The sequence below is a fragment of the Ovis canadensis genome, chromosome 2, assembly GCF_042477335.2.
Source record: "Ovis canadensis isolate MfBH-ARS-UI-01 breed Bighorn chromosome 2, ARS-UI_OviCan_v2, whole genome shotgun sequence".
In the NCBI taxonomy this organism is placed as follows: domain Eukaryota; kingdom Metazoa; phylum Chordata; class Mammalia; order Artiodactyla; family Bovidae; genus Ovis; species Ovis canadensis.
The window spans coordinates 211300416-211372504 of NC_091246.1; the positions used below are offsets into that span (position 1 = coordinate 211300416).

Below are 72089 nucleotides of genomic sequence, written 5' to 3' on the forward strand. Positions count from 1 at the left end.
TAGACAGGGAGAACTTGTAAAAATTTGACAATGACCCTCAGCTTCATTTGGAAAATCACTTGGGATATTTTAAAAAAAGAAACAAATCAGAGGCCTTGCCTGGCCAAAATTTACAGCTTTTTATTAAGCTTTTTAATCACTTTCATCCTTTTTGTCTTAGGTATTCTGTTTTCTCATGCATGAAGTAATTTCATAAAACTTTTAGAAAAGAAACAATTATATACACACACACACATACACACACACACACAGTGCTTGTTTACTCCTGTTATGTGAATGATATATGGTCATAGGAGAAATTTGCGAAAGTGTGGAAAAACAGAAAGGAAAACTAATCCTTTGTAATATAAGCAAATTAACACTCTAGTGTCTATCTTTTCAAATTTTAATGTATAGTTTCTATTTTTTCTTTATAAGTTTTTATATAAAAATTTAAACATTAACTTTGTACTCCTGTAATACATATATCTTGCTTTTTTCACTTACTCTATCAAACATTTTTTCATGATTCTGTGGAATCCTTGACTTGTACTTCTGGTAATTACATTTTGAAAGTGTTGAACTCTAATGGATGTAGTTTTCTTTTCATTTCTTTTCTTCATTTTGGCTTAAATGGTGAACATTTATTTTAGTTCTTAAAAAGAAAAAGCAAATTTTCAGTTTACACCAGTAGGTGTCATCCATTCACATGAAGCCCAAACAAGGACAACTAATGTAATTTGACTTCTTTGTAGTGTCTATTAATATCAAGCTCCAACGTTGTATTCTGGCTTAGCTGAGCCCCTTGGGTGAAGGGTATTTAGGTCTTAAATAGAAACTGGAGAAGAGGTGACTTTTGCCCTTAAGTGAAAGTGAAAGTCACTCAGTCCAGTCAGACTGTTTGTGACCACATGGACTATACAGTCCATGGAATTCTCCAGGCCAGAATACTGGAGTGGTAGCCTTTCCCTTCTCCGGGTTATTTTCCCAACCCAGGTCCGGAGCATTGCAGGCAGATTCTTTACCAGCTGAACTTCCAGGGAAGCCCTGGTGCTTACAAAGAAAGCTCTCAAGGTACTTACAAAGAAAAAAGAAAAAAGAACAGTTTTGAAATGGAATGAATTTCATAAGCTTATACTTTAATATTCTAAAAATATATCAGTTACTGGGAAGAGGTTATTAAAATCTTACTCTGAGTTAGCCATTCAAAGAGGGTCAATTATGCTATTTATTTTTTTGAAAGAGGGTCAACAATACAGATCCTATGTATAAGAATTCAAGATGAGTCAAAATATGATATATTTTAAAAATATCAAACACTTATGAAAAAGTTATGCAATTTAAAATTTATAATAATTAGATTTCTTGGTATCATGTAACAGTTCTTAAGAGAGTTTATATCCATTATCTTTTTCTCACAAGAATTCTCTGAGGTTATAAATGAGTAAACTTGTGTTCAAAGAGATTAGGCCTGTTGCTCAGGGCCACACAGTTATTAAGTGATGCATCCAGGTCTAGAACAAGCCTTCTGACTTAGTATGCCTGGGTTTGTAGTGCAAACTGAGAGTTATCCTTTAGAGGAGTTAAACCAAACCGGATCTTCAGATACGTGTTGTTTGCCCCCTCACCCCACCCCCAGAGTGCTCACTCATAATGGATTTTAAATTTTTTGAATAAGTCGCAAAATTTTAAAATTGGGACGTTTCCTACAAAGACTGGAGTTTCATACAGATATTTGAGAAAAAGCAGAAGCTATGACTACTGGAGTTGTATTTCCTTGTAGCAATGGATCTGGTTGGCTGCTTCTCCCATGTCCTCTCCTGTGTGCCCCAGTTTCAGTCACTCCCTATTGCCTTCTACCAGGCTGACTTCATTCATTTCTTTTATTTGCCTGCCTCCTTGTATACACATGAGCTTGCAAATCTTTTGAATTTCAGTGTTTCAGGAAAGACTATGTACTCCTTTCAACAATGCTAGCCATGTGAGGATAAGGGGCAGAGACCAGGGTAATAGAACTGCATGTCAAGAACACCAAGGATACAGGCAACTGCCAGAAGCCAGGAAAAGGCAAAGAAAGGTTCTACTCAGAGCCTCAGAGGGAGCATGGCCTTGCTGACATAATGATTTTAGACTCTTAGCCTCTGGAACTGGGAGCCAATAAATATCTATTGTGTCAAGCCACTCAAAGAAAAAGAGTCACACAAGAAAAATGGTGCTGGTATGTTAGCCCATTTAATTTTTATTTATTAATTTTTTTCTTCTTTAAAAAAAAATTTTTTTTTTGACTTTACAATACTGTATTGGATTTGCCATACATTGACATGAATCTGCCACGAGTGTACATGAATTCCCAATCCTGAACCCCCCTCCCATCTCCCTCCCCATATCATCTCTCTGGGTCATCCCAGTGCACCAGCCCCAAGCATCCTGTATCCTGTATTGAACCTAGACTGGTGATTTGCTTCTTACATAATAGTATACATGTTTCAATGCCATTCTCCCAAATCAGCCCACCCTCTCCTTCTCCCACAGAGTCCAAAAGTCTGTTCTAGACATGTGTCTCTTTTGCTGTCTCGCATACAGGGTTATCATTACCATCTTTCTAAATTCCATATATATGTGTTAGTATACTGTATTGGTGTTTTTCTTTCTGGCTTACTTCACTCTGTATAATTGGCTCCAGTTTCATCCACTTCATTAGAACTGATTCAAATGTATTCTTTTTAATGGCCGAGTAATACTCCATTGTGTATATGTACCACAGCTTTCTTATCCATTTGTCTGCTGATAGACATCTAGGTTGCTTCCATGTCCTGGCTATTATAAACAGTGCTGAGATGAACATTGGGGTACATGTGTCTCTTTCAATTCTTGTTTCCTCAGTGTGTATGCCCAGCATTGGGATTTCTGGGTCATAATGCAGTTCAATTTCCAGTTTTTTAAGGAATCTCCACACTGTTTTCCATAGTGGCTGTACTAGTTTGCATTCCCACCAACAGTGTAAGAGGGTTCCCTTCTTACTGGCACAAAGACAGAAATATAGATCAATGGAACAAAATAGAAAGCCCAGAGATAAATCCACACACCCATGGACACCTTATCTTCGACAAAGGAGGCAAGAATATACAATGGATTAAAGACAATCTCTTTAACAAGTGGTGCTGGGAAAACTGGTCAACCACTGGTAAAAGAATGAAACTAGAACACTTTCTAACACCATACACAAAAATAAACTCAAAATGGATTAAAGATCTAAACGTAAAACCAGAAACTATAAAACTCCTAGAGGAGAACATAGGCAAAACACTCTCCGACATAAATCACAGCAGGATCCTCTATGATCCACCTTCCAGAATACTGGAAATAAAAGCAAAAATAAACAAATGGGATCTAATTAAAATTAAAAGCTTCTGCACAGCAAAGGAAACTATAAGCAAGGTGAAAAGACAGCCTTTGGAATGGGAGAAAATAATAGCAAATGAAGCAACTGACACACAACTAATCTCAAAAATATACAAGCAACTTATGCATCTCAATTCCAGAAAAATAAACGACCCAATCAAAAAATGGGCCAAAGAACTAAATAGACATTTCTCCAAAGAAGACATAAAGATGGCTAACAAACACATGAAAAGAGGCTCAGCATCACTCATTATCAGAGAAATGCAAATCAAGACCACAACGAGGTACCATTTCACACCAGTCAGAATGGCTGCGATCCAAAAGTCTACAAGCAATAATTGGTGGAGAGGGTGTGGAGAAAAGGGAACCCATTTAATTTTTAAATTAACAGTGACATTATCTGCTTGGTCACTTAGGTGGAGTATTTAGAATGAAGACAGCAGAGGATGAAGCTCAAATTCTGGGAACTGTCCACATCAACCTCAACATCAACATTGAGGAGGAGAGAGGAATTAGAAGGACTGGCACAGGAGAAAACGGTCTGAGAGATGGAGGTTAAAAAGTAAGGGTCAATGATCTGACCAATCACTTTGAGGCAGACCACAGACAGGCTGCGATGACCTGTTTGAAATTAGGAAGGTAAAAGTTTCCTTCTGAGAGCTGGACCTTATTCAACACAGAATATATCAGAATATTTTTAGTTCTGATAATTCCATCAGGACCAGGTGGTACCGTTTTCAACATAAAGTAAGTGTAACATCAACACAGAGTGAGCATAGCATCAGATGATTCAGAGAGGTCAAGGAAAGGAAGGAGGGAGAATGCTGTTTGGAGCTGGCAATGTGGAGGTCACGAGCAGGCTTAGGGAGAGCAGTTCCAATGACATAATAGAGACAGAAACCAACAAACAGTGGGTTGAGGAACATCTAGGAATTAGTGAAGGACAGAGACTGAGTGAGTCTGAGTGAGGTCTTTTTACTAAGAAAGAAGAGACAGAAGTCAATGGCTGGGGCTGTAGGGTCAGAAGAAATGTGTTCATATATGTTAATGGTTGAAGCGATTCTAGCACACTTATAAACAGAAGGGAAGGAGCTATAGAAGGCCACCCAAGAGCGGAAGGTGGGAGTGAGAGAAATATAAGCTGGAGATTCTGGAGGAAATGGAATCTAGAGAAGTGCTTTGTGATGTTTGGGACAATGGCACCATTCTCAGAATGGAGGCCAAATTGACTAAGTGGGGTTTTTTTTATTGTCAAAAATTTCAATTATGTCACATTATAGTCACATCTTGGGCTTGCCTTGTGGCTCAGCTGGTAAAAAAATCCGCCTGCAATGGGGGAGACCTGGGTTCAATCCCTGGGTTGGGAAAATGCCCTGGAGAAGGGAAAGGCTACCCACTCCAGTATTCTGGCCTGGAGAATTCCATGAACTGTATAATCCATGGGGTCGCAAAGAGTCGGACACGGCTGAGTGACTTTCACTTTCACTTTCATAGTCACGTCTTACACTGATTTTTTTTTCACCATTAACTGAAATATGCTTTTAGGTTTCAGGGCTTTAGGGATGAATTAGTAACTTTTAAATGAGAAACTATTATTTTGCTGTTAAAATGGAATGTTTATTTGTTTGATGACTAGGGATGGACAAATGATCAGTTAAAAGAGATAAATCAAGATGATTAATTATTATATTACTGAGTTAATTTCAATGTGAAGTACAAACACATCTTGATAACTTTCTGCTCTCAGATAATCATTCTAAAAGCAATACTGCTGATGGTTCCTGAGGTAATATAGTTTCTTCAATAGTCGAGGATTCTTCAAACTCTCACTCATTCAATAAACAGTTATGGAGCATCTAGTCAGCTCCGGGCACTGTGTGAGGCCATGAGGACATGGCTGAGGACAGTGCATCTTCAGTCCTTGCTCTGACGCTGCTCACAGTCCAGCAGGGAAGCAAACAGACCACTGCACTAGTGTAATGAGTCTTAGGATGAGGGATATGGAGGGAATTTAGGCAGATGCAGAAAAGCCACCCAATGGACTCTATCTATGGAGTAAATGGGTCAGGAAAGGCTTCTTTGATAAATTGATGGACATGTAAGCAAAGACTTGAAGTATGGTAGGATTTTGGCAGAAGAAGGGAGGCTGGGGCGGGAACGAAGGAAGTGGGGACAAGAAGAGGCTCCTGGTGGTTGGAGGAAGAGTTCGCTGGGGAACTTGGAGAATGATGTCATGCAGTGTGGCTGAAGCACTGAGCGCAGGAGGAAGAAAGAAGACATGTGGCAAGAGATGGCGCTGCACTGGAACCCTGTTGTAAAGGGTCTTGTAAGGAGTTTGGGCCTTATCTAAGGCTGGCACGAGGCTAGGGGAGAGTGACAATCAGGGAAGCAGCTGTATCAGATTTACATTTTACAAAGATGGGTTACTCTGGGTATAGTGTGGAGACAGATTGAAACTGGGCAAGAGTGGGACAGAAAGATCCAGAGAGAGATGCTGGAGACAAGAGAGGAAGAAAAACAATGTGGAAGAGAGCAAGAGAGTAGAATAACAGGGCTCGTTGGTGAAATAGTGGAGCAGAGAGGGCTGACATGCCAGTTCCCGGCTGACTGCATGACGGTGTCGCCCAACAACTGGGGACACAGGAGGAGAAATAATTTCAGTTAGGAAGAACGCTTCTCTTCCAATGCTTTTCTATTTCAGATGAGCAAGCCAAATTCAAATGAAGCAGAGACACTTTGGGGGTCCTTTTCAGCCCCACTGTTTGGATTCACTGGCCTTGGTGTGTGGGCTCTCTTACACCTGTGATTGTTGCTTTCAATAAGTTTCAAGCAAAGCAAACGAAAGGTATTCACCTGCAGAACTTCAAACAAGCAAGCACATAGTCTCCCCAACCCCAGTCCCCGCAAGGCAAGTAATAATAAACACGGCACCTTTAATGTAACAGACTTTCCATTCCCACCCGCATGCTAGGCATCTGCACACACAAATCAAAACCCTCTTAAGTCATGGAATGAAAAAGCGAAAAAAGTAAAAGCAAACAAAGAGTGCTTCCTGTGGGGTGAATGGAAATTTCTGCCCAGTTTGTTTTCCAGGCACTTGAAAAGCAGTTCTGAATAATTAAAACCACAAGTAATTATTTTCTGAACTGAGATTTCTGAGATGAGAAGGTAAGGGAAAGATCCCTTGGAGGGTCTTTGATATGAGTACCGTTTACATCGTTGATGCAGTGCCTGCTTTGCTTCGAGCTCAGTTTCAACCAAGAGTCTTGAAACAGAGAAGTCTTTTGGTTGGGAAAAAGCAAACAGATTCCTATCAAATGAAAACATGTATATTCAGTTGAACTAAAGCAGAACCCAACCATAGTTTGGGTAACTTTTCTCCCCTTGAGATAGAAACATTGCATCTCAATTTTATAGGAAATCTCTTTTGCATTCAGATATTTGGGAACTTCATCAAGGACCTAAGTGTCTTTCTTCCACCAAAATCTGAGGCCAAAAATTCATGTTACCAGTAATTTCTGGCCAGATAAATGAAGACCAGCATGTGAGCATACTGTGGTAATTAAGAGTACAGGATTCAGAATTTTGTTGTCTGTGTTTGACCTGACTCTATCACTTATCAGCTGTGTGATCCTGGACTACTTATTTCATCTTTCTAAATCTCAGTTTCCTCATCTGGGAAATGGGTATAATAATGAGATATACTTTAGAGAATAGTTGTGAGATAATTCATGTGGCACACAGTATCTGGCACATAGCATTAGATTGGCTAAAAGATTCATTTGGGGGTTTCCCATAAGCTTTTATGCAAAAACCCAATGACCCTTTTGAACCCAATGGACTGAATACTTACCCACTATTTGTGCATATGTCCAATTGTGTCCGACTCTTTGTGACCCCATGGACTATAGCCTGCCAGCCTCCTCTGTCCAGGAGATTCTCCAGGCAAGAATACTGGAGTGGGTTGCCATTTGCTTCTCCAGGGGATCTTCCCGACCTAGGGGTCGAACTCATGTCTCCTGCATCTCCTGTATTGGCAGACAGATTCTTTACCACTGAGCCGCCTGGGAAGCCCCAGCTACTCAATAAATGTTCATTATTAGATCCTCCACCCCCATTTTCCTCTGCGCAACTGCAGCTGAACTCGCGAATTTGTAGCAGCTTTTATCAAATGAAGGAAAGTCTCTCTATTCTTAGTTCCAGAGCAAGGCCACAACTAGGTTGGAAAAGAAAGTGAAAGTGTTAGTTGCTCAGTCCTATCCAACTCTGTGTGACCCCGTGGACTGTAGCCTGCCAGGCTTCTCGGTCCATGGAATCCTCCAGGGAAGATTACTGGAGTGGGTTGCCATTCCGTTTCCCAGGGGATCTTCCCAACCCAGGAATCAAACCTGTGTCTTTTGTGTCCTCTGCATTGACAGGAGGATTCTTTACCACTGTGCTACCTGCGAAGCCCCAATAAACCGAATTTCCTTCCTTTCCTTTCTGCCCCTGACAGCATCAAGTGTCCCACTGACATTGTACTGGAGTCTTTGCCCTCAGAGACAGCAGGGAAGAGTAACTGACTTTTTCTAACTTAGTTGTGGTCTTGCTCTGTGGCTCAGACAGTAAAGAATCTGCCTGCAATGCTGTCAAGGATGGATAGAAGGGAAAGGAAGGAAATAGGGGTAGCATATTCCCAGTTGGTGCTAATCAGGTTCAAACAGCATCTTTCATACCCACTATGGAGGCTCAGGGGCCCTGAAATAGGTATCTGGGAAGCCTCAGCAGCTTGGAAATCACTATAGGAACAGCCTCCTACCTTATCTTTAGAACCCCTTGACTCTGGTCCAGTATCCTTAATTGCTTTCTTATAGTCTATCCTGGATTCTGCTTCAGAGCCTGGACGTTTGGATTGACCCCTGTGTTGCCCTGCCCAGAGGATTCCAGCATCTCACTTGGGTGTCAACTCTGTAGACTGAGGGTTGATCCTGCCCTGTTACTCCCTAGAAACCCAGCCTGAATCCAGCATTCTGGAAGCTGGTTCAGACCTCTGAGTGTTAAGCTTGGCAGGCCTTGGCATGACTGGGTTCACCTTCTTGGTTAAGAGTGAAGATTCTGGAGCCACAGGCTCCAAATCCTAGCACTGCCACTTACTAACTAAATGACTTGGGCCACGTATTTTACCACTCTGTGCCTTAGTTTTCTTCATCTGTACAATGGGAGGATTAGTAGTCCCCATCTAATAGGATAGTTAAGAGGATTAAATGAATTAATACATTTGTAAAAAATTATATAAATATATAGAAAATAATCCACATAAATAAATGTGAAAAATATAAATATTAGCTGCATTTACATATTTTATGCATATTAGATATATGTAATTTTACATTTAATTTTATATGTTTTGCATTACCATGCATTGTTTCATTCAAAGGGCTTCCTGGATGACTCAGCAGGTAAAGAGTCTACCTACAATGCAAGAAACTAGAGAGACGCAGGTTTGATTCCTGGGTCGGGAAGGTCCCTGGAAGAGGTAAAGGCAATCCATTACAGAATTCTTGCCTGGAAAATCCCATGGAAAATCCCAGGCTCCTCTGAGCTTGGCAGGCTACAGTTCTTGGGTCACAAAGAGATGGATATGACAGAGCACATGGCATATTTCATATAAACATTTATATACATATGAACAGAATTCTTTATATTATTATTACTGTTGTTGTTATCTACTCTATCTCCTTGCACAGATAGGGAGACACTCTGGGTAGGGTCTTAAGCTTTCTTGCTCTCATCTGAGGCCATTGATTCAGAATCCCTTGTCTCTACAGACTCTGCTGGGGCTTCCCAGGTGGCACTAGTGATAAAGAACCCACCTGCCAATGCAGGAGACATAAGAGATGCAAGTTTGATCCCTGGGTTGGGAAGATCCCCTGGAGAAGAGCATGGCAACCCACTCCAGTAATCTTGCCTGGAGAATCCCATGGACTGGGGATCCTGGCATGCTACAGTCCACAGGGACACAAAGAGTCAGACACAACTGAAGCGACTTAGCATGTGTGCACAGACTCTGCTGTATTCTGCAAAACAAGCTTTAAGTTCGATTAAAACTGACTCCATCACTTGGAAAGTTACCATCTACAATGAATGCCATAAAAAAATTCTTTCTTAGATTTCTGTGTTGCTCCTCCTTCAGATATCATTATTTAAAGTTCTGTAGTGCATGCAGGTGCGCTAGTTGCTTCCGTCGTCTCTGACTCCTTGTGACCCCACCAGGCTCCTCTGTCCATGGGATTCTCCAGGCAAGAATACTGGAGTGGGTTGCCATGCCCTCCTCCAGGGAATCTTCTTGACCCAGAGACTGAACCCATGTCTCCTGCATTGCAGGAGGATTCTTTACCATTGAGCCACCAAGGAAGCCCAAATTTCTGTAGTAATTTTATGTATTTCTTGTCCTACTTCAAAGGCTTTCTATCTCTGGAGCAAACAGCATAAGATAGAAATACATCAAAATACATGCTATTTATCATATGGTTAATTTTAGATCATGCTATACCCAACAACTATTCATTCAGAGGGAATAGGGTGGTTCTGAAAAGAGCAGGTGCTGTCTCTTTCATTTGTTTTCTTGGAATTGAAATGAGGGAAAAGTTTTCCTTTGTCTTCAAAATCAGCAATAATCCATGGAGTAAGGGGCTTCTCTGGTGGTCCAGTGGCTAAGAAGCCATGCTGCTAATATGGGAGGTCCAGGTTCAATCCCTGGTCAGGGAACTAGATCCTATGTGCTGCAACTAAGATCCTGTGCAGCCAAATAAATAAATATAACAAATCATAATAATCCATGAATTAAACTTAACCTCCATGAGCAATAACATCGCTGACATTGACATCACTTCAGAGACACCTTCTTGCCTTGATGGTAAGTGTCACACGACATCAACCCCCACCCAACCCACTTCCTTTCCAGCAAATAGAAAACAGTTAAGGACGTGAATTCACTGTCAGGCTTAAACACTGAAGGAGAAAACTGCATTTGCTTCTGGCAAACATGAAGTCAGACCTCTGGTATTTCTTTCTCTTCTGCACCCAAGTTGAAATTCTAGCAGGTAAGTGACTTATTGAATATGCATTATTAAGTTATAATTCAAGTGAACATTAAGAAAAATCAAAGGTGGAAAAGTTAGGCACCAAATAGAAAGGTTTTGTTTGTTTTTTAGAAAGTAAGAACAATTACAGAAGAGCCCAAGTCCATGGCCAACAGCGTTTATGTTACTGTTTTAAGATGAAAAATGTCTCATCAGATCATTAAAATTTTAAATTACCTGCTTGAAGTTAACTTTTAGTGGATAAAATAAAAGAGTGGCTTACTGTTCTCAGAGGAAGATGAAAGGCAAAATGACTTGTGTCAACAGAATGAAAATTAAGTAGGCCTGGCATCTGGGCTGGGAGAAAATAAAACGGAAGGGCTTTGAAAAGAAGGAGTTTCATTTTAATCTTATCTGGGTGGTCTTTTGTCAGAAATGCCCTGGCTGCCACAGGGTTTTTTTAGCACTAATGTCAAGGTCCTTGTGAAACGCCAAGGATCAGTGGACAACGTAAAACAGTCCATAGCCTCTGAAGACACTGAAAAAAAAAATCATTCTGAAGTCCTCAATTCTTTCTCTTATGTGGTATATATCAGACTCTATTTGAATATTTTAAATAATGCTGCCGACGGAGAAATTAATGTGTGTTTCTTCTACTACTTACTGGGTATGTTTTCAATTATTTTCATTTTATCTTTAAGTCTGGGCCATGTTCCCGAGGTAGGGAAAACACAAAGTGAAATTATACTACTTTGGGAAGTTTTACTAACACTAAAAGTGCAGGCAGAACTTTGGTTGGTATACTGTTATTTAGAGATAAGTTTTGCAGTGGTACCAAAAGCAGACTTTATTTTTATCTTCAAAGGAAAAAAAAAAAGGGTATTGATCAAATATTTGAGCTTGTGGTGGCTCAAGGTGGCTCCAAAGCTCTTAAGAGGAATGAGGAATTATTTATAGGTCCCAAGGGTAGTTTGGGGCCACTATTCCTTTTCTAAACCCAGTGAAATCCTTTAGCTGCACAAGCAACAAGGGAATAGCATGGGGATCGATATTCATTTATTCATTCACTCATCCATCCATTCATTCAGCACCAAGAACTTGCCATGTAGGCAGTACTCTGCTGGCCTCTGTGTGTATGAAAGTGAAAGTGAAAGTGAAGTCGCTCAGTCGCGTCCGACTCTTTGCGACCCCGTGGACTGTACCCTACCAGGCTTCTCTGTCCATGGGATTCTCTAGGCAAGAATACTGGAGTGGGTTACCATTTCCTTCTCCAGGGGATCTTCCTGACCCAGGGATCGAACCTGGGTCTCCCGCATCGGAGGCAGACGCTTTAACCTCTGAGCAATTCCCTGCTCTCATGAAGCTAATTGAAAGGCTGGAGAGAGGCAAATCAGATAATTTTGTGAATGAAATGACAATTACAGACAGAACTCAGTTCTATCAGGGGATGTAACAAAAAAACTTGTGTAGACTGAGTGGATATGGAGGTGCAGTGGGGGGTGGGGCTCATCCAAGTCTTTTAAGTGGTCCTTGAGCTGAGATTTGCAGGACAAATAAGAGTAAGTGGGGAGAATGGTGGGACATTCATACCATGGACATTTCATATCATGAGAAGAGTAAGCACAAAGTCCCTGTGTCAGGAAGAAAGGAAGTAAGTCAGAGCAGGAAGAAGGTGGATGTGCCTGAGGACAGAGAGGTCAAGAGTTGGTGATGGTGCAAGATGAGGCTGGAAGGGAAAGCAGAGGCTAGACTATTCAGACCTTATGTGCCACATGAAGGATTGTGGATTTTCTCCCAAGAACATTGGTTCAAGTCACTGAAGGGGTTGTTTGTACTGTTAGAAAGTGTCCCAAAATGCCAAACCCAACTGGGCACTTGTGATGATATTATGCTCAGGAGATTCAAATTAACAATGGTGTTACCACCGTGGAAGGATCGATCCAGCCTAGGTGGAATTGTTTCCAGTTGTCAGACTAAGCTGATTAATACAATGTACTTCTGGAATGATATATATCTTAAATTTTGGTGGAATCAAATCAACATTCCCTCTCATCACACAGAAAACCATGCCACGCAACAAGCTGTTTTCCTATTTGACTGGTGGCAGAACTGGAGCATGAATGGCTAGATGGAGATAGTAAACTGCTTGACAATTGTTTTTTCTAGCTGTATTTTGCTCCTTTAATTTATATAATTGATTCAGGTGGTTCAGGGATTTATCATTGGTAAGGCATTCCTTATTAAATGAACTTGAGCATCTATGCTCCTAATTTAAGGCAATCTCTATGCCTTTCTTACAGTTAATTCTTCTTGGAGTAGAGTTGCTTTACAATGTTGTGTTAGTTTCTGCTGTACAGCAAAGTGAATCAGCTACATGTATGCATATATCCTCTCTCTTTTTTGGATTTCCTTTCCATTTAGGTCATCATATTCAAAGTATCATCACAATCCATTTATTAAGCAACTACTGTTTTAAAGACTCTAAATGCAAAGTAAAGACCAAAACTGAAGTCAGCTAAGTTCTTGCAGCTCCCTTCCTTTGGCATATTTTTAATCCTCCCAGCTAGGTAGGCTTTCTCATCCCATGAAGAGGTAGGCATTCTTAGTTAATGTTTGAAGAATCTCAGACCAGGAAAGGCTAAATGTTTGGTTACCTAGTATTTAGTGGCAGAACCAAGATTAGAATTCAAATACATCTGATTCCAATATCCACTATCTTTCTGTACCATGTTGAAGTAGTGGAGAAATAACATGAATCTCAAATAAGAGAAATTACCAGTTTTGTTATTTGGTTGGTGAGTTAAGAGGGAAAAAAATCTTGGTGATTCTCAGTCTTCTATTGATCTCAATATAAAATTTAACAAAATCATCTTCTTTTAATGATTCTGGAGGAATAGGAGGTTCTTTGTTGTGGAAGCGTTTGGGAAAAGTGGGACCTTCTGTCTACATAGAAGACGTTCTTTCCAGAACTTACGGGCAATGGAGACCTTGTGGGTGATCTGATGAATTCTGGTTTTGGAAAGACCACTTTGAACGCAGTGAAGTGTGAATGGCCGAGATGAGGTGGTGTTTAATAAATGTGCATGTTTCATGGGGTGTTCTGGGTGGAAACTGGAAGGGGAACCCTCAGGCTCATTTTGAGCCTTGATTTTGTCACCCAGACATTGAAGCCATGGTTCCTGAACTCCATCACCTGAAGAAAAAAACATCTCTTTGGCGTCTCCAGCATCTGCTCCTCCCCAGAGTTCAAGGGGAGGAGTTGAGCCAACCTTTGAGCCTCCTCCTTCCAGGGTTTGTGCTACATTTAAAAAATCCAAATTGTCCATTTTTCTTTCAGTAGTTGCATTCAGGCCATTTTCTCACTCAGTACAATAACTCTATGTTGATTTAGTGTGTGTGTGTTCAGTTGTTCAATCATGTCCAACTCTTTCTGATCCCATGGACTGTAGCCCACCAGGCTCCTCGGTCCATGGGATTTGCCAGGCAACATACTGGTGTGGGTTACCATTTCCTTCTCCAGGGGATCGTCCCAACCCAGGGATCAAACCCGAGTCTACTGTGTCTCCTGCATTGCAGGCAGATTCTTTACTGCTGAGCCACCAAGGAGCCCTATATTGATTTTACTCCTTCAACATTATGTTTATTTTGATTTTCCTTGGTTGTGGTATTTTCTTTTATTTTTGTTGAAATGAGGAAGGTTCTTTTACAGACTACAGAGGAACTCTTCCCTCTGTAATTTGAAAGGTCTGCTACACTTCTTGGTTGACTAAGTCATTGTCATATTCAGAGCATCTTAATTGAATATCTATTTATTATTGTAAGTAATAAATCATAATTTAATAATAAAATGATAAAATCATAATAAAATCAATAATGACAATAGGCGCTTGACGTGTTTATCCCCTACCTCCTGCAGTGACATGAGAACTTCACGATGTTTTCTTTTCAGTCTTATATTTTCTGTTTAGTGCACCCTTACCCCTTACATGGGGCTTCCCAGGTGGCATTAGTGGTAAAGAATCTGCCTGAAAGGGTAGGAGACACAGGAGACTTTAAGTTCAATCCCTGGACCAGGAAGATTCCCCTGGAGGAAGACATGGCAACCCACTCCAATATTCTTGCCTGGAGAATCCCATGGACAGAGAAGCCTGGCAGGCTACAGTCCATAGGCTCACAAAGAGTCAGACATGACTGAAGTGATTTAGCATGCACACCCCATATGTGGGTTTTGTTGAAATAAATGAAAACTTGTAGTTGCAGATCATTGCTAAATTTCCTCTAACAGTATTTCTCCTCTGATTGAAGGATTCTCTCCTTATACTCACATCACCCCTTTTCAATGGCAGCATCAGTCTTACCATTTGCTCCTGTCTTGTCATCCCTGTCCTTACCCAATGTTCAGAAGACTTCTATTATTTTCTTCAGATACCTTGAAGTCTCTGAATTCCGGCATGGGTAAAGATGTTTTCCTTTTACTCTAATGAATAACTGATATCTTTCCTGGGAATAAGATTCCTGATCTGTCTGTGGATATTCATTCACTGTCTGCTGGCTTCTAGGGTTGTGGGTAAATAGTTCCATGCTAGTCTGACTCTCATTATTTTGCAAGTAGCTTAAAAAAATTTCTCTAGAATCTTGTTATTTATTTTAATACTGGAATCAGGAATTCCACTAGGATATGCCTAATTCTGTGAGTGTTTTCATTAACATTGTTTGAGACTGAGTGAGTCTTTTCAAACTGAAGATTTCAGTTCTTTATTTTAAACTTTCGGGATTTTTTTTTTTCTCCCAGTGGTTGTTTAGTCACATCTTTGTCTTTTTTTCCTTCTTTCTAGAAATGGGTATTATTTTCATGAAGGTCTTGAGGTCCTTGTTGTTTCATAATTAGTGAACAAGATGACTTTCATAACTTGCAATTGGTATTAACAACTTCCTCAGATGTAATGGAATATTTTGGTTTTTAAATTGCTAGCAGCATATTCCAGTTTCTTAGTAGAAACAAAATGCAAGTGTGTAGGGAGGATTTCAGTTCTCATCTAAGCTTTCCTCACTGTAGTATCCATAGACTTGCTTGACAAAAAAAATTGGCCTCAGTATTCACAGTTGTAAACTGAGCAAAACCCATAGCTTATGCTGACTCCCTATCCTAACAGTGTGAGTTTTATACATAAAAGATGCAAAAGATAAAATTTCAAAGCCCAGTATATATATAAACGTATGTATACACATTCATATACACATACACCCATGTATATATACATACACGTACACATTATTTGCCGTCTTCAATGTTTGAATAAAAAGCCACATTTACTCCATAAATGGCATCTCTGTGCTACTTCTATTCTAATAAATTGAGTCTCTTAAAATGACACATTTTGGTCATTCTAAGTAAAATAAGAATATGGCATTCAACACCTTTTAAGGAAAATTCAAAATTACACTTTGGAGTTTGTAACTTAAGTATGCAGAAAATATGTAACACAAATGAGAGCTGTTAGTCAACAAGTGATTTTTTTTCCCATTAGTCTGGCCTGTATGGTTGATTGAAGTACACAGGCAAGTTTAGAGAGAGGCAGAAATCGGGATATGAACCTCCTCTGACTCTTGCAGACATACTGATGTCTGGATCTACTTTGCATGAAGAAAAGCCAAGACGAATCAGGTTGTCTTTAAGGAAGGTAATGGACTCAAGAATTTTGAGTCAGTCAACCACTAGTTCTGAAACTGTCTTTTGTTTGTCTGAGTGTATTGCCATAGACATGGCATTTCCAACAAGCAACAGAGGATCACTTAGAAGGAACTTCTTCAAATGTAAGACGTCAAACTTTGTACAGTCAGCAATTATACTCTCCTAGGGCTTAAAGCCAAAAAAAAATTCATTCATAAAAAACAACAAGAATCAGAAATAAACCTCTACTGCATTCTCAATTCAAGTTTTGTTCATTTTGTACTATTTAGGACTGAAGCAAAATCTTGGAGTTCCTGTTCGCACTTATTTAACTATGAGAATTTCTTATAGATGTGAATATATCTGTTTACTTGTCTACAGGCAAATAAGTTTCAATACTTATCAAGAATTTAGACCTTATCAGAGCAAGGATCCAGACTTTGTTGCAGGTTCAAGTACACAAGGCAGCTCAACACACAATGGTTCGAGGCGTCTAGGGAAATGAGTGCATTAAACACAGTGTAATTTCATATAAAATAAATATTTTATATATTTTTTGGTGTATAATAACTTTTTCAATCATATAAAACGTATGTGGCACCAATATCAGCTCAGTTCAGTTCAGTCGCTTAATTGTGTCCTACTTTTTGTGACCCCATGAATAGCAGCACGACAGGCCTCCCTGTCCATCACCAACTCCCAGAGTTCACCCAAACTCATGTGCATCGAGTCGGTGATGCCATCCAGCCATCTCATCCTCTGTCGTCCCCTTCCCCTCCTGCCCTCAATCCCTCCCAGCATCAGAGTCTTTTCCAATGACTCAACTCTTCACATGAAGTGGCCAAAGTATTGGAGTTTCAGCCTCAGCATCAGTCCTTCCAATGAACACCCAGGACTGATCTCCTTTAGGATAGACTGGTTGGATCTCCTTGCAGTCCAAGGGATTCTCAAGAGTTTTCTCCAACACCATGGTTCAAAAGCGTCAATTCATTGGTGCTCAGCTTTCTTCACAGTCCAACTCTCACATCCATACATGACTACTGGAAAAACTATTGCCTTGACTAGACGGACCTTAGTCTGCAAAGTAATGTCTCTGCTTCTCAATATGCTTGCTATCTAGGTTGGTCATAACTTTCTTTCCAAGGAGTAAGCGTCTTTTAATTTCATGGCTGCAGTCACCATTTGCAGTGATTTTGGAGCCCCCCAAAATAAAGTCTGACACTGTTTCCACTGTTTCCCCATCTATTTTCTATGAAGTGATGGGACCAGACACCGTGATCTTCGTTTTCTGAATGTTGAGCTTTAAGCCAACTTTTTCACTCTCCTCTTTCACTTTCATCAAGAGGCTTTTTAGTTCCTCTTCACTTTCTGCCATAAGGGTGGTATCATCTGCATATCTGAGGTTATTGATATTTCTCCCAGCAATCTTGATTCCAGCTTGTGCTTCTTCCAGCCCAGAGTTTCTCATGATGCACTCTGCATATAAGTTAAATAAGCAGGGTGACAATATACAGCCTTTACGTACTCCTTTTCCTATTTGGAACCAGTCTGTTGTTCCATGTCCAGTTCTAACTGTTGCTTCCTGACCTGCATATAGGTTTCTCAAGAGGCAGGTCCAGTGGTCTGGTATTCCCATCTCTTTGAGAATTTTCCACAGTTTCTTGTGATCCACACAGTCAAAGGCTTTGGCAGAGTCAATAAAGCAGAAATAGATGTTTTTCTGGAACTTTCTTGCTTTTTTCCATGATCCAGCGGATGTTGGCAATTTGATCTCTGGTTCCTCTGCCTTTCCTAAAACCAGCTTGAACATCTGAAAGTTCATGGTTCACGTATTGCTGAAGGCTGGCTTGGAGAATTTTGAACATTACTTTACTAGCATGTGAGATGAGTGCAATTGTGTGATAGTCTGAGCATTCTTCGGCATTGCCTTTCTTTGGGATTGGAATGAAAACTGACATTTTCCAGTCCTGTGGTCATTGCTGAATTTTCCCAATTTGCCGGCATATTGAGTGCAGCACTTTCACAGCATCATTTTTCAGGATTTGAAATAGCTCAACTGGAATTCCGTCACCTCCACTAGCTTTGTTCATAGTGATACTTCCTAAGGCCCACTTGACTTCACATTCCAGGATGTGCGGCTCTAGATCAGTGATTACACCGTGATTATCTGGGTCGTGAAGACCTTTTTTGTACAGTTCTTCTGTGTAGTCTTGCCATCTCTTCTTTATATCTTCTGCTTCTGTTAGGTCCATACCATTTCTGTCCTTTATCAAGCCCATCTTTGCCTAAAATGTCCCCTTGGCACCAACATAAACACCACTTTAAGTATTTGGGCCAATTATATACCTAATACATCTTGAAGGAAAAGAAATACTTGAAAATAACTTCTAAATCTAGGTTAATGTTAAGAAATTCTTTTTCTTCCTTTTTCTCAGCAAGTCTCTTTAGCTTCTGTGCTTCAGTTTCTATAAAATTAGGGAGTTGGGCTAGATTATTGGACTAAGGGGCTCTTTAGGAAGGGTGACTCTGGTTTCAGATTGTCTAGGTTCAAATCATGGCTCTACCTCATTTGGGCCCGTTATTCAAGCTTCAGTTTCCTCATCTGTAAAATAGGGATAAATATAGAAAATCTGATGTCAAATACTGTTATACACATCAAATGATATATTTCATGTAATGTATCTAAAGCTTAATATATGAGAAACATGCAGTGCTTATAAGTTGCAATTATTATTGTTATTTGGAATCTTTGGAAGGCTTAGATATTTGTAAAACTCCAGAACCACTGGGCTTCAGAGAATTGGTTGGGTGTCATTCAGTCTGAGCCTTTGCCTTTGGACTTGGAAATAAGCGTTCTCCCTTATCTAGTAAATAGGATCTTTTGCTCTGTTTTCCTTGTTCACCTCCTCAACCCAATGAAGGACATTTACCAATCATGCTCATTTTTCATATTCATCTGCTCATTCATTCATTATTATTATCTAATATACTCCAGGTCCTGGGATTATTTAAATGACCATGATACAATCTTTATACTTGTAAAGCTATTGGTTAAATGAAGAAGATGGACAAAAATAATTATGATCTAAACTTATACATACTATAAACATATCAGTGTAAACAAAGATTAATTGAGAGCATAGAGATGGGAGTCTTTGTCTGGGGGGGGGGTCTCAGAGACCAGTTTAAAATCGTTCTTAAAGGATGAACAAGGATTTCTAAGCAAATAAAGAGGTAATAGGCTGTTCTAGTCTATGGGCATAGAGGTAACCATGTTAAAGGAAGATGTTGAATGGAAGCCGGAAAGAAGGAACTAAGCCAAGGGGAATGGTGGGCTGGAGATAAAGGTTACTGGAGTAGAGAGTAGAGTTTACTTTAATTACTGGTAAATATCACGACAAAGTTTATAGCATCTCTGGGATTTTTCCATCAGTTTTCACTAGCAGAAAACCAATCTTTCATTTAAAAGCATTACACATTTTGGAGCACCAAAAGTTGTTTTACCCCCTCTACAGAGTTCCTTGGAGAAAAAAGCAATTCACACAATGTATACTTGTGTCAGTGTGCGCATGCACACAGGCACACACACACATACTCTTTTGGCTTTTTAACTTTCTCCTTACTTTTTTTTTCTTAATTTTTTTTACTTCCTTTTCTGCAAATGTTAAGACTTTGGATTGGGCTTATTTTGCCTACCCTTGCTACTGATTTTAATCTCTACTTTAGATTATGGATGCCTTTGAATAATAAGGTAAATATAGAAATAATGCATATATAAAAATCTGCTAATCAGGATTCTAAAAGTTTTAGCTGGTAGGTATATAAGAAATGACAGTGCTTTCCTGAGTGGTTTAAAAAAGTGGTAGAAAGCATATTTTTTAAATGCTAGAATTTCTTAGTAAAAGCCCAAATGTAACAAAACCCTAACATGAACATTGCCATTTTTAGAACTTCTCATCTTATGTCACATTTGTGTGCTATGCTAAGCTAACGATGATCATTATTGGATTACAGAAAATATTTTTAATACGCCCATCAATAATTGCATACTCAGGAATTCTTATCTTTCTATCACTCAGATCTTTGTGGAGGTTTGTGGTTAGAAGTCTGAGTTAAGGAGAGTTAAGTCAAATTGCTGATCTGTCTCGCACCCGCTGCACTGTGTGGGTTTTTAAACTGCTTTTGCCAAAAGACTTTCAAACAGGCATAATATGACTGCTTATAAAGAGTCCTGGCAGAATGGGTTCTAACAAGACACTCTGACACTGAAGAAATGAAATAGTTCAGATATTAAAAGAATCAATTTGCAAATAAACATCTGAACCATAGTGCAATTCTCAGGTGAACTTTTTCTTCAGAGCTTTTTCTTAATAGCTGCCCCTAAAAGAAGATGCAAATGCTTTTATCTTTTGAAATGTTTGAAGATCTAAAGAAATCATCTAACATAAAGATTTTGATTTTGCTCTTAAAACCTTAGTCTACTAATATCAATGATAATGTTATAAAAATCAGTTAGCAGCAGTGAACAGATATGAACCTCCTTTGGAAAGACTGAACCCTTTAGACATGGTGGTCAATGTGATTAAGTATAGTATCTATATTCTAGAGTACTGATAATCTAGGAGTAGCAACAAGAAGTGAACAGATATGGTAGCAAAACAAAAACGAAGTCTTATTATCCAGATTTTAAAACTCATCACAAGAGTTCAAGAGAGCATTATCCTATTTGTGTTTTTAACAATGCATGAAGTGCTAAGTGTGATAGCATTGCATTTCTATTACAAATATCTTCCCTGGTGGTTCAAATGGTAAAGCATCTACCTATAATACGGAAGACCCAGGTTCGATCCCTGGCTTGGGAAGATCCTCTGGAGGAGGAAATGGAAACCCACTCTAGTACTCTTGCCTGGAAAATCTCACGGACAGAGCAGCGTGGTAGGCTACAGTCCATGGGGTCACAAAGAGTTGGGTAGGACTGAGTGACTTTGCTTTCTATTACAAATCACTAACAGGCTCTGGTTATGAAATATCTGGGTGTATTAGAACAGTTATTGGTTCAGAGGCATCTATCATGGACATCACTGGGCAGATTTAATGATTCTGCCCTCTGGAGGATACAAAAAATAACCAGCTTTAAATCTGTCTTTGTATCTACAGAGAGCTATAGATACGAAAGAACCAAGAGAATAGTCAACCACCTAAACAAATCTTTGGGCTTCCCAAGTGGCACTAGTGGTAAAGAATCCACCTGCCAATGCAGGAGTCTTAAGAGATTCGAGTTTGATCCCTGGGTTGGGAAAATCCCCTAGAGGAGGGCATTGCAACCCACTGCAGTATTCTTGCCTGGAGAATCCAATGGACAGAAGCCTTGCAGGCTCAGTCCATAGGGTTGCACTGAGTTGGACACGACTGAAGCGAGTTAGTATGCACACCTACAAAGAAGTCTTTACGAACCTGGTAGATATTTATAATAGTTAAAGAACATGCTTCTTTAATACTCAGGTAATATTCATTAGAATCTGACATCCCAGTTGAGGAGGTATCTTCTGTATTTGATTGTGTATTTGCATGTACTTGTCTGCAGAGGAAAGGCAACCCTAGGATCCTGTCCCAACTATGAGCTGTGTAATCCCAGGTAATATACTCACTTTTCTGACCCCAGTTTGGCTTGATAAATTTAAATTTTAAATGAAAGGCATAACTGGATCATTTCTGAGAGCCTTTTTGGTTCTTATATTTTATATTCTACGCTTTATCTCCCTAGGTTTATTACATCACTGAGCTCTACATATTCATTCATCCATCCATCCAATAAATATTTATTGCGACTTACTACATACCAGGCGCTATTGTAGATACTTGTGATGGATCACTGAATAAAATCAACAAGATCTCTGATTTTAAAGCTTACATTATTGGGTAATAAGTAAACAAACAAATAATATAATGATACTTTATCTCAGGTAATATGCCAGAACATGACTTGGAATGGGGCTTCCCTGGTAGCTCAGATGGTAAAGAATTTGCCTGCAATGTGGGAGACCTGGGTTCAGTCCCTTGTTTGAGAAGATCCCCTGGAGAAGGGAATGACCATCTACTTTAGTATTCTTGCCTGGAAAATTCCATGGACAGTGGAACCTGGAGGGCGACAATTCATGGGGTCACAAAGAGTCATATATGATTAAGCAACTAACACTTTAACTTTCACTTGGTTGAGTGGTCAGTGGTGGCTGGAGAAGTACGAAGCAGCCATATGAAAAAAAGAGATAACATTCCAGACAAAGAAACAAGAAATTCAAAGCCCTGGAGTCCAACTTCTCATGTTTGAGGAATAGAAAGCAGAGCAGTGTGATTGTAGTGTAGTGAGTGACTGGTATTAAATAGTGTTAGCAGGACAGGGTAGATCATGTAAGTCATGGAAACCAGTGTAAGGAGTTAGATTATCTTCTAACTGAGATGGGGAAGCCCTGGATGCTTTATTAGCAGGGCAAGTGCCCTATCGGATTATGTATGTAAGAAGATTATTCTGGTTTCCCTGAGGAGCATGGATGGTGAACGTGCACGAGTGAGAACAGAAAGTTTGGAAGCTCTCGTCATGCCAGAGAGAGCGATGTTGCTGATTTGGACCACTAGCAGTTTAGATGGAGAAATGGGTAGATTCTACTGGATTTAAAACAGAGGTGCAGGAAATTAGACTTTCTTCTTGTAGACAGATTTCAACAGTGATCCTCTAAGGCTCGATCTGAAGTGATCACTGTGAGGCTTCTTGTGGTTGCCGGCTTCCATTGTACTTTCTCTGGTTGTTGCTAGTGGCACCTCAACCTCAGATTTTACCCCAAATCTTTCATGTGCCCAAGAGGTTGTGTGACCTTAGACAGACAATCTAATCTGTCTGGGTCATCAGTTGTTTGTACACGGAAAAATTGGACTTGCTATATGATTTGTATGTTTGCTAGGTTTGACTGTGTCTGATACTGGGCAGACATTGAATCATGTTACAGGAAACAAGTGTGAAGGAGGAGGTGTTTACAGGATGCCTGAAACATGTGCAGACAGTGAATATGAGAACTTATGTGTACTGGGGATGGAGATGGTGATTTAGCGAGAGTGAGGAACATATCAAAGATAGTGTAAGAGACTATTTTAGAGGATGATTTTATATTAAAATGTGGTATGTGAGAAGAAAGACATCGATGAGGAGGACGGTCACAGTCTTCCACCACTGGCTTGGCAGGGGAACTGACCAAAGAGATGTGATGCCCAATCAAAGCAGACCCTGACTATAAAAGTTGGTGCTATTGTACCAGTACTCCCGGTTGAATATCAGACTTGAAGATAACATCTGGGAAAGGTGGAGAAAAGATTCTAGCTGCTTCTATAGTTATAAGGAACTAATATATTCAGATTTTCCTTAAATTGAGTCATGATTATAGGGATGACCTCCTTTTGATACTGTTTTTCAAATGCCATCAAAGAATGAGGAGATTTTGTGATGAGAGATTTGAGGTCCTACAGGATCCAGAGTGACTGTGAAGCAATTGATTACATGCCCTATCTGATTCCTGTAGTTGCTGCTGCTGCTAAGTTGCTTCAGTCGTGTCCGACTCTGTGCGACCCCATAGACGGCAGCCCACCTGGCTCCCCCATCCCTGGGATTCTCCAGGCAAGAAGACTGGAGTGGGCTGCCATTTCCTTCTCCAACACCTGAAAGTGAAAAGTGAAAGTGAAGTCGCTCAGTCGTGTCCGACTCTTCGCGACCCCATGGTCTACAGCCCACCAGGCTCCTCCGTCCATGGGATTTTCCAGGCAAGAGTATTGGAGTGGGGTGCCATCGCCTTCTCTGTCCTGTAGTTGAAAATGTTCAAATAGCAGATTAAGAGTTACTAAATGGTTTTCCAGATGGAAAGTTTAAGCACTGGGTGTGTCTGCATGCTTAGTCACTCAATCGTGTCTGAATCTTTGAGATCCCATGGACTGTAGCCCACCATGCTCCCCCATTTATGGAATTTCACAGGCAAGAATACTGGAGTAGGTTTCAATTTCCTCCTCCAAGCATTGGGTATGTGGACACTTAAGTCAGCCTTCTTACCACCACATTTAATAATAAAAAGGTGACCTAGGCAATTTATAGGTTAAAATTGATAAAATGAATAATTAAGTGTCTAGTAGAGGGTCCTGTTGTCTTTACACTTTCTCCATTTATTGTTTGTAGATTTTTTTGATGATGGTTTTTTCCGCTCTGTGATAAGCTAGATGGGTGAGATGGCGGGTGGCCGAGGTGGGAGTGGGTTGGTGAGTGGGCAAGAGGTTCAAGAAGGAAGGGATATATAGATACATATACATAGATACATACACATAGCTGATTCACTTTGTTGCACAGCAGAAACTAACACAACATTGCAAAGCAATTATACTCCAATAAAAAAAATGTGTCTAGTAGATATGAGAATTTGGGATCTCCAGTTACTCCCCATGGAAAAGGCGATGGCAACCCACTCCACTACTCTTGCCTGGCAAATCCCATGGATGGAGGAGCCTGGTAGGCTTCAGTCCATGGGGTCACTAGGTGTCGGACACGACTGAGCGACTTCACTTTCACTTTTCAATTTCATGCACTGGAGAAGGAAATGGCAACCCACTCCAGTATTCTTGCCTGGAGAATCCCAGAACAGGGGAGCCTGGAGGGCTGCTGTCTATGGGGTTGCACAGAGTCAGACACGACTGAAGCGACTTAGCAGCAGCAGCAGCAGCAGCAGTTACTCCCCGAGCACACACCCTCGGCACTGTCACCCAAGAAAAACTTGAGTAGTCTTCCTCAGTTCAGTTCAGTTCAGTTGCTCAGTTCTGTCCAACTCTTTGTGACCCCATGAATCACAGCACACCAGGCCTCTTTGTCCATTACCAACCCCCAGAGTTCACTCAAACTCACGTCCATTGAGTCGGTGATGCCATCCAGCCATCTCATCCTCGGTCGTCCCCTTCCCCTCCTGCCCCCAATCTCTCCCAGCATCAGAGTCTTTTCCAATGAGTCAACTCTTCACATTAGGTGGCCAAAGTACTGGAGTTTCAGCTTTAGCATCATTCCTTCCAAAGAAAACCCAGGACTGATCTCCTTTAGAATGGACTGGTTGGATCTCCAGTCCAAGGGACTCTGAAGAGTCTTCCTAGCCATACCTAAATGTTTTTATAGGTCAGGAAGATAGTCTCATTAATTTTCATTTCTCCTGACTTCCTGGAATAGACCAGTAAGATGCTGGGACAGAGAGAAGATTATGGAAACATGGTTTCTCCTCTGAAGAATCCAACAGCAAAGTTATCTCTCTTGGTTGTTCATGGTCTCATCTGGTTATGTTCTCATCCTGAATCCATAGACAGTAAGTGTTGGAAAGGACTTTAAGATGTCTTGGTCCCACTTCCTTATTTCACAGATGAAGAAATTACAGTCTAGAAACTACAGATCCTTGTTACAGAGACTTGCTAATGGCAAAGCCAGAATTTTCCTCTGGTTTCCTTGGGAACCACTGCATTGTACTTCTCTCACTCTGTACCACCAACCATTATATTTCATGTTGTGTTGGGTTATAGGTCATAGTGTGGGTATAAAAGGAGAAAAAGGTGCTGACAGAATCATCTTCAGAAATAGAAGTACATTTGTGTCTGGGTGAGCACAAGGGTGGCTGCAGACACTTTTGTTCCAAGATTTCTTTGCGGTTTACACACTGCCATTCTAAAGTCCTTGGGAAATTTGCTGTGAACATTTCTAAAGAAACTGTGAACCAGCTCACTGATTTTATCTTCTGCATCAAAGCAAAAGTAGTGCAACATAATTTACTTTCAGACAAATAAATCCCCATGCAAATCATCTTTTATTTTAATCTAATGTAGATTGCACCTATTCTCATGTGATCAATTTTTCCCCTTTGCCTTTTGCTTATATTTACCCTCAATTTTTAAAATGAAACAGCATTAGTTTTCTTTTTTGTACTTTAAAACCATTTTTTTTTCCTAGAACAAAGCATCTATTCAGAAAAGTGAAAAAATAAAATGTGCAATTTAATGAATAACTACTAAGCATACTACCTTACTCCCACAATTACCACAGGTTCAGGAGTTAAACATTGTTAGCACACAGACACCTTTTCCGCTCTGTATTTCTTTCCTGATTCCAACTCTTCTTCCCCTTTATACAGAAGCATCATACTAAATTTTGTGACATTCATTTGGGTTTTATAGTCTGTTTCTATTCTTTTGGTCATTATCAAGAAATCACAACAAGCGTACTTCATTTATCAAAGTCTCAAGTTACATATACTTTTTCTGTCCCCCTAAACAATCTGTTTTAGGTTGACAGTTTCGTTCAGTACTCTAAAGATATAAGATGTAATTCCACTGTATCAAAACTTTTATTGTTGATCTTGAGATACAACCTGTCAGTGTAATAGTTGCTTTTTAGAAAAAAAAAGCCAGTCTCTTTTTCCCTGGTTGTTTTCAAGATTTTTATTATAATATGTCAACTAAAGAGCCTCTTGATGAAAGTGAAAGAGGAAAGTGAAAAGGTTGGCTTAAAACTCAACATTGAGAAAACTAAGATCATGGCATCTAGTCCCATCACTTCATGGCAAATAGATGGGGAAACAGTGGAAACAGTGACAGACTTCATTTTTCTGGGCTCCAAAATCACTGCAGATGGTGACTGCAGCCATGAAATTAAAATATGCCTACTCCTTGGAAGAGAAGTTATGACCAACCTAGACAGCATATTAAAAAAAGAGACATTACTTTGCCAACAAAGGTTTCCAGTAGTCATGTACAGATGTGAGAGTTGGGCTATAAAGACATCTGAATGCTGAAGAATTGATGCTTTTGAACTGTGGTATTGGAGAAGACCCTTGAGAGTCCCTTGGACTGCAAGGAGATCCAGTCAGTCCATCCTAAAGGAGATCAGTCCTGGGTGTTCGTTGGAGGGACTGATGTTGAAGCTGAAACTCCAATACTTTGGCCACTTGATGCAAAGAGCTGACTCACTGGAAAAGACCCTGATGCTGGGAAAGATTGAAGGCAGGAGGAGAAGGGGGTGACAGAGGATGAGATGGTTGTATGGCAACACCAACTCGATGGACATGGATTTGGGTAGACTCCAGGAGTTGGTGTTGGATAGGGAGGACTGGCGTGCTGCAGTTCATGGGATTTCAAAGAGTCGGACACGACTGAGCAACTGAACTGAACTGAACTGAATAGTAATCCCAATCACCTTAAACAAAGTTCAATTATTGAGATTTTTCTGGACCATTGGAGTGATTTGAAGGTGGGGCATAATCTGGGTGAAAACTGGTTTACTTCTGCTTTACCTGTATTCCAACAACACAAACCTTGGGGATTTCATCTTACCAAGGAGAAATTTGATAAAATGTCTTTTACCAGATTTCTCACTTTCAGACTCTGGAAGTTGAGACATGAAAACAAAAGTATAAATCTGAGAGAACAGCATAAGTTCTCAAAGTAAAAGCAAGTTCTAACCTTTGCTTCTCTCCTTGGATTCTGGTTCTTTAAGTTTAATCTAGTTAATTTCATCATTATTTTCACCACTTACTCTCTTTTTTTTAATTTTTATTTTTACTTTATTTTACTTTACAATATTGTATTGGTTTTGCCATACATTGACATGAATCCACCACGGGTGTACATGAGTTCCCAAACATGAACCCCCCTCCCACCTCCCTCCCCATATCATCTCTCACAGGGGCATCCCTGTGCACAACCCCCAAGCATCCTGTATCCTGCATCGAACATAGACTGGCGATTCGTTTTTTACAAGATAGTATATATGTTTCAATGCCATTCTCCCAAATCATCCCACCCTCTTCCTCTCCCTCAGAGTCCAAAAGTCTGCTCTACACATCTGTGTCTCTTTTGCTGTCTCGCATACAGGGTCATCATTACCATCTTTCTAAATTCCATATCCATTTAATCTTTTAAACTAATAATTTTAGGCATTTCATTCAGCATTTTTGGTTATTTCAGTGTGGGAGTTAGTTTGAAAAATCTGGACTGCCATAACTAAAAAATGGAACACTTGTGTATATTTTCACAATCAAATCCTCAAATTGAAAATCTATTCCCTAACAATATGAGATATAGAAAGCCTAGAGATATTAAAAAAAAAAAGTAACGGTGGTAAATCTTAAATAAAATTGAGACACTAGTATAAGCAGAGTTGTGGCAAATGAATTCTCCTGCATAATGCTAGTCCTGTTAAAAAGTGGAACAGTTCTCTCCAAAAGCAACATGGCCATGTAGAGTGTCATTAGAGTCTTTAAAGATTTTCACCACGTGTTGAAATATTTACATGAAATCAAAATGCTGGAAATAACCCCAACCAGTCAACATGAATGGAATGCTCTAACAAGTTATTCTAGATTGACATTAAGCCTTTTGTATAGGCATTAAACAGGATAATTATTATGACTATGTGAAAAATAGAACATTTATAATATAATATTAAATGCCAATAGAAGAACATTAAGTAATATGTTTGCTATATAAAATAAGTATATATCTGGAAGGTAAAGAGCAAAAACTGCACAAATAGTATATCTATTCCACTGGAATAGGAGCAAAGGTCATTTTTTTCCTTAAAAATTCTTTGTACTTGTTACATAGTTTTCTCAAGAATAAAACCAGGGATTTCAAAATTTAAACTAGCAACTGCCATGCTAATAATTTTTTCCAAACAATTGCAGCATGAAATTTCATCATATTAAAAAGAAAGAAGAAAAAAGGAAAAAGGAAGGCAGAGAGTTGTTTCAACTTAGAATCTGCAACTGGTCCCAAACCAGTTCAGCTTCTTTCTTGTGTGATCCCCTATGTAGCTCACAAAAACAACTTTGGCTTCCTATAAGCTTCAAATTTGTTTTCAAAAATGAGAAAGTAAATAGAAAATCTGGATCTTGATCTTTATCATCAGACTTTGATTCAGTTCTCAATGGATGAGATTCAGAGAAATGTTTATGTCATTTGAAAATAATTTTCATTTGTTCTTTCACTCTCTTAGAGCATTAGTGTAAATATATATTTGTACATAACCATTCATTTTTAGTTTAAGCTGTTTTGTGCTTTAAAAAGTGTTTTTTCCTAAACTATGTCTTTCCTCGAATTTCTCATTGTTTGACTAAAGTGCTAATCCTCCTTCAATTTTAACTTTCAAAGTCACTTTCTCCAAGTGGCATTATCTGAATTCTTCAATCAAAATTAGGACCATGTACCTATATTTGAATAGTACTCCATTTCTAGCATAAATTAGGGTGCATAACTGCATATTTATTTGTCATCTGTCTCCAATACGAAGTCTGCCAAAAGGAAGGAACCACTTCTGCTTGATTTATACTATGTAAATGTAGTATTTAATATATTAAATATTATGTACTTATATATGATAAACAAGTCTCTGGTTAGCTTTTTTCCTCATTCACAGTTCTACCTTCATATTCTATATTTTGGTTGTGAAGTTCTTTCATTTTGTTGCAACGATGGTGACTTTATGAAGAGAAAAGATGACTTTTGTATTCAAACATAATGATTAGAGGAACAAAATCATAAAATTTTGCTTTCTTTTTTTTTTGCCCAGGAGAATTCAATGATTCTGCTGCATCTGAGATGTTCATATTTCACAATGGAGGTGTACAAATTTTATGCAAATACCCTGATACTGTTCGACAATTTAAAATGCAGTTGCTGAAAGGGGATAATGTACTCTGTGATCTCACTAAGATTAAGGGAAGTGAAGACACGGTATCCACCAAGAATCTGAATGTCTGTAAATTTCAGTTATCCAATAATAGTGTCTCTTTTTTTCTATATAATTTGGACAGTTCTTATGCCAGCTATTACATCTGCAAATTGTCAATTTTTGATCCTCCTCCTTTTCAAGTAGATATTCTAAGCAGAGAATATTTGAATATTTATGGTAAGATATTGTTTTCATCTTCTAGACTTAAGAGTATATATTCATTTTAACATTTTTCTCACTAATGAAAACAGTTAAACAAACAAGTATCATATAAACTGCTGAGTTAGAAATAGGTCATATTGCCTTTAAAACAGACATGCTGTTGAAAATCAGGAAAAAAATGAGAACAAATGTCAAAACCCATGGCTTAAGAGCTATTACCTCTATTCACCTAAAGTTTAAGGTTTGGGTGTTTTGTTGGGGGTGTGTGGAATTAAGTGAGATGATTGAAAACAATAGTTTTCTACATTACTTTTCTTATTGTTTTGCAAGAACAGAGACAGCAAAGTCTTTTCCATTAACCACATTTGTAGACTTATATGTACATAGGGTCTTTTTGGTTTTATTTTTGGATCCTTGCTATCATACTGAGATGATGTTATTTATTAACTATTTACTGCATTTCATGGTTGTACTGAAGAAAAACTATTTGATTAAATAGCTCTTTTAAATTTAGTAAATGAACTTATAATTCAGCAGTGAAAGGGGAGATTTGATTTTGAGAGTTTTTCCTTATCCAATCTTTTTTTTTCAACCCAGAATCACAGCTTTGTTGCCAGCTGAAGTTCTGGTTACCCATAGGATGTGCAGCTTTTGTTATAGTCTGCGTTTTTGGATGTGTCCTTATGTTTTGGCTTACAAAAAAGGTAAGCATCATTGATCTTTGCTTGCACTAGCTTTACTGGGGATATCAGCAGTTCTTTACTCATCAGAGTATGTATTGCTTTTGCTAGAATAATTTGATTAACAGACAGATAATATCTTTTCTTTAAGATGTGCCTATTAATTAAACTGCTAACTTGGAACAGAAGCTTATTTACTTTATAGCCACTTCATTCCAAGAAGAATTCAGTGGCTTCCAGAGAGATATGTCATTATTATTACTCCAAAATGCTGAGGGAAAGGGGCCATGAAAAGACCAAAAGGGAAAAGGAAGGTTAAAAATTTTTTTAAAAAGATGCTTCCGACTTTAAAAAGTATTATTCCATGTGGACTGCAAATTTAATTCTAAGTTTCCAAAGTCAGGGCAGATGAAACTGTTATAAGCTTTCCTCAACTTGTCAATTAAGAAACAATCAGTGAGAAAGTCTTAGAAGATGCCATCAGTAGTTGAGAAAGAAACTGCCAGTTGTTTTTTTTACATGATGAGTTATTAGGACTCCTTGCTTTTAAAGAAAATCACTGAAAAGTTATGCAGAAAGATAAAAGAACGGTAACAACAAAAATCTCTCTGTGCTGGAGAATATTCTTTTTAATCTATCACAAAATGGGTTCTCAAAGAAATTACACCATTCAGAGTATTATGCAAGGATGTTAGCACCTTCAAGTACATCCACAGTGTGATCACTGGCCACACAGTATGTATATTTGTTTCCAGAAAGGAATTTGAAAAGAGAGACAAAGATGGAAGAGAGTAAGATAAGTCCTGTGGTCTTAAGTCTACTGCGGAAGGAAAAGTAAAGGCATAAGTGAGAAAAGATATTGAGCAGAAAGCCTTTTATTTAAAGTCCTTTACATATACGGTTCCCCTTGAAAGTGAAAGTCGCTCAGTTGTGTCCAACTCTTTGCGACCCCATGCACTACACAGTCCATGGAATTCTCCAGGCCAGAATACTGGAGTGGGTAGCCTTTCCCTTCTCCAGGGGATCTTCCGAACCCAGGGATTGAATCCAGGTCTTCCAAATTGTGGGTGGATTCTTTACCAGCTGAGCTACAAGGGAAGCCCAAGAATACTAGAGTGGGTAGCCTATCCCTTCTCCAGGGAATCTTCCTGACCCAGAAATCAAACTGGGGTCTCCTGCATTGCAGGCAGATTTTTTACCAACTGAGCTATCAGGGAATCCCAAAGTCAAGAGCCTAAGTCACATTTAACACTTTGTCACAGACTGCTTCAACAAAGAATAGAAATCAGTAACACACACACACACACACACACACACACACACGCGCACACACACAGAGGAATGGAGATGGGGAAGAGGAGAAGACAAACCATGTTTCTGACTTTTCTTGCAGAAGTATCCCACCAGCGTGCACGACCCTAACAGTGAATACATGTTCATGGCAGCAGTGAACACTGCTAAAAAGCCGGCACCCACAGGTACAGTGACACACGGGGATTTGGGAAGGGAAGAGTGTTCTTTACATGAAGCTTATAATTTTAATTTTTATATTATAAGAAGGGAAGATGTCTCTAAGACAGAATTTTAGTATTTTCTGTAAAAAGCCAAAGTTGCATTTTCACTGAATTGATGCTTTGTCTCGTTCATTGAAAATAAACAATATGGTAGAGCTCAAAGTTTGCAATAGGAGCCAAGTTTGCAATAGAGGTTGGGTCAAACTCTATGGGAAATGTAGAATTGGTGCTCAATCTTGAAACGTAAGTTTGGAAGGGGTATGTGTTCCCCTGTGTGTGTGTATATGTGTGTGTGTTTATAAGAGGCAGAGGAAAGGAGAAATTTTGTTGAAGGGCTTGGCACATAGAGAACTTTTAAAGCATTTATGCCTTATTTCTGTTACAGATGTGACCCGTAATTTGGAACTCCCTGGCACCCAGGCATGAACCAACCTTGGCCAGTTCTCTACAACTTGGAGGGCAAGATTCTCTGTTTCCTGGGCCACAGAGAGTCTGACTTGATTTGACTACATACATCTTCTGCTAGAGTTTTGTTCAGTCTGGACCAGTGACTGTGTTGGTCAACAGGGATTTTAACAGACTGCCTTAGTACTGTTGAGTTCTCTCAAAACAAATACCCTCTTGCAACTAGCTTTATAGAAAGCCCAGCTCATGTGTGCTCAACAAACAGACCTCACTGGGATGGAATCCCTGTTTTCACATCTGCTTCTAGCAAAGCACCAGCCAGGAGAACAAACACATCTACAAAAATGTTTTAAAGATGACAGGGGTGCCAAATCTGCAAAGCAAATGGGCAGCTGAGAGCCAGAGTATGCATTTCACTATAGACTATCTCTTCTTTCTGTAGGGATCACCATTCCTTTCATAATCAGGCAGTAGAGGAAGATGCTTGAAAACTTATTTTATTTCTGAGGTGTGGATGTGTAACAATAGCATACTAATACATTTGTACACAACACTCTTTTATAACGTCTTAACCCCAGTTGACCACTGCCCCAACAATTTAAATGCTTTCTTCTGCCCTCAACTTTCCTTTTAAAAATGTTTCTACCTAACTACTTGACAGGCATACGGAGTTGGGAGCTACTGTCTACATTTTTTCCTTTTGCTGCTCAGTTACATATATGTAGTTGCAGTCTAGTGAATGTAACTTGCCTATATTCTCCCTAAATAAGCATAATTTTTGCTCCAAAGAGATATCTTATTTTCCCAAATTTCCCAATATTTTCCAGATGTCCTTTACAATGTATTCTATGAAAAAGATTTACTTTGCCTTCAGTTTGCTTTCCAAATGGTTTACTTTGCTGACATGTTGACACCAGTGGGAGGAAGCATTGCTCAGAATCAAAAGTGACTTCAGTTTTTGACACTTTTTTCTACTATTTTTTTGTTTTCATGGTGCTATTAATTACAAACCAGCCTATTTTTGGAGATCATGCTAAAATTTTGAACAAACTAAGAAAACCATCTTTCTTTGTCAAACGTTGTCCTGGAAGGTAAAGCCCATGATCCATTCAGCAAAAGGCTGAAGTTCTTAGAGGTCACTGCCAAGCTTCAGCCATGATGCCGCTGTTCTTTACAGGTTGAAGTGGCCCCCATCAGCCTGGAGCAGCTATCCAGACCTGGATGGGATTTCCAGAATTGAGAGACTCTACTGAGCCAGGACAACCAGGTGCTCTTGCTCCCGGGGGCTGAGGCCACCCTGGGAACCAGAGTGGGTCTGCCTGACTTTTCCTCCAGGATCTGTGATGAAACACAGATGTGTCAGGAAAACATCTGTATGATCCCCTCTCCTAGTAACCATTCAGCCTGGAAACTGGCCCTGGCTCTTCAAGACAGTCTTCCTCTGCATTCATTTGGCTGACAGATTCTAAAGTACATGTAACATGTGATTATTCTTAGCTGAAATATTTTCTTCACTTCCTGTCTGCATGCCCAAGGCTTCTGAAGCAGCCAATGTGTATGTGACATTTTCAATTTAGGTAAAAAGGGATTATTTAGTAGTTTTAGAATGTGTAGTTGCCTGCTTATCGTTACTTTAAAAGTGAGACCTGATATGTCATTATGCATACTTATATTATTTTAAGCATGTGTGATGCTGGATATGTACAGTACAGTACTGAATGTGTAATTTGAATCAAGTACGATGTTCTACTGAGTTGGACAACCTGGCTGGCTTTGCAGAGGTGTTCCCAGAATTGTTTGTGGCTTTCTGTACGGGGTATCAAGTGGGGAGGACAGCCCTCAGGTGGTCCACTTCTCCTGGTTGTCCGAGTTGTACTCTGACACACCTGCATCCTTAGCTCTGTATGTTTCAAAGGGAATTATTAAAGGATACAATTTCTGTGAAATAAAAGCTGGTTTTAAGAGGAGCTAATTATGAAATAGATTTTACTAGTAGTAGGAAGCTGGAGAATAAACATTTGATACTCAGCAACTGAAAATATCTGTTTTCTTGGAGGAGAGAAATGATTACTGTAGCCAGCATGTGCAAATCTGACCTCGTTCTTAAAGATTGTCACACAGCTTGGAACAGTTGCTCTTTTGGTTCTCATTTTTTTTTAATTAAAAAAAAATTTTTTTAAACATATAGTTGGAAGGCCACCAAAATGTCCTAATAGGGCATTAGTTCTAAGTTTTTGACCTAATAGCCTATCACCTCCAACTGGTATGTATTTCCTATAAACAAGCCCCTTTCCTCCATAAACACAATACTATCATCAACATCAGAAAATTTACATGGTTACGTTGCTGCCCCTAATTCTCAGACCACATTCAAGTTTTTCCAGATGTCCTTATAATGTATTCTATGCAAAGGATTCTATCCAGAATCACCCTTTGCATTTAGTCATCACAGCTTTGTTGCGAATTTTGGTCTGGACAGCTCCTCAGCCTTGATTTCTATGGCTTTGGCTCTTTTGAAGATTATAAGCAGTTCTTCTGTAGAAGGTCCTTTGATTTGGCTCAGTCTGGTGCTTCTTCATAATTAAAATCATTTATTGACCTTTAGCCAAAATAACATGGAAGTGATGCTGCTGCTGCTAAGTCGCTTCAGTCATGTCCGACTCTGTGCGACCCCATAAATGGCAGCCCACCAGGCTCCCCCGTCCCTGGGATTCTCCAGGCAAGAACACTGGACTGGGTTGCCATTCCCTTCTCTGGGAAGCGATGCTAGTTTCTTTTAATTGCATCTTGTCAGGTGGTTCGAAATCTCAACTTGTTATGTTACTGACAACAAGCGTTTTGATCCCTTGACTAAGCTGTTATCTGTCAAGCTTTCTCCTCTGCAAAGTTAACTCTTTTCCTGTTTATAGTGACAGTTTATAGGGAGGTACTTTCAGGTTCTGTGAATCATCTGTTCCTCATTGAAATGCCAATCTAGTCATTTGTCCATCTATTTAATATATATGTATGATTTCCTGTTTTATTCAGAGGTAAACGTCTATTACTCTCTTTACTCTGCTTTGATGCTTGAATTGTCCCATCCTTGGCCAGTGGGCACCTACTCAAACTGGCTCTGGTGTCTTTCAACCAGGTGTCCATCATTCCTTCAGCACTTCCTTGCTTTCTGGCAGAACAAGATCCCCAGCTCGTGTTTTCCCCTGTCCCAGTGCTGAAATCAGTTGTTTCCCCATGGATCCCTGATTTCTTTAAGTGGAGAATGGTTTTTAGAAGCCAAGATTTAAGCATTAGTAAGTGTTCATTCCTATTGGGATTTCTTTGCTCCAGGATCCTTACTGGACAGAAGTGGTACATACATACCCACATATACACAAACGTAGATGTAAATATGTGTGTGTATGTGTGTAGATACAAATTGTACGTGCTAAGTCACTTCAGTCATGTCTGACTCTTTGCAACCCTATGGACTGTAGCCCACCAGGCTCCTCTGACCATGGGATTCTCCAGGTAAGGATACTGGAGTGGGTTGCCACGCCCTCCTCCAGGGGATCATCCTGACCCAGGGATCGAATCCATATCTCTTATGTCTCTTGCATGGGCAGGCACATTCTTTACAACTAGCACCACCTAGGAAGCCTGGATGCAAATATACATGTATATATAATATGTATACCTAGGTATGGATATAAATATGTGTGTGTGTATATATATATATACATTATATGCATACATATACACATTCACAATTGTGTTTATTTCTGTATCCACATCTGCTGTTTTGAAATTCATGAGTTCACACCTATGCCTTTAAGTCTAACGCAACACAACAAAGTTCATTCTAGACTTATTCCTTTCTGTTATTTGTTCCTCTTATGACATTGAGAAATATGACTCTTATTATCCTTAATATGTCACTATTTGATCAGTCCCCCAGGATGAAGCCGATCTCCCATCTTGGTTGCACCCCCTCCCGCCACCACATGATAGCTTCCTCTTTCTGTCTGGGTTCTCATTCCCTGTGCGGGGTGCTCCCACCCCATGGATCACCCTACTCCATGGATGCCCCCTTCACTCTGCTTGGGCTCTAACACCCCAGTCTGGGTGGCTTCTCCATCCTCAACTGGGGGCCACAGTGGCTCCCTTGGCCTGGGATGTCTAACCTATGGCTTGTGCTTTACACTGGCTCCCAGAGCTTGCCTTTTGTGTTAAGTTCTGATTGCTGACAATGACTACTGGTTCATCGATATGCTTTATCGGCAGCCATTCCTTCCCTATCTGCTTACATCCCTACTGGCATCTCCTTCACTTCTCACATAAACTTCCTGCCCTAGCATCCTTGTCTCAGCTTTGGCTTCTGGGGTAATTCCAGCTTAGATATCCTTTGATCCTCCAGGACTAAGGGAAAGCCTATTTTCCCACTATTGCTTATGACTGATGCTTCATCCTCTCCTGTTTGTTCCTTGACCCTGTGTACACCTTTGGAAAAATCTCTTTGTTACCCTTTTCACTTAACCACTAAGTTGCCATCTATTGCCCCTTCTACTCCCTCTGGCTATGTGTCCAGCGACCTGGGACACAGAGTCTTCCTAGGATCTGATCTCCTTGCTTAGAAGTGTCATCTTGAATTCTGGTGAATACACTTCTCCACCTTGTAACATTCACGTTCTTTATGTGAGGGGACCACTTGTTCTTTGGGTGATCTAAATCCTCTTCCCATTTCCCAGTCTGTTTTATAATTTTTCTCTTGTATTGGGTACGTAAGATTTCTCTGCATGTCATGGAAGACAGGCTATGCTCATCCTACCTGCTTGTCAACCTTTGTTCTGTGAAAATGAGAAACAGGGAAATTTGAAATTTTCTAGGTGGGTGATTGCATCAGTATCAGCATTTAATTCCCCTTCCACAGTCTATATTTTCAGTAAGAAGATGTTGGTGAATTTAAAGGGAAGCTACCCTTAGATGTCATTCATTCACCTTTTATTTTTCTCTTGCTGATTAGTGTTTGTGATTCAATCTATGAGTCTAAGCTTTTCTCCGCTTTGCCATATAATCCATCTAAAGGCAATAAGAGTGTCTATCAACAAACTTAGAAATTATCCCTAAAACCAACACTTGTGGATTCTTACATTTTTGTCTTCCAAGTCTATCCATTCTTTTCTCATTTTAGGGACTGCTCTAACCATGACTAAAAATCTTCCTTTCTCCCCAAGTCTCCTTAGCACAGAGCTTTTAATGAAAGTTTTCAATTTCAGTTTCCTGATCTCTGCTGGATAAAAGCCTTCACCAAACCATGGATGTGTGTCACTGACCTCTGTCCTTAAGAAAGGGTGTCCATTGAGTCTGGGTTCAACAGAAGTGGAAAAATGACAGATACCAATATTACTGTGTTGGATAATTTTTTTATAATATAGAAAAGAATCTTTCCTCTACAATAATTTTAAAGTCACAAAAAGGCTTGTGGAAAAGAGAGCTTCCTGGTTAAATATCTTTTTTAATGAAACAAAATGAAACACAATTGTAAACTAATAGAAACTGAATTCACAGCCCTGCAAGAGGGGAAGGGAGTGACAGAGGATGAGATGGTTGGAAGGCATCACTGACTCCACGGGCATGAGTTTGAGCAAACTCTGGGAGACAGTGACGGACAGGGAAGCCTTGCCTCCTTGGGGCCACTTCAGGGGACTGAAGAATCAGACATTACTTAGCCACTGAACAACATTTCAACAGCTTCTCCTTCCGCCATGACCCCTCTAGATACCTTTGTACTTCTCCATGCCAAGCACTCCTGGGCCAGCTAGTCTCTTTCCTCTCCTGTATGTAATATCACTATCTGCCTCCCATTCCCTTTCTAGCAAGTCCTTTCAAAAGGACTCTGTAAACTTTAACATACAAAAATTATATTGAGCCATTTTGGAAAAAAAAACACACCAAATCTCGTTTTATATAGGGGAGTTTTTAGTTTTCATGTATATGAAGATTATAATGGCATCTATGTATGGTTCTTTGCCAGAAACACTGAACCCTATTTGTGACTTCTCCTCAGTATGGTCTCTCTCTACTCTGTCCTCTGGGCTGTAATTATGGGTCATAGTCCAAAATAACTGCAGCTTGTCTAATGGACATGACATTCTCTTCCATGATTATTCCCTTACTTTGGAAGTCATAATGAAATGCTCTCTTGAGCTAGGCTAGGAAGACATAGTTGAATACCTCCTCCATTTTAGGTCCAAAACATCAGAGAAGTTCTCTGAAATCCCCAGTATAAAACCCAGATATCTCCGAGCTTACTCAGAATTACATTGAAAAACATAACATTGCATCAGAAATAAACGTTGACTGAAAATATATCTCTTTCCACTCTTTTGAGAACATGCCCAAATAGGGATGGGTTTCATTCACAAAGGACAGAAAAAATGTCATTAAAAAAAAAACCCTGTCCTCCTCATAAGGGCATCCCTTATGAACTTTTCCTTCCACTCTCAACTTGAGTCTCTATACATTGGATGCTCTACCCCTTTCTCTAATTCTCTCTTTCTGAAATTTCAAACCCTTCTTTGACAAAGCTCCAGTTACTGCCTGTTTAGATTCTTTCCCTATTCAGGGGACAATATTCCTATTCTTGGCCCTAGTGTTGTGATTCGTTTTAGGCTTCAGCTCACTGGATGGCTGAAGCTCATTACTCTTTGCAGAGCAGGTGCTGAGATGGAAGGAGGATGGGCCAGAATCGGTTTCAGTCCAGTGGGCAATGGTGAACAGTTTTGTCAAGTCCAATTTCCTTTCCATTACATCCACCAAAAGGAGCTGTAGACCCAGTGGTTTATTTACTAATTGGTCCACTAAAGTAAGCAAATCCCTCCCCCCCAAACAAACTGTGCTTGGGAATCAGTATAGTTTAAGCTCAGATTAGGAAAAGACTCAATTGCCTCACTTATGCAGGAGTCATTTGGTCCTCACCACTATGAAATAAGTTTTTATCTTGCATCCTCTGGAAGTGCCTGCCAGCATCCTAAAAGAAGCTGATGTTAATTTTTAATATCTGTTCACTTTATTAACATGGGAAGTGGGCTAGACTTAATTAAATTATTTTGAGTCAGAGTTTCCACTCTAATGGAAATCAAGGTAGGGATCTTCTATTTTCCTCCATCCCATGATATATATTAAATGCTATGGGGTTTGAATTTATTTTCTAGCAACAGTCAAGAAAAATGGCGATTTCTGGGAAGCATTCTTCTTTTAACATAAAGAAACCCAAGTGAATGAACATGAGAAATATGGGAACCACTGACTGCCATCCAGTTGAAGCTTGAATTCATCCTAACATTTCCCAAACAATACTTTGAGATTAAACCCTCTTGGTATGTGAGGACCAAAGGAGTGATTTAAACTAACCAAAGTGCCTCTCCATCCTTCTCGTCCCTGTCTAATACCACTCTGTCATCCTAAAGGAATTTTATGTTAATTTCTGAATTTTAAACAAAATGCTATAGAAATTCCACTGTCCAGATTTTAAAATGTCTAGAATATTCAATTTTACATGTGTGAAGGTGAGGCCTGAGATATCAAATCTGATCACAAGAAAAGATGTTTATAAAACTCAACAGAATAACCACAGAAACTCCACAGGCTCTGCAACCACAGAGTCTACAAGGATCCGCAGTCCAACTTTGCTGATGGTCTAAAGAAGTAAAATAATTTTTCATGGCTAACATTCCCAGTATCATAAAGAGACTAGAAACTGTAACTTTTATTTCTTTTGCTTATCTGTTTTCCCACTTGCTTTATCTTTTACAACTCAATTTCACAGACCCTATATCCTCTCCCTAAACGTTAACTCACCCCTCTTATCTCCCAACTTCTCCACCCATGGAGGAAGACTGAAACAAGGAAAGAGGAACGGTGGGGAGCATGTGGAGAGACTCTACTGGGGCCCTTTTGTCAATTTCACTTTCCTTTCTTTCTTCTCCTTATTCACCAGGGCTTGTCCCCACCTCCAAGCCCTCACCTGCCCTCCAGGGCCAGTGTTCTCTCAACACCCTCTTCTGCTCTTGACCCAAGAGACACTGGCATAACCCTCTTCTTCATCCAAGATCTCTCTTCCTTCTAACCACACATGAGAAGTCTGGCCCAAAACTGGTTTTGAATGAAATGGTCAGTGGAAATGAAGGCTAGATCCCTGACTTCTGGGTCTCAGCTCCTATCTTTTACTACCCCAAAACTCAAAAGGGAAATGGAAATAAGACCATGTGACTGGTACTCTAACCACTATAAATTTCTACCCTTTTTAAGACAGCTATTGCATCTTCAGCACCTCTCTCCAAGAAAAAAGAGAGTATGCTTCTGGATTTTTTTTTCTCAGATGTAGTATTAACCTCTTAAGAGAAATTTGTCCCAGGTGGGCTTAAGTTCATAGTCATGAACTATAGATAACTGACATCAGCTGATTGGCATCCTGGCACGACTGAAATTGAAAACTTCTCCACTCTGACTGCCCTTCATTACCACTGATTCATTGCCATGATCTTTGGCCAAATGAACATGAGTCTAGACTAAGTATTGTGTTCAGGGCACAGTTTTGCCTGAGATGAGATTTCTAGGGTCTGAGTTTTGTCCTGTTTTAAATTGCATGTGCAGTGCTGCTGTAATAATCAAAGTAAGACTTCTTTAAATGTGAGGGAAAAACAAAATTGATGCCCATATCAGTGATAAAAATCCCAGGCAGTAGTAATCAAAAGACTCCACCAGATAGCTGAGCTTAAATCCTTTCAGTTCAGTTCAGTTCAGTTGCTCAGTTGTTTCCAACTCTGCGAGCCCATGGACTGCGTCATGCCAGGCCTCCCTGTCCATCACCAACTCCTAGAGTTGACTCAAACTCATGTCCATTGAGTTGGTGAAGCCATCTAACCATCTCATCCTGTGTCGTCCCCTTCTCCTCCCGCCTTCAATCTTTCCCAGCATCAGGATCTATTCAAATGAGTCAGTTCTTTGCATCAGGTGGCCAAAGTATTGGCGTTTCAGTTTCAACATCAGTTCTTCCAGTGAACATTCAAGACTGATTTCCTTTAGGATGGACTGGTTGGATCTCCTTGCAGTCCAAGGGACTCTCAAGAGTCTTCTCCAACATCACAGTTCAAAAGCATCAATTCTTCGGTGCTCAGATTTCTTTATAGTTCAACTCTCACATCTGTACCTGACTATTGAAAAAAGCACAGCCTTGACTAGACGGACCTTTGTTAGCAAAGTAATGTCTCTGCTTTTTAATATGGTATTTAGGTTGGTCATAACTTTCCTTCCAAGGAGTAAGCGTCTTTTAATTTCATGGCTGCAATCACCATCTGCAGTGATTTATGAGCCCCCCAAAATAAAGTCTGTCACTGTTTCCCTGTGTCCCCATCTATTTGCCATGAAGTGATGGGACTAGATGCCATGATCTTACTTTTCTCAATGTTGAGCTTTAAGCCAACTTTTTCACTCTCCTCTTTCACTTTCATCAAGAGGCTTTTTAGCTCCTCTTCACTTTCTGCCATAAGGGTGGTGTCATCTGCATATCTGAAGTTACTGATATTTCTCCCAGCAATCTTGATTCCAGCTTGTGCTTCATCCAGCCCAGTGTTTCTCATGATGTACTCTGCATATAAGTTAAATAAGCACAGTGAAAATATACAACCTTGATGTCCTCCTTTTCCTATTTGGAACCAGTCTGTTGTTCCATGTCCAGTTCGAACTGTTGCTTCCTGACCTGCATACAGGTTTCTCAAGAGGCAGGTCAGGTGGTCTGGTATTCCCATCTCTTTCAGAATTTTCCACAGTTTTTTGTGATCCACCCAGTCAAAGGCTTTGGCATAGTCAATAAAGCAGAAATAGATGTTTTTCTGAAACTCTCTTGCTTTTTCCATGATCCAGCAGATGTTGGCAATTTGATCTCTGGTTCCTCTGCCTTTCCTAAAACCAGCTTGAACATCTGGAAGTTCACGGTTCATGTATTGTTGAAGCCTGGCTTGCTTAGAGAATTTTGAGTGTTACTCTGCTAGCGTGTGAGATGAGTGCAATTGTGCGGTAGTTTGAGCATTCTTTGGCATTGCCTTTCTTTGGGATTGGAATGAAAACTGACCTTTTCCAGTCCTGTGGCCACTGCTGGGTTTTCCCAATTTGCTGGCATATTGAGTACAGCGTTTTCACAGCATCATCTTTTAGGATTTGAAACTTTGTTCATAGTGATGCTTCCTAAGGCCCACTTGACTTCATATTCCAGGATGTCTGTCTCTAGGTGAGTGATCACACCATTGTGATTATCTGGGTGGTGAATATCTTTTTGTACAGTTCTTCTGTGTATTCTTGCCACCTCTTCTTAATATCTTCTGCTCCTCTAAGGTCTATACCATTTCTGTCCTTTATTAAGCCCATCTTTGCATGAAATGTTCCCTTGGTATCTCTAATTTTCTTGAAGAGATCTCTAGTCTTTCTCATTCTATTGTTTTCCTCTATTTCTTTCCACTGATCACTGAGGAAGGCTTTCTTATGTCTCCTTGCTATTCTCTGGAACTCTGCATTCAAATGGGTATATCTTTCCTTTTCTCGTTTGCTTTTGGCTTCTCTTCTTTTCAGAGCTATTTGTAAGGTCTCCTCAGACAGCCATTTTGCAATATGGAGAGGAAGAATTAAGGATGTTAATTCTTTTGCATGTTAAATTATTTGAACCTTAACTTGCAAGAGAATTCAGTATTTGGACTTCAATTTCTTCTGGGAATTTCACAATGGGAGGGAGTTTCTATGCAAAGTTCTATCATCTTTATGTTGTTCGAAATTTCTGAGTAGAATATGTTGGTGTAGCATTTTAATTGTATTGCCTAATCTCTGGCAAGCTGCAGTGGGCAGTGTAGTTGGACATCATTTGGGATGGGAAATATAAGAGGAAGCAAAGTCTCAGCCTTGGGTACAGTGTAGATTTGGAGTTAATCTCATTAGTATACTGTCTGGAGCACTTTTATGCTTCTGTAGAAGGATACCAAATGATCAGTAGGTGGTACTAAGGAAGCAACCCATGAAGGTGGAAATAAGACTGCCTTGATCAACAGCTGGTCTCCTCCCTTTCAGAGAATGATCACTGTTTTGGTTGACATAATTCATGATGAATCCCAAAGGAAGGGAGGAAAATGGGGGAATATTTGGGGGAATGCAATGGCACCCACTCGAGTACTCTTGCCTGGAAAATCCCATGGACAGAGGAGCCTGGTAGGCTGCAGTCCATGGGGTCGTGAAGAGTCGGACACGACTGAGCGACTTCACTTTGACTTTTCACTTTCATGCATTGGAGAAGAAAATGGCAACCCACTCCAGTATTCTTGCCTAGAGAATCCCAGGGATGGGGGAGCCTGGTGGGCTGCCGTCTATGGGGTCGCACAGAGTCGGACACGACTGAAGTGACTTAGCAGCAGCAGCAGCAACCCCAACCCCATTTAGTGGAGCTGGTCTATCACAAAGTTCCAAGCCCTGGGTGCTAATTTCTATCGTGTCCTCTCTATCCTGTATCATTGGAAGGCAGAGGTCCTGGATATTGTTTTATTTTGAAGATCAAAGTTTTCTCCTTGAGTGGGCTTTCTAAAAGGTCTAATTGGTGTGTGAATGAGAGATAGTAAAGAGCATCAGTAATCCATTTTTCTTGCAGACACCACATACTGTGCCTTAGCTTTCATTGTAATAAATCTAACATTTTGATCTTTTCCCTGTATTCAGTTTAGAGTTGGTTTTCTCAATTGGATTTTAACTCAGGTGTGGAGTAGAGGTGTTTTTTATTTTTAATTATGTTAAACCAGAGATGTAAGTGCAAATCACAGGATAGTTAAGAGTAGAGTTTGTTAGAGACAATTCATTGATCTGAAGGTGCATGAAAATGGTGGAAAACAAGCCAGGAAATGTAGTTTGAGCCAAACATAAGAATAACTTTAGATGTTTTATTTTTAGCAAAAAGGGGAAGCATAGGAGGTATTTGAGCAGGGAAGAAACATTTCCAGAGACAAATTTTACAAGGAATAATCTAGTTGTTGTTGTTCACTTGCTCAGTCGTGTCTGACTGTTTGCGACCCCATGAACTGTAGCACGCCAAGCTTCCCTGGCCATCACCAACTCCCGGAGTTTGCTAAAACTCATGTCCATTGAGTTGGTGATGCCATCCAACCATCTCATCTTCTGTCGTCCCCTTCTCCTCCTGCCTTCAATCTTTCCCAGCATCAGGGTCTTTTCCAATGAGTCGTCTCTTTGCATCAGGTGGCCAAAGTATTGAAGTTTCAACTTCAGCATCAGTCCCTCCAATGAATATTCAGGGTTGATTTTCTTTAGGATTGACTGGTTTGATCTCCTTGCAGCCCAAGCGACTCTCAAGAGTCATCTCCAACACCACTTTTCAAAAGCATCAGTTCTTTGGCACTCAGCCTTCTTTATAGTCAAACTCTCACATCCATACATGACCACAGGAAAAACCATAGCTTTGGCTGTACCGACCTTTGTCAGCAAAGCAATGTCTCTGCTTTTCAATATGCAGTCTAGGTTTGTCATAACTTTTCTTTCAAGGAGCAAGTATCTTTTAATTTCATCACTGCAGTCACCATCTGCAGTGATTTTGGAGCCCAGGGAAATAAATAATCTTATAGCTGTATGTAAATAGACTGAAGGCAGATGAAAGATGATAACCAAGAAGAGAGATAATGGCTGAGGAAACAGTCAAGAAGGAGAAGTAATATCATAGATATGTAGCTTGATAGATCTATTGAGGGTGAAAGAAGTGCAGTTAATTAAAAAAAATGCAGTTGTTCAGCTTTGGAAGTTTAGAGCAGAGGTTGGCAAACTTTTTCTATAAAGGACAAAATCATATTTTTGCTGCTTGGGCTATACAGACTTCATGGCCATTTTCAACTCTCCATGGTTAGCATGAAAGCATCTACACATAATACATATTAATAAATGAACAATCAAGGCTGTATTCCAGTAAAGCTTTACTTGCTAAGACATTCAGCCTGTGGGCTATGGTTTGCTGATCCCTGGCTTAGAAGACTATGGCACCAGTGCTGATATTAATTAAGCTGTCACCTCTAGGCTATAAACGTGTTCTCTTGGGATGCTGGGGCTGGGACTCTGCAAATCACAATTCTGCTTTCCCTCTGCTCCCTGTGAGATCTGGAGCAGGGAGAAGGCACATGCTCCTTCATGTTTCAATTGCTGTTCCCATCAGGGTCATTACAATGGTTGGTTACTCTGGAAACGGCAGTGGGTTCTGATTTCCAGTTTCTTCCATACTTCTAGACCCAGCCTCTAATAGAACTGCCTTAGTGATGTGAGTGCCAGCCCACCTAGCACCTCCTCTACTGGGGTTTGAGTCTTGTCATCCTGAGGATCTTCCTCTGAGTTCCTGAGCCATCAGTGCCAGACAGGCAGAGACCTCTCCTCAGATCCAAGATTCTAGGTTCTAATAACTCTAACTTTTCCCCTCTGTTCCAACAGCCCTGCAAATGGTAGCTGCTTTCTGGACTTACTATCTTGAGTTACCTCAGAATCCCCTCTTACTCTGCCTTTTCAATCCTCCAAGGTCTATTTAAATTATTTCCTGTATTAAATTTTCTCTGTTGCAATAATTGGCGTGGCGTTCTGTTTCCCTCACTGAATGCTGATCCACGCAGAACTATATTTTGTATATGCTCAGTTGCTAAGTCGTGTCCTACTCTTTGCAACCCCACGGACTGTAGCCTACCAGGCTCAGACTCTGTCCATGGGATTTCCTAGGCAAGAATAGTACAGTGGGTTGCCATTTTCTTCTCCAGAATTCTGTATAGAATAGGGATATATGGGAGGATACAGATAGGAAATATGAGAATTATACGCTTGAAGGAGTGTACATTAAATCTGCTAATAGAAATGGTGAGTTTGGGGTGCTGACAAATGAATCACTTCTAGATTTCTAGTCAGCAGCTGGATATTGAAGAAAAAAATATATTATTCACATGGAGCTGCTGTTCATATGAATAGAGATCAAAAACTAAGAAAGTATGGCTAGAGTAGAAAAGAGAGAGAAATGGGAACTATCTTTGTTTTTGAGACAGATAATGAAGAGAAAGAAAAAAAAAAAGACAAGGAAATGATTATGTCAGAGGCAGAAGGAAAAGTTGCAGAATGTGAGAAGCCAAGAGTAAGTTTTAAGGTGGTCAATCTGAGCAAATCTTGTAAATATCAAGGGAGACTTACTGATGACTTCCCAATGGGTAGTTTTCATAGAGTAGTAAGGTAGAATTGGAAGGGTTGGTAAGAGAAATGAAGCCAGTAAGAACTATCTTTTATTTCTTTTCTTAAGTGAAGCCATTTGACGATGAAAGGAAGATAGATGATTATATACACATCTACAAGCCCAAATAAATCAAAATTAATTAATTAAGTTAACTTTTGGCAGAAAAGTTATCAGAGGCGAGGGGCAATAGACACGCATAGGGTAAAAGGATAACACATGTAACACATGAGTGGAGAAAAGGGGGTGAGGATGGATGGATAGAGAAACCAGCTGATATACAGAGGAAAAGCACCTCTTTCTCTGAGATCCAGACAAATTTCATGTGGGGAGGACAGAAGTTGAACTTGTTTTGAAAACTGAAACTGTCCTAATTCCTTGTTTCCTGTGTTACACGATAATGAGGTCAGACATATTTTCCTACTCCTATGCTAGACAGTATTTAGACCAAGCAATAATAATAGGTAATTATTCAGGGAGTGTGATTAGGGAATATGATGAAACTGTGGACCACTCTGTCTAGATCCCTCTTTGAGACTTCTACCCTAGCTGCTAGGTATGCTATTGGCTGAATGTCTTTTTCTGTCATTCCTTTCCAAGATCATCTCAGCTGCAGTTGAGCACTAATTACTTGGTCAAAGCTGCCTTGACCATAACTTCCTTCCAGGGGTTAGCCTATATCCAGTGACATGGCCCAATAAAGGACATTTCTGATGAGTCATTTTAAATATGTATAACTCACTACAGGGGATTTTCTGAGATTATGGAGACTGTATCACAGGTTGACTTCCCTCCTGGCCATTCTGACTTGCCCCTTCCCCCACCTCTATTGCACAGGTGTTGATCTCAAGGACACACCCTAATGACCATCTGAAATACTAAACTGCCCCAGGATCTGCTTTATGGAGAACCCAACCTGTAATGTCATCTCTATAACTTACTCCTAACAGCTTGCTCATCCAAACCTACTTTAACAACCTTGCCTACTGTGCCTACTAAATCAACTTATTTTGTCATAAACTTTGCCCAGCCCCAACCAATTTCTTGCCTTGGAAGACCTACCTTAAAGTCATCTTGTCTAGGCCTTAAAACACTATGGATAACTTATCTCAATTTTCTATTTTGAGACTCTCAAAGTGGTGTCCTCTGTTACTTCAATACATTTAGTAGCCTGAGCTTTGCTTGATTAATAGGTTTTTCTGGTGATCTTCTAGAGAACTGATAGCCGAGAGTTTTCATCAGATATCATTATTCTTCCCTAGGTTTAGAAAGTCTGGTAGCTTCAGAGGAAAAGGAAAAGCTTAGAAAATATATCTTGGCCAATTTAATACGAAATCAACTCTGAGAAGTTTGTTTCCTAACTTAACTTGGGATTTTGCAAGGAAGGATGATCTCCTAGGGGGTGACAATGGTTCCAGAAACTTGGGATCAGATAAAATGGTGTAGGACAGTCAGAGCTGGCAGCTGATATATTCACCTTGTAATTGGTGTTCCCAGAAGTCCTATGGAGCAGTTTGGTCTCTGGTGGAAGTGGAGTCATTGACATCTTCTTTGACTTGGCAGTCCAGTGCTTCCTTGGGTTTGAGATGGCCCTCTTTGATTCTGAGCACTCTCACCTCTCCTTTCCTTCCAGGATTCTCATTTCAACTTCTCTGCTGTTTGTAGGCTCAGGAAGGAAAGTTTGTAGCCACAGAAAGCTTTCTTTCTTCCATGTGTAAAACTTATTTTAGGAATTTGGGAGCACATAGACAAATACATTAATTTCCCTTGAAATAATCCTAGAGATATTACAAGGCCATTTATTATGTTAAGATGAACTTTGATGAACTCAAATATGATATGATCTTGAGAAGAAGTGTAATCTATTCTCCTGCCTTCTCTATTCCTAAAATATTCAGAGGTGGATGGTTCCTATATAGTTATTTTTTATTAGTTCTCACTAGACTGTCTTTCTTATTTGTTGAAATTTAAACTAACTTCTTCCTACCATTAATGAAAATGGCTCATTCAGTAACTATTACTGAACACCTCTAGGACAAGTCCACTAATCCTCTCATGAGGATTATATCCTTGAAGATGGTTAGTAAACCTTGTCTCCACCTTCTCTTCTTTGGGCCAAGTGGACCTAATTTTTTCCTTATCCAATTTCCAAGAGACAATTTCAATTTCCTTTCTTGAATGCATTATTGGTGAAGGTAGGGGCGGGGAATTAATTAAGCCAAGTTCAACCCACAAAAGATCTTTACCTCAAATTACCAGCTTCTAAGTCTTGAAACTTTTGAAGTTTAGGCTTATTTGAAGTCATCTGGGTTTTCCCCTCCTTTCGTTATCTTTATTATCAACAGCAATCTCTGGTGCCCGGAGGCACTGAATATTACAATTTCAAGTAACCCACCCAACTCACTTGAAAAGCACCTTGAGCCATAGCTGGTTGTGGGAGACATCTGGGAGCCATATTTACTTAGAGGCATAACGAACTTAGGACACCATGCTTAGAGAGAAAATGAGACTGAGTTCTGGTGCCTATAACCAAGAAACTTTGCCACCCCCACAAAGAACAAAATATAAGCTTTGCTAAGCACTTTTCCGATGGTATAATTTGCTTTTCTAAAGAAGTGGTGCTTAGTGTTGCTGTAGAACAAATTAACATAAGAATCTTTTAAAAAGACAAGCCTGAATTCAAAACTGACACTTAAAAATACATTGGGACACACTTTTTAATTACATGCTTGAAAGAAAGTTTATAATGTGATTATACAATTTTCACCAATAATTTGTCTAAAATTAGTCAGTTTTCTATTCTCATAATTATTGTGAGCTTTTTGGCTTTCACACCTCACACCTCTTCATTTTCTCACAGTTATCACTAGCTTTGAATTTTTAAGTTTCTTTACATTACCACTTTCATTGTTGCCAACTTCTCTGTACTCATGGGGGAGGAAACTGGGAGAGTGCTGTAGGGGAGCTTGGATTGAAGCTTGGGGATTTTTGCAGATGAACTGCTACATCCCATCTCAATTATACCCAATCGCATTTAACCTCCGCATATAATTTTTCTTATTTCTCAAAGCATGTTGCCTTTTGTCTGTGCATTTATCTTCACAGTGACTGAGTAGTCATTTCACTGCCAGTCAAATACACTCAAGGTCTCATTTTCCTCATTTACAAAATAGTTTCTAAAGTCGCTTCTATTACTATAATTTTTACCCTTCTGGCATTTTAGAATCTTTAGCTCCATTCCCAGCACTTGAATTTCAGTGTTTTTTAAAGACCTTACATGGTGAACATTTTGTAGGTTATCAGAGCCTATCAGTTTGCCGTTGAAAACGTGTACTTCAGCTCTTCATTTTCCCCAGGTGGGTGAGATGACCGTCCTGGTATGTAAAATGTCATAAATTTCATCAGCAAGACACATTTCTGTTTTTTGGTAGAGTCTGTACTTCTTAAAGCTGCATCGTCAGGCACTCTGTCGTTTACTTCTCTGATTTCTGGGAAACTCTGAAAGCTCCCAAGCTTTCAAAAATCACCCAAGTCACAAGAGATTCTCTACTTCCATCTTCTACACTTTGACAACTTTCTAAGGGAAAAGGTAGTCTGTTTTCTTCAATCATCAAGTGCCAATTTCCCCATTTTTTAGTATTTTTTATTGTAACTTTTTTCCATCTTGAAAGTTAGATGGAGAGAAAGGGATTGACCCAATTAGAATGAGTTGAAAGGAATGACTTTGGAAACTAAAACAAGCAGTTTAACTTATGGCAGTTCTCCGTGGGTAATATGTTTGAATTAACAGCCGCCTAATTCTTAGGTTTGCAGAATATGAATATATGCGGTACAAACTTCTTTTAAGTGATTTCAAAGTAAAACAAACAAACAACCTTTACAAATGTTATAGATGGCAATTTCAGTGCTTCCTGGACTTAAATAGCAATTATAAGTGAGAAATTTCAAAATCAGAAAAATTGGGATGAAAATTTCCACAAAACGGGGCACAGGTTTTTATAAAGAGTATTTCATTGTAATCACTGTCTTTTGTTACCAGCTGTCAGTGTTTTAAGAATTTATAGTGATTTTAAGTAAAGCTATATTGGAAAATAAAAAAGCTACATAGTCTTCTTTTCTAGTACCTTCAAAAACTTACTCCAAGAGACAAAGAGCATTTTAATCTCTGAAGTCTGTCAGGGCCAACAGAGGTCAAGGGTGGGAATGGGGAAGAAGATGAGAATTTTTGAGCCAGGTAACTGCCTAGGTTGGCATATACACATTTGAAGAGTTAGATGAGATTTTCCAGGACTGCATAGGAAGCCCCACGTGTTACATACATCCCAGGGCGTGAGAAAGTTTAGAACACCTAAACAGCTGTGAAATCAACTAGCATTTGGAAGGAATGCCTATTCTCCGGAGTTAACAACAAGAGTGGGTAAATGTAGATAAAAAGCTGTGTGTCCAACAGCTCCGGAGTTTGAGGAAAAGATAGGCAGAAGCGGTTAAAACTGATAGAAACAAAAATACAGCAAATAGTATGGTGTGTTCACATGGGGGCGCAAACTAAATCTGAGGACAAGGAAGTCATTTACCCTGCTGGGCTTCTGACTTGGGACTTGAAAGTTTCCCACTGTCCAACTTTTGACATGACTATGTTTATTTAGTACCAAATTTATAGTGGGCCCCTGGAGTAGGAAATGGCAACCCACTCCAGTATTGTTGCCTGGAGAATCCCATGGACAGAGGAGACTGGTGGACTGAAGTGACTTAGCACATATAGTGGGCAGAGTGGATGCAAAATGTATCAGGCTCAACAAGAGCTTGCTGAGCCTAAAAGGTCATGGCCATTGACCCATCGCTGGCCCTGTCTTCCCTGCCTCCTTACTGCTCCTTCCTTTTTGACTCTCTGTTTTTCTCCTTCACTGGCTCTTTTTCCAAGTTTTCTTTCTTGATATTTACTACATTTCCCCAAATTAATCTATTTTCCCTGAAGAGGATGGCCATATTCCATGCGCTTGGAAATTTCTTTTTGAATTCTCTCCATTTTATGCATTAGGTACAAATTATTCAGTCTTGGGAGGGAATATAAAGATGAGTATTATAGCCACTGAAACATTCATTTACTCATTTATCCAACAACCATTTATTGAGTACTTAACAAGTGCTAGACGTTGAGAAACTGAAAATAGGGAAATAAGATGAATTTCTTTTCCTCAAAGAATCACAGTCTAGTAAAGAAGGAAGACACATAAGACCCCCAAAGACCTCCCAGAGACTAAAGTGAATAACTGAGGGGCTATCAGACATGCAGGATTGTTTGAGAACATCTTGTGGCCTAATATGACTCCTGTCTTTGTGTTACTTCCAGATCATTTGCTAAATTTTAGACTATGTTTCACTTTGCTATATAGAGTGTATCTCTGTATGTGATGTTTATTGTTGTTCAATCAAGTCGTGTCTGACTCCTTGTGACACCATGGACACCAGACGCCTTTGTCCATGGGATTTCCCAGGCAACAATGCTGGAGTGGGTTGCCTTTCCCTTCTCCAGGGGATCTTTCTGACTCAGGGATCAAACCTGCGTTTTCTGCGTAGGCAGGCAGACTCTTTACCACTGAGCCACCAGGGAAGCTAAGATCAGATTTCTACCCTTTTGTTGTTGTTGTTGTTTTGGTGTTTTGGTTTTTTTTTGTTATGGTGTTATAAATTAAAAAAAATTAAAAGAAGTGTGTATTTAAGGGAGGTGATTTTTTGAGCTAGGAATTGAAACATGGAGTTCAATTTTCCTAACACTGAGAGGGAGAAAAAGCAGCAGAATATGTGCAGGACTTCCCTGGTGCTTCAGCAATAAAGAACCCACTTGCCAATGCAGGAGACACAGGTTTGATCCCTGGGTCGGGAAGATCCCCTGGAGAAGGAAATGGCAGCCCACTCCAGTGTTCTTGCCCGGCAAATCCTATGGACAGAGGAGCCTGGTGGGCTACAGTTCAAGGAGATGCAGAGTTGGACACGACTTGGGCACTAAACCACTACCACTATATAGTATGTGCAAATGCATAAGGGAATGAAACTCTTGGGGTGTTCAGATAAAACACCCCAAGGGATCATAGAGCACTTGGTGTGGCGGGAGTGGCCAGGGACTCCTGGAAGGAAAAGAACTGCTGGTCATACTGAGGAGACTAGACTCTATCCTGTAGTCAATGAGGAAGCACTACCAGTTTTTAAGGAGAGGGGTGACATGTGATGGGAGAATGGAAAAGATGGGACTGTAGTGAGGGAGCCTACACATTTGGAGACAGCTGCAGTGGAGAGTTGGACTGAGGCAACAGTGGCAGTGGTGTAAGCGAAATAGCCAATTTGAGCAATATTGAAGAACCAAGGTGCCATGACTTCAAGAACTGTTTTTGAATAGCCAGTGAGGGAGAGAGAAGAGACAGGCTTTCATGTGGGATAGTAGATGATGTCCTCATTCTCACAGACATTGAATGTATGGTCACTGGAAGTTTAGACTCTTTGGGGAACAAAAAAGTCACCAGCACATGAGAAGTGAGGTAGCAACAACTTATCCTCCCCCTCACAGCTCACAGATTGCCATGGATTACATTCCCTTGTTCGAAACCTTGTGAATGATGTCACAAGGCAATGTATGGTTGAGTGTCAAGGATGTGGTCTTGATAGAGAGGACTTTGCGGTGGAACAGTATGACAAAGAGTTCTGGGCTAGCAACAAGAAGATATAACATTGGTAGCTATTTAATGGCACCCCACTCCAATACTCTTGCCTGGAAAATCCTATGGACGGAGGAGCCTGGTAGGCTGCAGTCCATGGGGTCGCTGAAGAGTCGGACACGACTGAGCAACTTCACTTTCACTTTTCACTTTCATGCATTGGAGAAGGAAATGGCAGCCCACTCCAGTGTTCTTGCCTGGAGAATCCCAGGGATGGGGGAGCCTGGTGGGCTGCCATCTATGGGGTCACACAGAGTCAGACATGACTGAAGTGACTTAGCAGCAGCAGCAGCTATTTATGTATCTAACACAGTAAAACCTAAATATATAAAGCAAATATTAGCAGACCTAAGGGAGAAATAAACAGCCATATGATAAAAGTAGGGGATTACTAATGGACAGATAATTCAGATAGAAAATCTATAAGGAAACATTGGACTTAAGTGACACATTAGACCAGGTGGACTTAGACATTTATAGGACATTCCATCCAAAAGCAAGAGAATATACTATTCTCAAGTGTACGCAGAACATTCTCCAGATAGATAACGTTAGACCACAAAGCAAATCATAATACATTTAAGATTAAAAATCATACCAAGCATCTTTTCCTGTCAGAATGGTATAAAACTAGAAATCAATTACCAGAAGAAAACTCAAAATTCACAAATACGTGGAGATTAAACAGCATGCTACCGATGAAAGATCAACGGGTCACCGAAAAGTCAGAGGAGAAATTTTAAAAATCTCAAGACAAATAGAAATGGAAATACAACAAAATGTTTGGGAAACAGGAAAAATAGTTCTAAGAAGGAAGTTCAGTGATAAATATGTACATTAAGAAACAAGAAAGATATAAAATAAACACTTAATTTTTTACCTCAAGGAATTAGAAAAAGAACATATGAAGACCAAAGAGAGTAGAAGGAAGGAAGTAACAAAGATAAGAGTGGAAATGAATAAAAACAGAGGCTAAAAGGTAGTAGAAAAGATCAACAAAACCAAGAATTGTTTTAAAAAAAAAAGATTAAAAAATAGAGAAACTTTCAGCTAGACTTACCAAAAAAGAGAGGACTCAAAAGTGTAAAACTGGAAATGAAAGAGGAGACATTAAATTGATACCACAGAAATACCAAGAATCTTAAGAGACTGCTATGAACAATCATATACCAACAAATTAGATAATTTAGAAGAAATGGATAAATTCATAGAAATATATAACCTACCAAGAATAAATTATGAAGATGTAAAAATTTGAGCCAACCGATTACTGGTAAGGAGATTGAATCAGTTATCAAAAACCTCACAACAAAAAAAAGCCCAGGACCAGAGGGCCTCACTGGTGAATTCTGCCAAGCATAGTGTGTGTGTGTCGGGGGGGCACTTTCAAACTCATTGTATGAGGCCAGCATTATCCTGATACCAAAATTGAATAAGAACATTATAAGAAAAGAAAATTACAGGACCATGTCCCTAATGAATATAGATGCAAAAACCTTCAACAAAATATTAGCAAACCAAATTCAACAATACATTAAAAGGATCATACAATATGATCAAGTGGAATTTATTCCATGAATGGAAAGATGTTCAACATGCACAAAATCAATATGAGATACTACATTAACTAAATAAAAGATGCAAATCATGGTCATCTCAATAGAGACAGAAAAAGCATTTGACAAAGTTCAACATCCATCATGATAAAAACTCTCAGAAAAGTGGGTTTAGAAGGAACATAACTCAGTGTATTAAAGGACACATATGACAAGCCCACAGCAAATATTATACTCAATGCTGAAAATCTAAAAGCTCTTGCCCTAAGACCATGAACAAGACAAGGATACCTACTTTTGCCACTTTTATTCAACATAGTAATGAAAATTCTAGCTACAGCAAGTAGGCAAGAAAAAGAGATAAAAAGCATCCAAATCAGAAACAGAGAAATAAAACTGTCTTTATTTTCAGATGACATGATGCTAGTTTTAGAAAATCCTAGAGACTCCATCAACAAAACCTATTAGAACTAATGAATAAGTTCAGTAAAGTTGCAGGCTACAAAATCAATATACAACAATCAATTACATTTATATACATGAATATTGACCTATCAGAAAGAAAGTAAGAAAACAATCCCATTTACAGTTGTATCAAAAAACAGCAAAAAATTAAAATACCTAGGAATAAATTTAACCAAGGAGGTAAAAGACCTGTACACTGAAAACTATGAGATATTGGTGAAAATAATTGATGACACTATTAAACTGAAAGATATCCCATGCTTATGGATCAGAGGAGTTAATATTATTAAAATGTCTATACTGTCCAAAGCAAAGGCCAAATTCAAAAGGCAGTTTTCACAGAAGTAGAACAAATAATCCAAAATTTGTATGAACTACAAAAGACTCTGAATAGTCAAAGCAGTCTTGAGAAGAATAAAGTGGGCAACATCACACTTTCTGATTTAAAACTATATTAAAAAGCTATGGTGACCAAAACATGTGGTATTGACATAAAAACAGACACATAGATCAAAGGGAGAAAATGCAGAGCCCCAAAATAAACCCATGCACATATGGGCAATTAATTTATGACAGTACAGCCAAGAATGTACCCTGGAGTCTCTTTAGTAAATGGTGCTGGGAGAACCGGACAGTCACATGCAAAAGAATGGACTACCATCCCATATCACACACAAGACTAACTCAAAATGGCTTAAAGGCCTGAACATAAAACCCAAAGCAACAAAACTCTGAGAAAAAAACAGAGTAAGCTCCTTAACATGGACCTTTGTGATAATTTTTTTGGATTTGATACCAAATGCAAAGGCAATAAAAGCAAAAGCAAATAAAAGGAACCACATCAAGCTAAAAATCATCTGTCTGGCAAAGGAAACTGTCAGCAAAATGAACAGGCAGCAACAGAATGGGGGAAAATATGTGCAAATCATGTGTCTGATAAGGGGCTGATATTCAAAATATATAAAGAAGTCATACAACACAATAGAGAAACAAAGAAACTTGGCTAAAAAAATGGGCAAGGAACCTGAATAAACATTTTACCAGAGAAGACATATGAACAGTCAACAGGTACATGAAACATTTCCGAACATCAATAATCACCATGGAACTGCAAATCAAAACCACAATGAGCTATCACCTCATACCTGCGAACGTTTGCCTCCTCTAGAGCCTAACTGAAGATACTGGGAGTGTGGAGCTAGAAAAGGGGATCCCACGTGCTCCTCTCCTTCCTCCCAAAATACCCTTTTGAGATTTCCTCATTCAAGGTCTAATACTTTCACAGGTCAAGCTCAAGACCAAATCAGGGTCCAGCTGTCCTTGGGAATCAAATAAGCATGAAAGTCAATTGTTGGATTATAACCCCACTTTCCTGCTTTTGTTCACCAACCACTTCCCCCTCAAAAAAAAAAAAAAAATCTGGGCTCACATTCTGGAGTGGCTCTGATAGTAGCTAGAATTGTAAATTTTACCCTGTTTGGACTTCAGTGTTCTTCTCTATAGTTTGCTTCAGGTAAGGAGTACTCTAGGTAACATACATGATTTCTCAGCTCTTATCACCTTATGAGTAAACATTTATATTTCTTCCCCAAGTTAGTTTCCCTTTCTGACTAGACTGTTATTTCCTGGAAGGCAATGACTGCCCTGTTCATCTCTGAATCCGAGTGACCTGGCACAGGGTCTGACACAGAGGGCGTAGAATTAATATTATTGAAAAAAAGGACTGAATGTGTGACTTTCATCTTTCGCTAATGATACTATGCCCCATTCTCCTGCCTGCCTCCTGGAATGAAAACCTCCAAGTACTCTGTGATTCCCTTCTCCTTGCAAAACACCCCCACTCCACGTTGCCCTTGCCTGTTCAATTAGGACACAATTCTTCCCTTTGGGTGTCTGTCTTTCAGACCTGGCTTCCCTTCCCATTGGGTACTGGACAGCCACCCGAATCTCTGCACCTCACCTTAAATTTAGAAGACCTTAACATTATACTCACTCTGCTCTCATCTCTCCCTCCCAAACCCATGACAGCTACCACCACCACATTAAGCTTCCATGGTTTTGTGGCTTAAAACTTCAAATGTCTACAATGGACATTTAACATTGCTTGTTTGAATATGATTCCAACCCACATTGGCACAAATGCTCTGCTAACCTGTTATTCATGATCTTCTAAACATTTCCTGTCTCAGGAGGTTGCTTATTACTGTTTGTCCTATTCTAATACTCTCCCCACTCACTATCTGAGTGCACCTCATCCATCAAGACCTAGCTTGTTACTCCTCCAACAACCTGAAGTCTTTACAGGTTATATTCTAGCTCACAGTAGTGCTGTGTCCCTCACTCACCTGACAAATAATAGCATCACATTCGTTATTAGGATTTTGCTAATGCTCTTGTCTTGTCATGTGATCAAGTCTTGTCACATGATCGTGTCTTGTCATCTCAAGTATCCTGTGAGCTCTTTAAGGGTAAAGGATAGTTTTCATATATCGTCATGTTCTGTGTTGTCTGATGACTTGAACAACAATATTAAGAGCCAATATTCAGTTCAGTTCAGTCGCTCAGTCGTGTCCGACTCTTTGCGACCCCATGAACCGCAGCATGCCAGGCCTCCCTGTCCATCACCAACTCCCGGAGTCCCCCCAAACTCATGTCCATTGAGTCGGTGATGCCATCCAACCATCTCATCCTCTGTCATCCCCTTCTCTTCCTGCCCTCAATCTTTCCCAGGATCAGGGTCTTTTCAAATGAGTCAGCTCTTCACATCAGGTGGCCAAAGTACTAGAGTTTCAGCTTCAACATCAGTCCTACCAATGAACACTCAGGACTGATCTCCTTTAGGATGGACTGATGGGATCTCCTTGCAGTCCAAGGGACTCTCAAGAGTCTTCTCCAACACCACAGTCTAAAAACATCAATTCTTCAGTGCTCAGCTTACTTTATTCAGTTCAGTTCAGTCGCTCAGTCGTGTCCGACTCTTTGCAACCCTGTGAATCGCAGCACACCAAGCCTCCCTGTCCATCACCATCTCCCGGAGTTCACTCAGACTCACGTCCATCGAGTCCGTGATGCCATCCAGCCATCTTATCCTCAGTCGTCCCCTTCTCCTCCTGCCCCCAATCCCTCCCAGCATCAGAGTCTTTTCCAATGAGTCAACTCTTCGCATGAGGTGGCCAAAGTACTGGAGCTTCAGCTTCAGCATCATTCCTTCCAAAGAAATCCCAGGGTTGATCTCCTTCAGAATGGACTGGTTGGATCTCCTTGCAGTCCAAGGGACTCTCAGGAGTCTTTTCCAACACCGCAGTTCAAAAGCATCAATTCTTCCACACTCAGCCTTCTTCACAGTCCAACTCTCACATCCATACATGACCACAGGAAAAACCATAGCCTTGACTAGATGGACCTTAGTCGGCAAAGTAATGTCTCTGCTTTTGAATATACTATCTAGGTTGGTCATAACTTTTCTTCCAAGGAGTAAGCGTCTTTTAATTTCATGGCTGCAATCACCATCTGCAGTGATTTTGGAGCCCCCAAAAATAAAGTCTGACACTGTTTCTACTATTTCCCCATCTATTTGCCATGAAGTGATGGTACCAAATGCCATGATCTTAGTTTTCTGAATGCTGAGCTTTAAGCCAACTTTTTCGCTCTCCTCTTTCACTTTCATCAAGAGGCTTTTTAGTTCCTCTTCACTTTCTGCCATAAGCGTGATGTCATCTGCATGTCTGAGGTTATTGATATTTCTCCCGGCAATCTTGATTCCAGCTTGTGTTTCTTCCAGTCCAGCGTTTCTCATGATGTACTCTGCATAGAAGTTAAATAAGCAGGGTGACAATATACAGCCTTGACATACTCCTTTTCCTATGTGGAACCAGTCTGTTGTTCCATGTCCAGTTCCAACTGTTGCTTCCTGACCTGCATACAGATTTCTCAAGAGGCAGGTCAGGTGGTCTGGTATTCCCATCTCTTTCAGAATTTTTGCACAGTTTATTGTGATCCACACAGTCAAAGTCTTTGGCATAGTCAATAAAGCAGAAATAGATGTTTTTCTGGAACTCTCTCGCTTTTTCCATGATCCAGCGGATGTTGGCAATTTGATCTCTGGTTCCTCTGCCTTTTCTAAAACCAGCTTGAACATCAGGGAGTTTACGGTTCACGTATTACTTTATTAGTTGATTGCTTATGTGTGCTAGACACTATACCAAATGCTTTATATTAATTTTCTGTCTTATTACTCAAAACCACTCTATATGATGGATGTTATTCATCAGAAGGGGAAACTGAAGCACTGAAATATTAAGTAGTTCTCATTAGAAAGTGAAAGTGAAGTAGCTCAGTCGTGTCCGACTCTTTGCGACCCCATGGACTGTAGCCCACCAGGCTCCTCCGTCCATGGGATTCTCCAGGCAAGAATACTGGAGTGGATTGCCATTTCCTTCTCCAGGGGATCTTCCCAACCCAGAGATCGAACCCGGGTCTCCTGCATTGCAGGCAGATGCTTTAACCTCTGAACCACCAGGGGGTCAACCCTAAAATGACAGAACTTTGCTCAGCTTTTACATATAGTAGGCTCCTCCAAAAATTATTTAATTCAACACTTGTTTTCTGTCTTTCCTCCAAGTGACTGAAGCAGAAGCGATGAGAAGGCAGAATTTGGCAGTGGGCTCTGAAACAACCTTGAGGAAATTTAGGGGGAGTTTGTAATTGAACAGTAGGCCTGCCAGGGCCAGGTAAAAGATTGTAAGATGAGGAAAACATGTTTCAGAAACCAGTTAGACCAGTATCTGGGAAAGCAACAAAATGTGAAAATACCCTGGTCGATAACCTATGGAAAAGGAAAATGTTTGAAACAACTATTACTGCAAGCTTACATATTTGTTTAACTAGGACATTTGGGTATCATGGGAATTTTTCAGTTAGATTTTGAGGAGTAAGCATGCTAGTTAAAATTAAGACAATATTTTGTAGTGGGAAAACTGTGACTACAATAGGATTCAATTACATGTAGCAGTTTGCATTTGAGACTGTAACGTGTTTAGGGCCAAAAAGGGAGTTCAGACTACATTCTGGGCTCATTCTCACCCTTGGGAACTATAAAACAGGAACAATAAACCTTTACTTTCCATCCAAAATACTTTCCTGGGGTCTCCCAGAGCTTCTTAGGGCGGGACAACCATAACAGAGACTGACATGACAGCTGGCTTCAGTACTAAAGCCCAGCAAGGCACGGTCTGGCATTGTAATAACTGACACTCAGGTAACAACACATGGAAGGAAGTTGCAACCCTAGGCAGCCAAGTGACCTTGCTGTGGAAGTAGAGAAGGCAATGGAAACCAATGAGTTTTGGTCAGTTCCCTGGGAAAGAGCTCTCAAAAAGCTCTGAATCAAAAAGAAACCAAAAAGCTCTAACCTGAAAAGGATGGCAATTCACATTGATTAATACTTTCAACTATACAAGCGCAGTGTTTGGTGCTTTATACATGTCGTCTCATTTAATAGTCAAAGCTGTATGAGGAAATGGCTTGGGTAGGTTAAGTTACACAAGTTCCCATAGCCAAAGTGTGATAGAGATTTACAGCTGGATCTTTTGATTCTGAAGTTCATCTATATTATCTTTTGTTCACCAAGAAAACTACCTGCTCCCTGGGCTCTAAAATCAGATCTGTTGCTTAACTGGTTGTATGGCCTTCAGAGGCCTCTTAATAGAGGATGCCTAGGTTGCTTCCAATACTATGAATCCCTCATATTATCTAATAAAAGAATGAAGAAAAATAGGTAGAAATGGTGTGTTCAATCCCATTGTGGACACCTCACCTAAATTTTTGTGCCATTAACGTTAGATAATGGTACAAAAGAATCAGAACTGGAATTCATATGAAGCCCCAAACTTGGAGCAGATAATTAGCATGGGGATAAACACACAAGGGCCAACAGACTTTCAGTTTAGTTCAGTTCAGTCACTCAGTCGTGTTTGACTCTTTGCGACCCCATGAACCGCAGCACACCAGGCCTCCCTGTCCATCACCAACTCACGGAGTTCACCCAAACTCTTGTCCATCAAGTCGGTGATGCCATCCAGCCATCTCATCCTCTGTTGTCCCCTTCTCCTCCCACCCCCAATCCCTCCCAGCATCAGAGTCTTTTCCAATGAGTCAGCTCTTCACATGAGGTGGCCAAAGTATTGGAGTTTTAGCTTTAGCATCATTCCTTCCAAAGAACACCCAGGACTGATCTTCTTCAGAATGGATTGGTTGGATCTCCTTGCAGTCCAAGGGACTCTCAAGAGTCTTCTCCAATACCACAGTTCAAAAGTATCAATTCTTCGGTGCTCAGCTTTCTTCACAGTGCAACTTTCCCATCCATACATGACCACTGGAAAAACCATAGCCTTGACTAGATGGACCTTTGTTGGCAAAGTAATGTCACTGGTTTTGAATATGCTATCTAGGTTGGTCATAACTTTCCTTCCAAAGAGTAAGCTTTAAACAACCTCATTTCTCCTAATCTGGCCTGTCTTCCCACAGGAGCTAGGACAAGCCTGGGATCTTTGGGTCCTTTAGCTTTTGTTCTATAAATGAGTGATATATTCCCAAGTCAACTGGATTGAGAGATCAAAAAGAGAAGGTTATGGAGAACGCATAATGCTATGTGTCTCCTACAAAATATAATATTGGTTGTCTTCACATAAGGGCTGCTTTGATTGTGTGGAAATCATTTTCAAGGAAAGGCTATTCAATGGACACAGAAGTTATCTTTCACAAGTTTGAATTAGTTTTATTTTAAGATAATACAACAAAGAATGAAGTGCTGATATATGTTACAAGATAGATGAATCTTGGAAACCTTGAAAATGAGGTGACCTGAATAAAAGGCTTAGCACTCACTGACACACAGAAGTTCTCAGTCAGTGGTGGCTATGCCAGCAGAATTCTGAAATTATTATTACTGTTTCTAAAAGTGAGAATGAATATGAAAGAAACTTTCTCACAGTGTCTAGCCCATGGAAGCCTCAATAAAATTTGAGTCCCCTTTCCACTTGTGAGAATTGTGGGGTTTTTTTCTTTTCATTAGAAAAATATAACAAGTAAAAGCCATTTATACTAGCAAAGCAAGCAATTCAAAGCTCACCTTCCTCTCTTCAATTCACCCAACTTGAAAATGGAGACATTATTGAAATAAACCAGAGGGCTCAGTTTCAAGAGAGAATTTTTCTCTTTCCATGAAGTCTCCAAGAACACATTTTATCCCCTTGTCCTGGAGTGGCCTCAGTTCAGGGACTTTATCCAGAACTGAAAGCAAGTGGAGTTCTTGTCTTGGTTATACAGTTACACAAGTCATATTGTTGCTTCATCTGGAACTTTATGTTGTTTTTCTTTAGAAGGCATTCTGTTATGGACCACATGGTTTCTGACTTAGTCAAGTCCTAGTTTCTTAATCATTCAGAAAACTCTCAATTCAACCAGGTAAAGTTAATCATGTATGAAGCCTCCTCCCCTTTCCTCAGTAAAATACCAAAAAAGCCACCAGCTTTTGTTGATTTCACTGTAGATAATTCATCCTGCCACTTAATGGAAGAAATCTACAAATGACTTCATCTGAGAATCACAATTGTGAATACTTTCACTTTCCCAGTTTAGATTTCAGAATTTTCTTGTATTTCTAACCTGGAAATCATGTATTAAGTACTTTTAGATGGGAGAGACCTGCTTTCATATGTTTTTGTATAGAAGTTCAGACAAGTTAGACAAAAACATGTGACATATTTAAAACTCAGGGATGAAAAGTAAAATAAACATTTGTATACAATATGGTGTGGGGACTGACTGCCGTATCAACACTTATTTTTTATTGCTGCCAGAACTCTGATTTCAGTAGCCGTGGCTGTTTGAGGTCTTGGAGTTAATTTGAAAGCAAGCAAGCAAAGACTTGTGCGACTTGCAGAATCTTTGGAGATTTTAAAATCTTAAACCTTTGCAGATTTTATTGATTTCTAGATATTTGGCTAAATAGCTGGGTACAAGGTTCATGGAGAACTGCATCCTAACTCTAAGCAGACAAAGTGAACAGAGACGAATCCTTTTCCCCGTCTTACCATGCCTGCCTACATCTATCACTAGGCTGCTGGTTCTGTGAAATGCTCCTTTTCACCCGTGATTTCTTGGCATCTTGTGTCATTCAGCTCGTTTCCTCCCCCGTGTCTAGCCTTAGAAGATTGAAGACATCAGATAAGGAAACATGCATCTTTATTCTCCCCTATCTACATCCTTCCCCTTCCTACTCCTTACTATCAGGGTTGTGACTGGCAGCACTCAAAGTCAGTTTCTAGAATTCAGCAGTCAAAGGGGGGAGGGGGGAGAAAACCCACAGTTGAGTTGCTTTGCTCCAACAGACCCATTTAGCCATTTCATTTCCAGGAAAGCATCTTGCACAAAGAAGTCTCAGTGAGGGAAAATTTCTGAACATCTCCCATTTTTGAAGCTGGTTACTTAGTTCATCCTTATTGAGATGACTTTAATCTTCCCGACACTGTTGCTTCTTCTTTGTGACTTTCAACTTCCTATTCTTTCTTCCTATTTCTAATGACAATAACACTGTTCAGAATCTTATCTTAGGACAATGAATAGCTAAGTGTCATAGATGAGGCACACATGGAGTGAATGAATCTTCCAAAGAGGCAGAAATTGGTGACAAAAAGCTTTATAGAGGAGACAGTTCTTGAACTGACTCTGAATATGAGTCAGTGTTTGTTTGAGGGTTAAGAGGACCATCTAGCTGGAGTGGATGTGAGGGCTAACAGGAAGTTATTAGAGATGACATTGTTAGGCAGTGACTCAGTGATTCACAGACTTTCCTTATATGTTGTTCTAAGAGGCTTGGATTTAATCTTGGGAGCAGTGGCGAAGCACTGATGGACTGATCCAGAAACTCCCAGTGATAATGTTATTCACAGAGGGAAAAACATAAGTGGGGAAGTCATTTAAGTGGAAGAATAGCTCTGTTTGGGGTCTGTGGAGTTTGAAGAGCTGTGGAACTTCAGAAGGTATTCGACAGGTAATTAGGAGCTCAGGAGAAAGATCTCCACCAAGGACTTATCATGAGTGTTAACAGTCTGTGAATAGTTGACAAAGTGGTGGCTTGGCTTTGATTTCCCAGAAGAACTGCACTATGAGATGAGAAGATGACAGCAACCTGGAACTTCAACAACGGGTACTGGGAAGGGATGATCAGAGTGGTGGGGTGAACCAGGGGAGACCCACTGCATTAGAAGCCAAGGGAGGAAAGAGTTTCAAGGAAAAAAAAATGTCAGCCATTCCAAATGCTTCCAAGAAATGGTCAAGTTATGTAAGTCTTGAATTTTGTTATGAATGGCCTTAGTAAAAGCCATTTTGGAGCAGGGGGTTTCAGAGGGCTGGAGAGAGCATGCAGATTGGAAGAAGACTAGCAAGGCAAGACACTGAGGAGTTGGTCCTCCTCTGAGCCTTCCATAGTGGAAGTGGCTGGGAAGGTATGGGACATCCCTGAGGTCCTGGCAAAAAAGCTACGGAAGAGTAGAGCAGAACAAAGTTTCTGTCTGGAGGATCAGATATTTCTTCTGGGGGATCAGTGAGAGGAGCATTGTATATCCTCACTTATGACATGTCCTGATCTCCATTTGTGGTCAAGCACTCAGTTATGTTGGATCCCCCTCTGAGAGCAAGTACCTTGGGAGTTCCAGCTGAACTGAGGAGTATGCAGAGGGCTGGCCCTTGTACTGTGAGCATAAAACTAAGAATGATGCAAGCCACTGTTTGCAGAAAGAGAAGTGCACTGGATTTTCTCTGAGGCCTCTTTCAGCTCTAAAATGTTATGATTCTGTAATTAATTTGCTAAATAAATTAATAGTGCAAACAGTATTTCAAGGGGAATGTTTAAATTACTTATGAGAACAAACTTTTCAAGTACCCTCAAGCATCATAAAAACATCCAGTCCCATAGAAATAATTGATGCACCAATTATAAATCTTTCTTAGCTATTCATTGAAGCAGATTTCCTAAGAACTATGTTTGGCTACATTCTATTTACCTAGTTCAAGCTCTTGTTTGTATTTCAAAGCCACTGAACCACATTTCTTTAAACAACATGTTTCAGCCTGGCCAGCCCCTTAGTAGAGCTGAATTATTAAAGTTTTATATTATGAGCAAGATGGGTTCTTGATGAATTGGTCCATCTCTGGAGAAATGCCCATCTTCATTTTAATTTAGGACACAGCTGCTAGAATTGCAGACTTCATCAAAAATGGCCACAGAGAACTCAGACAACTCACAGAAACATTTCCTTTAGATTGGCATGGTCTTTGAGGACAAACCACACTCTAAAATGTTTGTGTAACAGGAAAATGTGGTGTCAAGATGATCAAAACAAGATAGAAAATGAAATATTTTCACAAAATTTGCATATATTATTTAAAAAAATAGCCAATAGTGAATGTAAAAAATGAGAACACCACGTTTAAAGGAGATAGCATGATAAAAATGCAGACAGATTAAATATGCTTGTGATCAATAGACCCAAAATTAACAACAATGTATTTCTTTTCTTCAAATTTGGGAGAACATCAGCAGTTCTCCCTATTGCAGCAAAAGTAGATGAACCCTCTCAGTCTTCGGCTATTTTATACTTGGATGAAATGTGTGAGCTATTTAACAATTCTGAGCATTAATCTTCATTTTACAGCTAAGGAAACTATCAGACAAGGTCCTGGCAGAAATCAGATGGCACATACAATCTGGGTAATTTAAGGCATGTTTAATGAAAAGCTATTTACAGAAATGTGAACAGGATTCAGGAAAAGCAAGAAGTGATGGGATAATTCCCACAGTAGCAGGAGCAAGGACCTGAAAAATAAACTCTCTGTAGAAGTTACTTGTCATGACCTGTGACCTTAGGGAAGGGATACAGTCAACCTGTAATAACCTGGGAAAGAGAGAAGGTTGGAGACCTTATTGTCAACCCACTCTCCACATTTCCTGCTGTTGCCTCTGACCGGCCAAACCCAATTAGAAGCCAGAGATCAAGGGAGCCAGTTGAGTCAGTCTCTATGGACCACCTTCCAGGATGGAGAGAGGAGGAGGGGCCTCTGGAGCATCATAGGATGACATTCATCATGATGGATAGTAGAGGTAACCTTATAAGGTTGTTTTAGGGAAAAATAGAGAATAAGTTGTTGACACAGAATCTGACTCACAATATATAGTTGACTTAATAAATATTAGCAGCTACTATTATTTTTATTAAAAGCATCATTGAATTGTATTACTTCCAAAAGAGGTAGACTGTTAGTTTTCTATGACTACAATAACAAATTGCCACAAATGTAGTTGCTTAAAACAAGTTATTTTCTTAGAGTATGGAGATGAGAAGCCCAAAGCCAGTTTTACTGTGTTACAATCAGATTTCCTTCTTTAGGCCTCAGGGGAAAGTTCATCTTCTTGCCTTTTCCACCTTCTGGTGGCTGCCAGCATTTCTTGGCTTGTGGTGCCTTCCTCCATCTTCAAAGTCATCATTCCACTCTCTGCTTCCAACGCTACATGGTCTTCTCTTTGACTCTGATCCCCCAGACTCTCTCTTATAAGGATTTGTGATTACCTTTAGACACCACCTGAATAATCCCAGATAAACGCCCTACTTCAAGATCTTAATCTCAATCATATCTGCAAAGTCCTTTTTATCATGTCAAGGTAACATACTCCTGGGTTCTGGAGATTAGGACATGGATATAGATAGCATATTGAAAAGCAGAGACATTACTTTGCCAACAAAGGTCCGTCTAGTCAAGGCTATGGTTTTTCCTGTGGTCATGTATGGATATGAGAGTTGGACTGGGAAGAAAGCTGAGTGCTGAAGAATTGATGCTTTTGAACTGTGGTGTTGGAGAAGACTCTTGAGAGTCCCTTGGACTGCAAGGAGATCCAACCAGTTCATTCTAAAGGAGATCAACCCTGGGTGTTCTTTGGAAGGAATGATGCTAAAGCTGAAACTCCAGTACTTTGGCCACCTCACGTGAAGAGTTGACTCATTGGAAAAGACTCTGATGCTGGGAGAGATTGGGGGCAGGAGGAGAAGGGGACAACAGAGGATGAGATGGCTGGATGGCATCACCGACTCAATGGATGTGAGTTTGAGTGAACTCTGGGTGATGGTGATGGACAGGGAGGCCTGGCATGCTGTGATTCATGGGGTCGCAAAAAGTCGGACACGACTGAGCGACTGAACTGAACTGAACTGACTGATAGATTTGGGATAACATTATTCAGTTTACCACAGATGGATCCTAGATTTCTGGAGCTAAGTGGAATTCACTTACTGTGCAATTAAATAGCTGTTACTACCTCACTTCCACAACATTCAGTGTTATTGTCTTGTACTGGATTCCCCACAAAAATGAGAGCCCAGAAGAAGTGTTTATATGTGGATAGTTTGTTTTGGAAGTGGTCCCAAGGAGCATGAGTGATGGATTGAGGAAAGAGTGAAGATGGGAAATCCAATTTAAGGATGCATTATTGGCTTGACCATCTCTGTAGGCTGCTAGGATTTCATCCAGCCAAGACCTTCTGAAGAAGATTTAGAATATATTCCAGAATGGTCTGCTCCAGACAGTGGGACTGGTGGGAGAACACTAGTTCTGTCAACTACTGACTGAGAGTTTCCCCACAGGGTGCTAAATCCCTTCAACTTCCAAACTGCACATGCATGAGTCCAGGCAGCTTCCCCAAGGTGCCCTGGAATGCATCAGTCCCAGGGCTGAAAGTTAGAGATATGTGAGCAACTAAGGTGAAGTTATGCCAACTGGTTGGCTGTCATAATGCCTAAAGTTAAGAGTGGTCCAGAAGAACAAAAGATGGGGCATGAAAGATGTCTAGTAAATGGCTCTGTGTTAACACGGATAATTTTGACTTTCTGTGCTACAGTGAGATGTCAGGATTATTTTACCCAAGGCTGCTATTTTCTTAGAGGAAACATTAGGTCCATGACATGTGGTTGCAGATAAAAGACCAGAAGTCTTTGAAACAAGAAAAAAACGCAATATTCTTTTTGAACACCCACTCATGGTTTTCTTTACAGCCTGATGGAGAAGATCAACACTAACAAAAGGTAACACATAAATAAATATTCTTGAGTGTTCTGGTGCTTTTTACCTAGTGTGGGAATCAGAGAAGGTTTCCTTGAAAAATTATGATTAAGTTGGGACTTGAAGACTAAGGAGGGGTTATTTAACTAAATAAAGGGAACAGCATTCCATACAGGGAAGAGCCTGTGAAGTAGACCGGAACATAGCATATTCAAAGCTAAGAGAGTCCAACATGGCTGGAGTGAGTGGGAGGAGATTAATTTGAAAAACTGGGAAGTGGTGGGACAGAGAGAGATTATTCAGGGTCTCAGAGGCCAATAAAGCTTTTGATCTTCCCCTTGGGAAGTCGGTGAATTTTTTTTTAATAAATAGGAGATTGGCAAGATTAAATTGCGTGTTTAAAAGGCTGTATGGTGGAGGAGAGGGGCTAGGAATGAATGCAAAGGGATGAGTGAGTCCTAGCTAGATAAGGATTGACAAACTGAAAACACAAGTCACTGTGAAAAGAAACTGGGTCAAACTGGGTCAGTCATGGGTGGATTTCAAGCTATCCCCCCTTATGCATCCATAAGGTTGTTTATGACTTCTGCAAAAGCTGAGGATTCTCATTTCAGATTATAGACACCAGGTGGGTTAGCAAAGATGGTGACAATAATGATGAAGAAAGAGAAGAAGGAGGAGGAGGAGAAGGAGGAGGGGGAGAGAGAAGAGGTGGGAGATGAGGGGAAAGAGGAGAGGGAAAGAAGGAGGGGAAGAAAAGGAAGGGGGAAGGAAGGAATGAAAAAGAAAGAAAAGAAAAGGAGAAAATAAAAGAGAAAAGAAAGAAAAAAGACTTTAAAAAAAAGATTCATAGCATTACCTGGAACAAATAGAATTGAAGGAAGTTGGTGGATTCATATTCTTCTAGACTAGTGTTTCTCCACCCTATTCTCAACTGTTAACACTTTGGTTCAAATAACTCTTTCCTGTGGGGAGATCTGCCCTGTGTGTTGTAGGATGTTTAACAGCATGTCTGGACTCTCCACACTATAGGTTAGTAGCAACCTCCCTCCTTTCCAAGCTGTGACATCCAAAAATACCACCAAACACAGTCAAATGTGCCCCAGGGGGAGAAAACCATCACCAGCTGAGAACTGTTCTACTAGACCTTGTAAGTTTTTGGTGCCATTAGAAGGAATATGAATAATTTAAGAAGCCTAAAAACACGATTTCTTTTGTCTTTAACCTCATTTTATGGGTATTAGTTTTTAATCTTTGAAAACACTGGATTTACTTCTCAATTGTTTTGATTAATGATATTTTAGTTCAATCAAGAGGAGCACTTTATTGCAACCTGTCTGCTGTCTGAGCCAAAATGTTTCACGTGTGGAAAATAAGTCAAGTTGAAAAACAAGTTGAGTCAGTAGGTCTCCAGAACTGTGTGTGAGTAAACTTTTATGCAAATTCATTGGTTCTTTGCTGCTGAAAGAGAAACACTGAGAAGATAAAAAGGTTGGCACTGATGAAATAAAATTTTTCATTTTTTTCTTCATTTTCCACACAGCAGAGAGAGTTTACAAGATTTTTCCATGATGCAGAGAAGCAATTTTACTTGCAAATCATCAAACCACTCATTCTCTTTAAAGAGAATAAACTGGCCATAACTGGAAATTTCTCTCATTGCAATGTTATATGTCCCCCTCCACTCCATTTCTCAGTGCCTTAACTGAAGGGATATTTTTTTCCAATATGCAAATCCAATCGTGCATTAAAGCTCACTTGCCATTGCTTTTGGATTAAAGATCACAGTCCTCAGCAAGGCTCCCTAGTCACGTCTTAACCCACGTATCCCTATGTTACGTGTGCTTTGGCCATACCACTCTTGTCCCAGTTCTTTAGATATTCCATGGTTCTGCCCAGCACAGGGCTTTGCACACATTTGGCCCTTTGCCTGGGAAACCCTTCCACAACATCTTCAATCCAGCTAACTCATTCTCACCCTTCAGAGAGCAGCTCAAGCAACACTTCCTTAGAGTAATTCCTTTAACCAAACCCCACCAAACACGCAAGTAAATAAACGCCTCTTTGATAGTCTAATAGCTTCATATATCTTTTCTTTATACCTCTAATTACACTTGTCACTTTATGTGTGCTCAGTGGTTTAGTTGTCTCTGACTCTTTGCAACCCTATGGACAGTAGCCCTCCAGGCTCCTCTGTCCATGGGATTTCCCAGGCAAGAGTTTTGGAGTGTGTTGCCATTTCCTTCTCTAGGGGATCTTCCTGACCCAGGGATCGAACCCAGGTCACCTGCATCTTCTTTATTGGCAGGAAGATTAAGCCCACTTTATTTTTTTAATTGTTTATTAATTAATTTATTTTAATTGGAGGCTAATTACTTTACAATATTATGGTGGTTTTTGTGATACATTGACATAATTCAGCCATGGGTGTACATGTGTCCCACCATCCTGAACCCCTACTCCCACCTCCTCACCGCATCCCTCTGGGTTGTCCCAGAGTACCAGCTTTGAGTGCCCTGCTTCATGCATCAAACTTGCCCTCGTCATCTAGTTTACATATGGTAATATACATGTTTCAATGCTATGCTCTCGTATCATCCCACCTTCGCCTTCTCCCACATAGTCCAAAAGTCTGTTCTTTACATCTGTGTCTCTTTTGCTATCTTGCATATAGGGTCATTGTTACCATCTTTCTAAATTCCATATGTATGTGTTAATATACTGTATTTGTGTTTCTCTTTCTGGCTTACTTCACTTTGTATAACAGGCTCCAGTTTCATCCACCTCATTAGAACTGACTCTAATGCATTTTTTTTAATAGCTGAGTAATATTCCATTGTGTTTATGTACCACAACTTCCTTATCCATTCATCTGCCAGTGGACATCTATGTTGCTTCCATGTCCTAGCTATTGTAAACAGTTAAGCCCATTTTCTATTTATATGTGTGCTTATTTGATTAACATCCATCTCCTCCACTTAGCTGTCATCTCTATGGAGCAGGAAATATGTTTGTCTTACCATTGTGTGCCCAGCACTGAACATAGTAGGTCCTCAATAACTATCATTAAATAAGTAAATTCATGAATTCATTAGTCAATATTATAATACTGGCCACCACATACTTCAGAGACCAGCAAACTCTTGCTACTGTCCTGTCACCTGTTTTTGTAAACAATGTGTCAGAACACACCTATTGGAACACACACCCATTCATTTACTATTTGGGTGGTGCTAGCGGTAAAGAATCCACCTGCTGATGCAGAAGACATAAGAGACATGGGTTGGGTCCATAGGTCGGGAAAATCCCCTGGAGGAGGCCATGG

The 72089-nt window shown here is 39.9% G+C and overlaps 1 protein-coding gene across 1 annotated transcript; it reads left to right on the forward strand.

The window, feature by feature from the left end:
• The first annotated feature begins 10311 nt into the window (after positions 1-10311).
• On the forward strand, positions 10312-34699 carry ICOS (inducible T cell costimulator). The gene is made up of 5 exons (XM_069578082.1): positions 10312-10463; positions 29738-30076; positions 30659-30765; positions 32135-32219; positions 32641-34699. Exons 1-5 carry the CDS (start codon positions 10406-10408, stop codon positions 32679-32681), a joined length of 630 nt encoding a protein of 209 aa, XP_069434183.1. The 5' UTR covers positions 10312-10405; the 3' UTR covers positions 32682-34699.
• The last annotated feature ends 37390 nt before the right edge of the window (positions 34700-72089 follow it).

What these genes read in the sequence shown, in the direction of transcription:
- ICOS (XM_069578082.1), top strand. Translation starts at nt 10,406, where the DNA reads ATGAAGTCAGACCTCTGGTATTTCTTTCTCTTCTGCACCCAAGTTGAA. An exon ending in CCAAGTTGAAATTCTAGCAG is followed by an intron (nt 10,464 to 29,737) that starts GTAAGTGACTTA and finishes TTTTTTGCCCAG; the next exon opens with GAGAATTCAATGATTCTGCT. An exon ending in TGTTTTGGCTTACAAAAAAG is followed by an intron (nt 30,766 to 32,134) that starts GTAAGCATCATT and finishes CTTTTCTTGCAG; the next exon opens with AAGTATCCCACCAGCGTGCA.